This window comes from Pistacia vera, unplaced genomic scaffold, assembly GCF_008641045.1.
Source record: "Pistacia vera cultivar Batoury unplaced genomic scaffold, PisVer_v2 Contig512, whole genome shotgun sequence".
Lineage (NCBI taxonomy): Eukaryota > Viridiplantae > Streptophyta > Magnoliopsida > Sapindales > Anacardiaceae > Pistacia > Pistacia vera.
In genome coordinates, this window is record NW_022196349.1 from 83,495 (window position 1) to 155,583 (window position 72,089).

General features: G+C 33.2%; 2 protein-coding genes and 1 pseudogene across 2 annotated transcripts; 1 reads left to right on the plus strand and 2 right to left on the minus strand.

Annotated features, from left to right (window-relative positions):
• The first annotated feature begins 22,170 nt into the window (after window positions 1–22,170).
• Window positions 22,171–30,453, plus strand: LOC116106361 (eukaryotic translation initiation factor 2D). Its single transcript, XM_031392717.1, has 7 exons — window positions 22,171–22,462; window positions 23,379–23,490; window positions 24,916–25,106; window positions 25,255–25,349; window positions 25,425–25,850; window positions 26,483–26,591; window positions 29,806–30,453. The coding sequence occupies exons 1-7, from the start codon at window positions 22,328–22,330 to the stop codon at window positions 30,346–30,348; spliced, it is 1,611 nt and encodes a 536-aa protein (XP_031248577.1). The 5' UTR covers window positions 22,171–22,327; the 3' UTR covers window positions 30,349–30,453.
• Window positions 30,454–42,071: 11,618 nt separating this feature from the next.
• Window positions 42,072–49,534, minus strand: LOC116106331 (annotated as a pseudogene).
• Window positions 49,535–53,215: 3,681 nt separating this feature from the next.
• On the minus strand, window positions 53,216–54,859 carry LOC116106382 (transcription factor MYB113-like). The gene is made up of 2 exons (XM_031392742.1): window positions 54,538–54,859; window positions 53,216–54,173 (listed from the first exon to the last, which is right to left on the minus strand). Exons 1-2 carry the CDS (start codon window positions 54,695–54,697, stop codon window positions 53,356–53,358), a joined length of 978 nt encoding a protein of 325 aa, XP_031248602.1. The 5' UTR covers window positions 54,698–54,859; the 3' UTR covers window positions 53,216–53,355.
• Between the last annotated feature and the right edge of the window lie 17,230 nt (window positions 54,860–72,089).

Genomic DNA, 72,089 nt, shown 5'->3' on the forward strand with positions numbered 1-72,089 from the left:
GCATGTAATCTTCGCCGACGGCGGGGGGGGGGGGGGGGGGGGGGGGGGAAAAAAAAAGGGGACCTCCAGATTGCAACAATAAAACGACGCGTTTTTGCTTTGCAAGCTTCGTCCTAAGTTAGAGTTTAAATTAGCTGAAAGTAAAAAAAAGGGGGGCTTTGGTTCGTGTTTGGGAGGCAGCTCATGAGGTCGAAGATATTGAAGATTTTGGGCTCCAATTCAGAAGATTGTCGTCCAGCTTGCGTCTCTTTTCATGATGAATCTTGATTCGTTTGTTTGTGTTGTTTTATTTTGTTTTGAGATAGAACTGAGTTGTTTAGCTAGGTTTGATTAATTTGTACATATGTCAAATTTATATGAATTGATTACTTTGAGTTTAAATTTCATGTTGGTGTTTTCGCTCTTGCTTAATGTTTTTGGATATTGATCCCATTCAAATGTGTGTTGTTTCACAATCGGACGGAAGTGATTTGTGATTGTGCCTCTTGGGATAAAATACCTAGATATAGCAAACGCTACAGCTGGTTTTTGAGCGATCTAGGAATCTATATAGAATTCACACAAAGCTTAAAATCCTTTGACCGATTAACTTCTTTTGTTGGTGCGGAAGCTATATAGGATATAGCGGGAATGTACATAAATGTATGTTTTACAACTAGTTAATTCATTTTTCAATCAGGAATTGAACTTGGGTAATAGATTCTATGTTTGGTCAGCGTATTTAGGTGAATTCACACCCTAGCATTGTTGTAGATTGTTTAATTATTTTAAGTTGTTGGGTTTTGCATTTGTCTTTAGTTTGGTTACATCTTCCATCCATACACATTATTGTGCTTCCAATTAGGACTTAAACTAAAAAAATCGGTAATTATAACACGATCCTCGTTGGAACGATACTCACTCATCACTTATATACTTTTTTGCGACTTAGTATACATTGTTATTTTGTATTGTTTAGTACACCGCATCATTATCATTGGTTATATCCATTGCAACGTATGTAGTCCTTTGACCTGAGACATTGTGGTCGGATCCGATATGGATATGTATGTTTCTACGGTAATAGTAGCTAAAATACATAGTTCATGTTTTCATGATACAGCCTGATTTGTTTCATGAGTTGTTCATAGGCGGAAACGCACTATGGTCAGAAGGGATCCATTGACCTCGGAATCTAGATTAAGAGTACCGCTGACTCCATCCGAATTGAGTTCCTGTTAACGTTGATAAATGATCCAAATCAGAACTCTGGCGTAGAGTCATTATTCATCATACAACAAACAAGTTGTGATGACGACTTCCGGGCATATTGTATCATTTATCGATAGAATCGATTTAAGGATTTTTGATGTGTCCTGAATCTATGGCTCTAGCAGGATATATCATGGAGGGACTTCTTCTACATGTTACATATGTCTGACAATTGGTTCAATAAAGTATTTCTTCATCGTTGGTTTAAGACTATGGCACATTGCTAGGATGTTTAACCACAGTCGTTGGGGCCTCAAACAGGTTTCCAGATTCATCAAGGAACTAGCTCACGGCTATTCCACGTGGCCTACATGGTCATACCAATAGGCTTAGAGAGTTTAGAGAAGGATGAGAAGAAAAATGATTATCCAAAGAGTTCTAGCACCTTCTGAGGTAATGAAGATTCTATAGTAATAGTTCATAGAAACTGTCGTGCATTATTAGGTAAAGGTCAAGCAATAATTATATCATTAATTATTATATCTTAAAAAATGTTAAGAGTAATATGGAGTGAACGTAAAAACCTTTAATAGTTAAAGGGCAAAGGTAAACAATGGGTTGTGTGATGTAACCTATTTAGTTTACATGGACCCCTTGAATAATATTGATTAGTCAAAGGTGAACATAATAATCCTTGGGCTCCTTTTAAAATAAGATTTTATTGGGCGGAAGTGAAAACAAATAATTGCAAATTGCCCAGTATATATAAATGCAAATGGTTGCATTTTAGTTCATTATTCACTTGTTCACTCAAAAACAAACAAAAGCCTCTCCCTAGCCCACGTCACTCTCTAACCTCTCGCAAGGTGGTGTTTAAGTGTCTAAACCCCCCCGCCAGTCAGGTATCCTCTTAGATCCCTCAATGGAAATCCCGGGATACATGTCTGAAAGCGAGTTGGTATTTATACAAAAACTGTATAAGGATAATAATAATAATATCCAAAACACTATGCAAATATCACCCGGATCTAAACTTATAATTACAAACTTTAAGAACTTACACATAAAACATATTTCGTAGGTTGGAAGCTTCCAATTATCTTTCAACAATATTTATCTTTACATTTTACCAAATAAAAAACACTCGAGATTAAAAATCATCGTCCCCTCCACTGGTCCCCTGTCCTCTAGCATCCCTCGCTTCTGTCCTCTATGCAGAAGCACTCAACAATGAAAGGGTGATCGCTATCGCTCGTAAGGAATGATCCGTTTTCATTCTAATATGTACTAATTTTCTTTATTTAAACAACTGTTAACACATCACTTATTCTTTTACATCTAGGGATCTACTTCCCCTTTTATTTCTAATTGCATATGCTGTTTCATCATTTATCCATGGCTATATCAAACATCATGTGTACACACACATCACTATCATGAATAACATCTAAATCCATCTGACATGTATAAATCATCTCATGATGTACAAAAATCATAACTCCTGTTAATGCAACTAAATGCAAATGAACATTTAACCATCTCGCCCGATCGGACTTGTTCTTGCATCTTAGCTTCATATCATCTAGCCTCAAATTCATCTAGAGCTCATACATCAGAGGCATGCTTACGCAGGATTTACATCTAAACATTATATTTCATCTTCCTCAACCGGTATACAGATATGCTTATTCGCGTTTTTCCCATCATTCTATATCATATTCAATTCATGTCTATTTCAGCTCTAAACTCTTATGGATGTACACATATTTGGTGAGCTTACATACTTTTAATTCATCTTGGATTATCATCCATTTCATTACTCTTGCTCACATACATCATCTTAAAACATGTATTATATTGCATCTTCATGCCCCACATTTTGTTCATAACATAATCTGATTTGACATCATGAACCATTATATCTTGTCAAAGATCATCTAACTATGGGTAAACAGTTAGTACATGGCATACTTGACAATAATACATGAATAATCCATTCATATCAGAGAATTGATTCATGTTTAATTCTTAAACTTTAATAACCGTTTTATACTTCAGGCCATTTTCCATCCTTTTCTAAAACGAATTGGCTCTTGGCTTAAACAAAAGTTTAGTGCGTGTCGTTACTTTCTAATTCTTAAGATCATCTCATTGTCATTTTTTATAACTCGAAGTTATGGTCGAAATACAGAAGCAGGTTACCAAAACCCCTAAGGCCCATTAAAATCGAATTTTCATAACATGCCACATCAATTCCTATTGAACATAACCCAATGGTTAACTTGTGATCAAATAACCTCCCCTTAATCTTCTTTAACATCTTAAGGAATGTAAAATCTCATTTCCATGAATCATCATTATTGCTTATAACATTGTGAGCTAATGCAACAACACATTCAAAACACTTCTAATAGCAACCATTCAACACCATGTGGCCTCCATAAACTACAATTTTTGCCCCAATCAGTATCTACATTCATTTTCTTCAATCAAACAAACAACTCACTAAACCTATACAGAGCAATACCTTCATGTATAATGAATTCAAGCAATAAAGTAGAATAAGATAGTTCACTACCCTTGCCATCAACTAATTTATGCCTTAACGCCTTAATTTAAGGTTTTCATAAAATTTACAAACCCTAGCATAACCCTAAATCATGGGAGGTTCTTCCCTTACCTTTTTAAGACTTCCTCCCAACAATCCGTTGCCCTTTGACCTTCTTTTACACCTGAATCCTGACAATAAGCAATTAGTACCCGCAACCTCTACCTCAACATCCTACTCAAATCTTCAAATCCATCAAACTAAGTTTTTATCCGTACCTCAAACCCGTCAAATTGAAGATCCAATGCTCCTATCTTTGTTTCTCCTTAAAAATATGCGAAAAACTCCTTGAAAACTAGATGAAAGAAAGCCTGTGGTTTCATGAAGATTTGAGAGAAATGGAAAAATTGTTGAAGAAAGGCTCCCTCTGTTGGCTTGAACGATTTCATCGCATTTATAGGAACATTTTCATTTATTTTCTCGATTATGCAATTGGCCCATTATTTTAATTGTATACCTCATAAGTTCCTTAATTCTTCATATAGGCATTTGGTCATTTTCACACTAGACAACTTAATACTTATTAATGCCATTAAATGCAATGAAGCCACTCATCCCTGACTTTTTTTCAATGCTTACCATAGAAACATAACCATTTTGCCCCTAAGAGCCCTTATGGATAATTGATTCTACCGTTCCAAAGAATGACTATTTTGCACCTTAGGTTGATGTTATGCTTTTTAACATAAAATAAAACTTTAAAGGACTATTTGGAGTTAGGAACATACCTTTGACATCTTGGTATTACATAATGGGAGTCTCATCATTTTGAGTCTTGTCTTCATCAACTTAAGGCAAAGAAGTAGGTATAATGCTTTATCCAAGCTTTGTTTGAAAACCGGTTTTTGAAAACCAACCTTTCATGCTTTCAATCTTCATTTCCACCACTCTTCATGCATGTTGTTGTTCTTTAAAATACGAGTCCCTTTGGGACTTAAGAGGAGAAGGCCTGCCCTGGCCCTTTTCCTATTCGATGATCCATCGATGTATAGGCTCCAGGTTGACAGATTCTGAATGGTTTCCTGGGTGACTTCACTGGCTTGTTGCTCGGATTCCTTGATCGAATGATATGAAAATTCTGGGATGAAATCAGCAACAGCTTGCCCTTTGATGGTTGCTTTCGGTTTGTACTTCAAATCGAACTAACATAGTTCCATGGCCTATTTGAGCAATTTCTCGATGCCTCCGGCTTTTGGAGGACCTGTTTGAGCGAGTAATTGGTCATTACATGAATTATGTGGGCGTGGAAGTAAGGTCGCAACTTTCTGGAAGCAATCAGCAGGGCATAAGCTAATCACCCCATTTTCGGATACCGTATCTCGGCATCCAACAGATGCTTGCTTGTGTAAATACCGGCCATTAAACCTTGCTCTCTTCTCGAACTAAAGCTACACTGACCACGTACTGAGAGACGGACAGATACAAGAGGAGAATTTCTTGCAGGAGAGGCTTGGACAGAAGAGGTGGCATTCTGAGGTGTTCTTTAATGCTCTTGAATGCCTGTTCGCACTCGGGAGTCCACTCAAACTTCTTATTGGCCTTGAGTATGTTGAAGAATGGCAAGCAGCGATCTGTTGCCCTCGATATGAAGCAACTGAGTGCCGCTATTCGCCCATTGAGGCTCTGAACTTGCTTTCGGTTGGTCAGGCTCTTCATATCAAGGAGAGCTTGGATTTTCTCGGGGTTGATCTCTATTCCCCTCTGGTTAACCATATACCCCAAGAATTTTCCTGAGGAAACTTAGAATGAACACTTAAGGGGATTGAGCTTTATTATGTACTTTCGGAGGATGTAGAACATCTCAATGAGATGCACTATGTGATCTGAAGCAACATGCGACTTGACTAGCATGTCATTAACATAGACTTCCATCGACTTCCCGATCTGCTTGGAAAACATTCAGTTAACTAGCCGTTGGTAAGTTGCGCCAGCATTCTTTAGGCCGAAGGGCATAACTCTGTAGCAATACAACCCTTAATCTATAACAAACGAGGTATGCTCTTCGTCTAGCGCATACATTGGAATTTGATTGTATCCCAAGTATGCGTCCATAAAACTCAGCAACTTGTGCCCAGAAGTGCCATCCACGAGTTGGTCGATTCTTGGTAGGGGAAAGTTGTCTTTTGGACATGCTTTGTTGAGGTCGGTGAAGTCAACACAGGTCTGCCACTTGCCGTTAGGCTTCTTTACTAGAACCGGGTTGCCAACCTAGCTCGGGTAAAATGCTTCCCAGATGGACCCATTCTGAAGGAGATTATCTACCTCAATTTTCAAGGCAACATATCGCTCTGGATCCATCGATCTTCTCTTCTGGCAGACCATCCTAGCCTCACTGTCGATGTTCAGGGCATGGCAAATTACATTCGGGCTGATCCCGACCATGTCGGCATGCGTCCATGCGAACACATCGATGTTTTCTCTGAGGAAGTTGGTCAGGTCGCTAGCGAGCTGGGGATTAAGATTGCTTCCCATCCTCAACACTCCACTTGGCTCACTCTGGTCGATCGACACTTCAGATAAATCCTCAACTGGCCTACTGGAAGGGCATTCCTGGATATGAGGATCCATATTATCCTCGGCTTGGCCAGGCTGAGGTTCAATCCGACTGATCACCATTGCCTGCTTAGGAATGCCGTGCGGTATGCATTTCCCCTTGCATGCCATCTGCACTGCCCTTACATAGCGGTTGCGAGACGTGCGTTGAGATTCGCTTACTTCTCATATCCCCGTCGGGGTAAGGAACTTCATCTTAAAATGGTAGATCGAAGTGATTGCCTTGAAGTTTCTTAGTAAAGGTTACCCCAGGATGCCATTGAAAGCGAACGGGCAATCCACTACTAAGAATTCAGTGATCTTGGTTACCTCGTCAGAGTCACCCAACGTGACTGGAAGCAAGATTGTTCCCTTACTGATCAGATGATCCCCTGTAAAACCATATAGGGGGATAGAGGCGGGCTTCAGGTCAGCCTCATCCAATTTCATTCTCTCGAAAGCTTGCTGGAACAGGGTGTTCTCAACGCTTCCGTTGTCCACCAATATTCTGTGGACGTCGCAACGCCCTATTTGTGGCATAATGACAAGAGCATCATCGTAGGGATGATGTAATTGGACTACATCTTTTTCAGAGAATGTGATTTCCTCCTCTCTACGAACCTTTGGTGGTTGATGCGTCATGTTCATCACACTGATGGGGTCGTGATGGGCTACGTGAGCATATCTTTTCTAGGCACCTCGCAAATTCCTTACGAGATGCAGTCCTCCAAATATAACTCCTATGCTGTAGATACCCTTACGACCATGACGCTTCTTGCTCGATTCCTCCTGATTTTTCTCCCGTACGGGAGCAGAGTCATCAACATACTCTTTGAAATGCCCCTGCTTGATGAGGTCTTCAATTGCTTGCTTGAGAGCTCAGCACTCATCGGTGTGATGCCCATTATCCCGATGATAGCGATAGTACTTTTTATTGTTTCTGGCTGAAGGGGGATTTTTCATAGGCTCAGGCTCTCCGAGCAGGCCGGCCTTTTCTAACTTGTCAAAAATGGCCAGACAGATGCATTCACAAGGGTATATTGACTCCTATCGCGATCGCGATGAGGAACTTGAGCATAAGACTTCTTGGGCCCAAACCGTGGTTTCTTTCCTTTCCGCTGATTGTCATTAGCCCATCCGTCCAAAGTGCTAGGGTCATGGCAGTAGAGTGCTGCCACGGAATTCTCAATACGGAGGTATTTCTCCATAAGACTGTAGAAGCGAGTGAGGGAAACATCATCCTCTGATTGTAGCTCTTTCCATATGTCTGTCTATGGATGAACTCTCACGATGATGAGCATTCGAACGGACTCTTCGGGAGTGTGAGCTACTTTATGGAGCTCCTGTGGAATATGTCGATGTAAGATTGGAGGGATTCATCCCTCTTTTGCCTTATATTGCTAAGGTAGCTCAAAGGCATTGAGAACTTCCTGTTTGCTTGGAAGTGTCTCAGAAACGTCGTACTCATCTAAGGCCACGAGCTGATTGATCCCGCTAGGAGCAACTTGAACCATCGCTTGGCATGTGAAGTTAGAGTTACTGCCAGGCAACGGCACTTTGCCAAGTTAGAAACTTGGTGAAGTTCCATCAGGTCGTTGAATTAATATAGATTATCCTGGGAATTAGAATTTCCATCGAACGTCTGCATATTGGGCCTTTTGAATCTTGTTAGGAAAGGGGCAGCTAATATCACTGGAGAAAAGGGAGACGCCTTTATGACCTACCCTCGCTCATTTTGCTGAGCCTTTAGCTGATCTAGAGCTCACTGCAGTTCCTCAGTCTGAGGTAGCGGAGCTATCTACGGAGCACTTTTCGCAACGTGGGTTCGACCCTCACAGTTACGATTGAAGAATGACTGTAGGTCGGATTCCTCCTTGCCTCTGCTGGTAGTTCTGGCCAATCTCAACACATGCTGGCTAGAGTCGTGTAATGGTGCTACATTATTCAGGGAACCTTCCCGACCTCTGCAGTGGTACGAATTGACCCACGAACGATGGGAACTTCCCGTACAACGATCAAAGTCGTCATTTTGGTGGTAGTGGGAATCTCCCTGCCTTTCACTTTTGTGGGAGTGCTCGCGCGACATGGCACGGGACAGCTAAGGTCGCGACATGTCACCAAGCCTTAACGCCACAGGTAATCTACCAGGGGTACGACCGGTATTTGCTGGCCCCTCGGAGCCTCTAAGCCCATTGTTCGCAACTTGCTTTCCCTTTCTTTGATGCACGGCATGGGCTATTGCCCTTTTCCACGCCTTCATGCGACCTGTAGGCATTTTTGGCAGTGGCACCGCCTCATTTGATTCGGGTGGCATGACCCAATCCAATCTTCAATTGACAAGCAGTGAGCTCGAAGGGATATCCCCAATGGTATTTTGTGGGACTGAGGGCACCTCAGGAGAAGTGTCCTCTTGTACTTGGGGGATCTTTTCGTCGCCATGATTGGTTCGCTCAGATTCAAATTGGAGAGCCATTTGCTATTGTGGGACCAATTAGTCAGAGATTCTCCTGATGAAAGACGAATACTAAATCGGGCCCTCCTTATAGCGCCAAATTGTTGATGCTTGATTTTGACACCAACTAATCGCACGTGAGAAATGTTGAGCTGGCTCAGAAGACACACGTGTATGGGGGTATTGAAGTGNAGTAATTCATGACGATTGGGTCAAGCTGCGAGCTTGAAGGGATATTTCCCACCGTATTTTGTAGGACTGAGGGCACCTCGGGAGAAGTGTCCTCTTGTGCCTGAGGGATCTCTTCATTGCCATGATTGGTTCGCTCAGATTCAAATCGGCAAGCCATTTGCTGTTGTGGGACCGACTAGTCAGAGATTCTCCTGATGAATGATGAATACTAAATCAGGCCCTCCTTCTAACGCCAAACTGTTGGTGCTTGATTTTGACATCAACTAATCGCATGTGGGAAATGCTGAGCTGACTCAGATGACACATGTGTATAGGGGTATTGAGATGAGTAAAAGATGGGGAACAATGTTTTAAAGTGGTTCGGATGCTTAAGTAAGTGAATCCTACGTCCACTGGTATTGTATTAATGTATGAGATCAGGTCGCGTTCAGCGAGCTGATTTACAAGCTATTACAAGAGAGAGAGAGAGAGAGAGAGAGAGAGAGAGAGTATATGCTATTCTAGAGAAAAATTAGCTAATCCCACAAACGAGAGAGGAGCCCTCTATTTATAGTGGGATGAACTAAGGTAATGATTACTGAATCTATGAGCGGGTCAAATTGCCATGCAAATCCTTCCTTGTGTCCCGTTGTTCACCTGCTCGAGTGATTTACTCAACGTGTGCAGGGGTTGGACACATGGAGCGTCTTCAGCCCTTCGTCATTCTGGCGTACACCTACTATACTGGCAGGACCATGCTGCTCATGCCAGCACATGATGTGGCTGCATTTGAATGGCTGCAGGATCTACCTAAGCTCTGACCGCTTATACTGACAAGGCTCTGCGTCAACTCTACTTTTTCAAGCATAACACTATGAATTTAAATCACCTGATTCTTAAGATTGATTACACTAAAGAACAGCAACTTCAAGTGGGTAATGGTAACTGTCTTCTGATTTCCCATATAGTTTTTCTTTCTTTACCCTCTTCCTTTAATCATAGGCCACTTCATTTAAAAAATATTTTTTGTGCACCTTACATAACTAAAAATCTTCTTAGTATTTCAAAGTTTACCAAAGATAATAATGTGATTGTTGAGTTCTTTCCTGATCATTATCTTGTAAAGGAGGACTCCAATACTCCTCTCTTGCAAGGACTGCTTAAGGATGGGATGTATCAGCTAGCTCTTCTCTCATCTTCATCCACATCATCATGCTTGTTCCCTTCACAAGTTGCTTCTATTCATACACTTCAAGTTTGTCTCCAAATAATCAGTGCTCTTCAGATTCTATTTGTAATTCAGTTTGTGCTTTTCATGTTAATAAAGCTTATGCATTAGTTTGGCATAAAAGACTTGGCCATCCAAGTATTCAAATTTTGTCACAAGTCTTGAAAATTTTGAATGTAACATCTTCAGCTATTAATAAAATCTCAATTTGTTCAGATTGCCAGTTTGGTCAAAACTAAAAATCACCAGTCACATTTTCCAGTTTCTATTTGAAGAGGTTCTGTTCCATTAGAATTGTTGCATACTGATAAATGGGGTACCTCTGCTGTAGCATCTCTTGAACGTTATAAATATTTACATGGTTATTTCCTCTTAAAACAAAGGCAAGACTATTTTTGTTCAATTTCATAAACTAATTGAAAATCAACTTGGTTGCAAAATTAAGATGATGCAAAGTGACTAGGGAGGTGAATACATGACTTTCTTACCTTACCTTACTGAACATGGAATAGGCTTTAGACATCCCTGCCCTCACACTCATCAATAGAATGGAAGGACAGAGAGAAAACATAGAAATATAATGGAAATAGGTCTTAACTTATAGGCACAAGCTGGTAGGCCTTTTGCATACTGGTTGTGGTGGATGTCATTTCAGACATCTATCTTCTTCAATAATTGACTACCCTCTTCAGTGTTAGATTTTGTTCCTCTTTTTCAAGTTCTTTTTCATCAATCTCCTGATTATAAGTTAAATCTCTTGGTTGTGCTTGTCATCCACATTTAAACCTTATAATAGGAAGAAATTTGCTTTTCATACTCAGAAGTGCATTTTTATAGGATATAGTTTAGTGCACAAAGGTTACAAATGTTTAAGTGTTAATGGTAGACTTTTTATTGCATTTAGCGTTCAATTTGATGAATATGATTTTCCTTGTAAATCAAATATTAATTTTATTTCTTCTATAGCACTTGACTCTTTTTCTTATTCATCTTTGTTCTATATAAATAATTTTTTCTCATCTTCTTTGCATCATAACATTGCTATGACATACGTTCTAAGCACTTCTAAAAAGAAAGTAGTTATGAGGTCTCAAAATCTTATATTTGTACTTCTCATTCTCCACAAATTGCTTCTAAATCCTCTTCTGTGATTGCTTCTACTTCTTCCAAAATGTGTCTAATTTTTCACCTTCAACTGTATCTAACTCGTCTCCTATACCAAACTCTTCCTTTTTCTCTGATGTGTCAAATTATTTATCTGATGCTTTATGCTTACCTTGAGTTATCATTTGATATTGTACCCCTACAAGTTGTGTTACCAGTGCATCAGTTAAATGATTCAAGCTTGGTTTCTATTCACCCTATGGTCAGCAGTTCTAAAAGTGTAAAACTTTCTATGTTGCAAGGAGTCACTGTTCGAAGTGTGCCTTTTGATTCTAGTGAGCCAAAAACTGTTTCAGAAGCACTTGTTGATCCCGCTTGGTTTAGAGCTATGCAAGATGAGTATAATACTTTCATGGATAAGTAATACTTGGGTTCTAGTGGCTTTTAGTTTTGAAATGAATATTGTTGGACATAAATAGGTTGTTTGAACAAAATTTCATGCTGATGGCACTTTGCACAAGCTTAAGGTTAGATTAGTTGCAAAAGATTTCTAGCAAACCTCTTGAATAGATTACTCAGAAACTTTTAGTCTAGTTATAAAACCTGCTACTATTAGAGTAATGTTGACTTTGGTTGTTTCATATGGTTAGGAAATCAATCAAATAGATGTAAATAATACCTTATTAAACAGTGATTTACAAGAAAATGTGTACATAATATGAGAGATTTATGGACTCTTCAAAACCAGATTATGTATCGAACTAAGCTTACTAAAGCTCTATATGGACTGAAGCAAGCTCCTAGAGCTTGGCATGAGAAGCTCAAAAGAGCTTTGCTGACAAAAGCTTTATACAGATTGCAGTTTTCAACTCTTCATTGGTGGCAAGAATCTTCTATTGCTAATTTAGTATTTACTTCTGTGGTAACTTTTCAATCTACCATTTTACTTAATTTTTTTTTAATATTGCTTTTCCATATCATATATCTCGTTCATTGTTCTTTAAGCTTTGTTAGTCTTTATGTATCTAAAGGGAGTAAGGATCATTATGTTCCCTCATCTTACGAAAGAGATTAATAATCTTAGAGATATCTAAAATAAATTAAGTAAAAAAATCTTGTATTCCTTTGGTCTATTATGTGGCTAGTGCAGCAACACTAATAAAGAAAATTAAGAATACATCGCTTCTTTTATTTTATTTTGCTTTTCTTTTCACTTAGCCATAAGTAAATGGAATTGAATGTTGAGTTTGTGTTTACAGTCTATATGTAAGCAAACATGTTTGCTCTGAGTACTTGTTTGTCATGCTTTTTCAAGCTCACAATTTTCTAGCTTATATATAATTTTTTATTTACAAACTATCTCATACAAATTAAGGTATTTTAAGATGATTGAATAACTTTAAATTAAAAATTAAATTAAATAACTAAAAGAGATTACATGACAAACAATACAAAATTGTCACATCAATTTGTAAGAAATGGTTTATATAGATAATTTATATTTGTAACATTACTGAAATATTAAATATATAAAAATCTATTTTAATAAATTCAAAAGATCTCTTAAATAAACTCGTCGAGTTTGATTGCCTTATAACATTGGACTTTGTTACTTTGCAGTTATGAATTAAATTAATTGATCAAGAAATTTAGAAATAATCATACGATGAATTTATAATTTAGAGAATCTCAAGAAATGAATGGGATATTTCAAAGAATAGATAGAAATAGTGTAATGAGCAGTCATAAATTAATCTTAAGTTTTACAAAGGGAAGGAACCATGGCAGCTAAGACGACAATTAATTTATTAGAGAAAATATAAAATACGATACAGTAAAAGAAATTAAATATAAAAACAATGCAAACAGTAAAAAAAGTTCAATATGATAAAAACTAATTATCCGTTTGGTTTATTATTCTGATAGTTTTTAGAATAATCTTTTGAAAAAAGTTTAATTGGGCGGTATTACGATATAAGATTTGAAAATTAACAAAAATATCTCATATGTTTGTTTATTTACCAAATACCCCTATAATAAATATATTAAAAGTTACAAAAATACCCCTAACCCACCCATTAAATACGGACAGCCGGCCACCACCGCGGAGGGTGGCTGGAGTGTTTTTTAATTCTAAAAAAATATTTGGTGTTTAGTTAAATTACAAATTTAAGAGGTTTAAAGAAATTGAAAAATATAGAATAATTTTTAAGAATATGACATTTTACTGTTTACTTTTTTGGATACTAATAATAGTATTCCCAAAAGTGAAACAAACGAAGCCTAATGTTTTACAAAATCTTTATAGTGCTTACCAGTAAACAATTTTCTACAATAAATATGGGATGCAACCCTTGAAATCATAAGTGAAATAAATTATTTTAAAAACTAAATAAAGGACAATAAATTAGAAAATAAATTTTGATGTAAGTTCTTTTCTTTTTTTTTTAGTTTTTCTTTAAAGGTAGGGATTTTTTTTAAATCTTTAATTTTGGTTGTGAAAATGTTTATAATTGCTTATAATTCCAAATTTTTTTGTTTATTGTAGTTTTATTATTTAATCTCTAAAGCCTATTTTTTATTCTAGATTAATTCTTTCTAATAAAACAAATAGCGGTATACAATGAGATATTCTGATAAATCACTAGCAAAGCTTAAAAAAATGTCATTCGTTCACATTACGCAAACCAATCATACCACAAAAGTTTTTAGATAATTAATTGGTAATTTTATTAATCTCCCTTCACATTTTACTTAAGAAACAAGTAATACCTTATTTTTTTAAGAGATACATTGTAGATCACCAACTTTAAATTAAAAAGAGGTTTTTCAATGGTAGAAATATCTCCATGTTTTCTTTTTACTATTATTATTATCTAAGCAAACTTAAGCGAGATTAATTAAATTTACCTTTAAATATAATATTGACAATTCTCAACTTGGATGAGCTTTGAATAGCTTAAGGGTGTGTTTGATTTTGCCACTTATATCTTAATCTAATTTGATTTAGATTATTTAAATTTAATCTAATTTAAATTCATTACTTAAATTTAAAATCGGAAAAAAAAAATTTATAAACACGCAAACTTAATACTAAAGTACAGGTAATCATAATAAATTTAGAGTGATGCTAAATAGATCCTGCTAAGTGTCTTTTCAACTCCTATTACTTTTTTTTTTTTTTTTTTTAACCTAAAATATTATACATGAAGATTATATTTCTCCCAAGCAGATGTTTAAAAATTGAAATTTGAGAATTTTTCTTATGGTTCTTCAAGTCAATTGAATTTTTCTTCAAAGCATTTAAATCATAGCCTTCACCCAATTTCTTACAACATTTTTATAATCTTTTTTTTTTTTTTCATTTTAAAATGAAATACTATCTATCAAAATCTTTTTTTCCACAGCACAAACATTTAATCCCATTTCTACATTTTATGAGACAAAAGTCATACGGATTTTGGGTCCTATATATAATATATATATATTCATAATGAAGTTAGTTTTGGAATTAAGTAGATTTAAACAGGGATAGCTAGAGAATAATGAGGTGCTTATAGCATCACTCTAATTTAAACTTAAATAAAAATGCTAATCCGACACTTATAATTTATTTGATTTAATAACCCATTTGGCCATACGATTCCAATGGCTGAATTTTTATTTTACGAGGTTAGGTAACAATATTGGTATCAAATGATCATTTTTAACATTTTGTTTATATCTAACATAGATGCCACATTTCTCCAAGATTTGACAGTTGCACTTTCTCAATAGGATCTTGGGTAAACACTACTTTCTTCAACTAAAAATTATGTAGATATATAGATTGTTCAAACTTCAAAGACAATCATTTTACTACCAATTTTGTTACTGTTACACATTGGTAAATTGTTGGGCGTTGTCAACCGAATTTCAGTGATCATTGGCAAACTCCCAGCTTATAATGTTTTATATAATAACTAGAAAATCTACTATTAAGAGATATTATGCTTATTTTATAATTATAAACTTATACTATAATTTAGTGATATTATTTAACTTGTATTAATAATATTATAGAAAAAATTTATATGATATCATTAATTAAAAAAATAATACGTTAAATTTCTTAAAACTTTTAGTGACAAGTGCAACTAAATATATAAGTGTTTAGTGAAAAGATAAACAACCCTTTAGCTTTAAGTATAAAAGTTTTGAGCAAGAGACCTTTCGGTTAACACTATTGACAAAATTAGAAGAAAAGTAGTGGAAATGGAACTATATATATTATATAATAATCTCAGTTGATCGACACGTGAAATATTTTAGAAACTCTAGAATTGTTCCACTTCAACGCATTAGATTGACAATTTGGATTTGTAGTTTAATGAGCCCATCAAATGTTTTGACATATTGACTTTGTATTTATTGCTCTATTTTGACATGTTAGATTTGTATTAATAATTAATAATTAATAAAAATTGTATTAATAATTAATAATAATACTAATTATATAGTGCATTGCATTGGCATTCCAAAAGTCTAACAATAATGACATCTTGATTTGTGATTGTCATATGGTTGAATTTTATTGGTGATGATGTAGACAATAATTGTTGCATTGGTATTCCAAAGTTGAAGGTATGGTTTAATGAGATATGAATGTACTGCATTGATATTCCAAATGTTCATACCAACCCAACATTTCTTGATTAGGTTAATTAATAAAAATTATTGATAGTATTAATAATAATAATAATAATAATAATAATAATATAATATAATAATAATATATAGATGCATTGCATTGGCATTTCAAAGTTGTATCTATTTTGACACGTTGGATGTCATTAACAAGTATACAAATGCATTTGATTGCTATTAATAATTGGTTTATGGTAATCGTCTAGGTTGCTATTAATAATTATATAGGTGCATTGTATTGACATTGCAAACATTTCTTCGTATTCAATTCGTATTTATTGTATTGACATTCGAAAGGTCTAAATAAGGGGTTATAAAAGGGCGTATATTCAGTTGTATATTATCGTAATATGTTAGTGTGTGTCAACATATGTCTGTCTTTATTAATTGTTATAGGTCATGTTAGTTTGTGTCAATAATACATCTATTCTTCGTGATTTTGTTATTGATGATTTTTATTTATTTATTTATGTTTTTGTTATTGTTACAGGTCAAAGATTCATGAATTGACGGAATAAAGGCAGAGTGTCTGATTGACATTGTCAATGAGTTGTTATTTTGATTCGTTCTTCTGAACTGTAAATATCTTCTAACTATTTTAAGACAAAATCGTAAGTACATCTCCTAACTATTTTAATAGTTATTATTTGATTGAATGATTGTTTTTGTTTGGTCAATCTATTTGAACAATTAATTGTGTTCGTCCTCCAAACGGTAAGTGGATTCCTTACAATTTAATATAAAGATTAATTAACTTTTTTGATTTGTTTTAGGTACAGTTGTTATATGAATAAATAATTATTCTTAACAATCTTAACATGAAGATCGATTAAATTTGTTATGTTTGTTTTCAAGGAAATGTTCATGTGCTTAACTAAGATCAAATGAGGATGATCATATTGTCAGTCGAACTGTGAGTATGTGTCATATCATATTAGTAGAAACATTTTATGCTTTGAATATGTTTTCTGTAAAAACATTCATGTATTTTTTTTGTTTTATAGATTAATTGATATATTCTGCTGATGGCAAGTACATATGTTAAATTAATTAATTTTGGTTATTCCGTTTTCCAATTAATAAGTGTTATTTGAAATTTTCTATCAGTTCTATAGAATCCTTTGAATTGGGTTAAGCAACCTTCATTTTCATCACACACTTTTGTTTCCACTAAAAAATCAGTAATAAATTGACCACAACTTGCTCAATTAAAAATCCAATTGATGAGAGGATTAAATTTTTAGAAACTAGACAGACAGGGCTTAATTTGATATATTATACGTTTAATTTTGATACATGTAGCCCTACTTCTAACCATTTATTTTATCATCACACACATTTTGGTTTCCCCTATTCCCGATTTCACTGAACAGTCAATAATAAATTAGTAATAACTTGCTCAATAAAATCCAATTGATGAGCGGTTTTAATATTTGAAAACTAGATAGACAGGGCTTTAATTGATATATATATGCTTAATTTGGATAACTGTAGCCTCACTGGCAAACCATTCATTTTTTATCGCACACATTTCGGTTTCCACTGAATAGTCAGTAGAAATTGACCATAACTTACTTAATAAAACTCCAATTTATGAGAGATTTGAATCTTTAAAAACTAACAAACAACTTTAATTTGATATATTATACGCTTAATTTGGATAACTGTAGGCCCATTGCCTAACCATTCCTTTTTCATCACATATTTTAGTTTTCACTAAATAGTAGAGTAAATTGACCATAACTTACTCAATAAAACTCCAATTGATGAGAGGATTGAATTTTTAGAAACTAGAAAGTTAGGGCTTTAATTGGATATATTATACGGTTGATTTGATAAATGTAGCCCCACTCTGAACCATTCCTTTTATTATCACACACATTTTGGTTTCTCCTGTTCTCGATTTCACTGAACAATCAGTAGTAAATTAGTCATAACTTACTCAATAAAAATCCAATTGATGAGTGATTTGAATCTTTGAAAACTAGAAAGATAGAAAATTAATTTGATATATTACGATAATTTGAATAACTATAGACCTGCAGTCGAACTATTTCATTTTATTATCGTACACATAAAACCAATTCAATTTAAGTGATGACAAAGGAAAACAATATTGATATGTAGTTTAATTGTATTTGTCTATTTTTTTGATATTTTTTTTATGTTATATACATATATCGAAAACAGTGTGTTGCTGAAGATAACAAATTTTATTTATTATAAATATTATTTGATGTTTGTTGCTGAACTATGTAGCTTTAGTAAACCATTTGTAATATGCTAAACCATGAGCTTTAGTAAACCATTTGTAATATGCCGAACCATTATTATTATCCTTAAAGAAAACAAATATTGATATGTAGTTTTAATTATAATTATTCTATCTTTTATATTACTAATATATCATGAAAAAAGGTTGTTGTTGAATATAACTAATTTCATTTATTTACAAATATCAACTGATGTTTGATGTTGAACAGCTTTAGTAAACCATTCATTTATCATCACACACATTTAGGTTTTTACTGAACAATCAGTAGTAAATTGACTATAACTTGCTTAATAAACCTAATTGATGAGAGATTTGAATCATTAGAAACTAGACAAAGAGCTTTAATTGATATATTATACGCTTAATTTGGATAACTATAGCCCCACTATCAATCATTCATTTTTTATCACATACATTTCGGTTTCCATTTAGTCAGTAGTAATTGACCATAACTTGCTCAATAAAAATCCAATTGATTAGAGGTTTGAATCTTTAGAAATTAGACAGATAGGGATTTAAGTTGTGCATTATACGCTTAAGGATAACTAGCACCACTACCAAACCATTCATTTTATCATTATACAGATTTTGGTTTTCACTTAACAGTCAGTAGTAATTGACCATAACTTACTCAATAAAATCCAATTGATGAGTAGTTTAGATCTTTAGAAACTAATAGACAGGGCTTTAATTTGATATATTATATGCTTAATTTGGATAACTGTAACCCTATTTTTAAACTATTCTTTTATCATTATATTTTTGGTTTTTCCTTATTTCTTGATTTCCACTGAATAGTAAGTAGTAAAATAGCTATAACTTGCCAATAAAAATCCAATTGATGAGCAGTTTGAATCTTTGGAAACTAGAAAGATATAATTTGATATTTATACAATGAATTTGAATAACTATATACTTGTTGTTGAACTATTTATTATCATCACACACATAAAACAATTCAATTTCAGTGATGCCAAAGAAAAACAATATTAATATATAGTTTTAATTGTATTTGTTCGATCTTTTTTTGTTAATTTATGGATTGGTTTTGTGTTTGATTTGTGGTTTTACGATTATTGTCTTTTTTTAGGATGCTATCTTAAATGCTTTTTTTCTATAGGTGGTGGTCAATTCTAATTAGTAAATGGATTTGTGTCAGAGGACCTTATCTTCATGACTTCTTAAATGCTTCAATTAAGTTGCCTTCAGATTATACTGTAGGAGTTGTTGTTACTTTCTATGTGAGTTCTCTTCTCAACATTCTTAATTTTTTTTTATTTCAAAATATAATAATAAAATAATTCATTTCTTTTCTCAATAATCAAAATCAGTTTTTTCTTTTGACTCTGCAAGTCTCTTGCTTAAAAGTTCACATTTTTCAACAATGTTTCTCTTTCTCTTATTGATTTATAGACTTCATCATACCCAATGAATTATCCTGCAAATTTTTTACTTTTCTGACAAATTTTTAACTTTGATGCTGACATCAAATGGTGAAAAATTTGAGAAGAACCATGATGATATAGACTTTGAGTTCAATTTATGGATATTTTATTTATTGATTTTTTTAATTATCAATTCAATATAAAATGAACTCCAATATAAAAAATATATATCTAAAACACACAAAAAACTAATAATATATAAAAAAATATATAACATATCCCCGCAATGCAACTTGGAAAAGAATATAAGTTACAGAAATTGCAGAAGTCAGTATAAATTTTACGTTTAAATAGTTGATCTTGATATATTCAGGTATATTAATATCATACACGTTCACTACAAAATACTGACATCCAATATCAAAGACATGTCTATAAAAATAGATGATGATCCTAAAATAAATTAGACCATATAATATTCAAATGATCTTTCTCAGTTGATGAATGATTTAATGACATCTACCTATAATTGATATTAATAATTATACAAGTACAATTATTAATTTTATCTTAACATAATTTTGTATATATATATAATTTATATATACTTTAAAATTTGTATAATTTAACAATTATACATTATGTCTTAATCTAATTAGGTTATTTGTTAGAATATTTATTTATATCTATTTTAAAAACATTGAATAAACATAGTCACGCAATGCACGAGCCTATGTCTAGTTATATATAAAGGTAAACATACTATTATACAAATTTAAAAAAAAAAATTAAAACTAAAATATATTATTTTAATATTTTCAATTATTATATTTAAAATATTTTTAAAATTAAAAAGTAAGATAATTAAAAAAGGGGGAACGACATTTTCCTACCCTTAAGTTTCAAAATGACACTTTCCCACCATCATAGGTTTTGTTAGTATATTCTGTTATATTGATGAAAAGATAAAAATACCCTTAAATAGTTTATTTCTTAATTAGTTTATTACAAATTAAAATTTATTTAAGTTAAAGTATTTATTCGATTTTTTATTAATTCAAGTGTAAAGATACATTTTTTCCTTTGTTTATTTAATTAATTATGAATATTGATTTTCTATGTTAATTAGTAAAAATGAAAAATATTATATTATGAAAAACATTATAAATTTAGTAGATTATTGAATAATAGTGATGAAATATTGATGATATTATAAATAAATAAATAAATATTAATGTCATTTAACTTTACACAATTTCGTAACATTATTTCTAACTTTTTAGGTAGGGTTAATTATTTTTTCTTTTTTGACTTTTTAATATTTAACTTTTTGGCAAATTAAAAATAATAAAAATCTTATAAAGTCAAATATTTAAGGATATTATAGCATTTTCGGTAAAATATTAATGAAAAACATAACATAATCTAGGTGGAAAAGTGTCATTTTAAAACTTGATGGGTGAGAAAGTGTTATTTCGTCAAACCTTGGGTGGGACAAGGTCGTTCTCTCTTAAAAAAATTAAAACATAAATAAAATATTTTACAATCATTCATAAATTATTTTTTTAAATTAAATAATAAAATAATTTTCTTTTCTTTTCTTTTCAATTATTTTAGTTAAATATGATTTTATAATTAAAATATTTTAAATTTATAAATAATTAATGAAATAATTATAATTTACAAATTACCTTCTTACTCTACTTAAGAGTTAAATATAACGCTCTTTCCTAGTTAGGTTTTGAAAAAAAAAATTCCGAAAATTGATCAAATCCCATACTTAGGGTTTACAAAAATTATTAATTGACCGTAAATTTAATTTGTTCATCAATTTGGATGCCCTCTTAATAAATATCTATAAGGTATCAAGTTTAAGATCATTTATACTTTGTTTTAAAAATCGGACCGGTCAGACTAGGACCTGGCAGTTTCTCCGGTCTGGTTCAGGTCTTAGGGGTTTTTGTAATATTTCAAAATTATAAGGGTTCATTGTCATTTTATAGGGATGTTTTAGAGAAATGTCACAAGTTTAGAGATTAATTGGTAATTTTTTGGGGTATGTTTGAAAAAATAAAAATTTTAGGGACTAATTAATTTTTTTGGAGAATTTTTGTAATATATTAAAATTTGAGGGATAATAGTAATTTTTAAAAAATAAAATTGTAGCCGACGTCATCAGTCCAACGGATTGGATCGGTTGACCTATGAACCGGACAGCAAAACTAGTTACCTTCCGGTTCAGGTTTTAAAATAATGCATTTATATATGAGCATATTATAAACAACTTGTCAAAACAAATTAATTACGATAAACTTCTTAAAATTATCACTTTCAAAATCATTAAAAAAAATATGAACCTTTAATAGATGCTTTGTTATATAATTATTTACAAATATAGTATTTATAAAATTACGTTCTGCTGATTATTTTAATCCCAAAAATTTAACTGTAGGAAAATTATTACTAGTATAACTACAGGGAGATTATTGTTATTTAATAATACCTAAGGGGGAATTTGTCATTCACCCTGATAGTAATTGTAAAGAGGGCAAAAATTCTCCTACTTCATCACTGCCACCGCGCCACCGCCTTACTATTTCCTCTTAAGAAACTTTCCATTAATATAACCTATCTATTCTTTTTCAATCCCCAGCAACAATTCTTCACATTAATCAAAGCATTAACAAGAATCAAAATGTTCAAGAAGTCCGTTGAGGCGAAATCGCACCAGAGACTCTCGGGAGCTGACCGGAAGAAGCTGAAGAGAACTCTCAGAGAGAGGTTCCCTCGCGCTTCCGATCTCGATTTCGACGCTTTACTCCCTCCCAAGGTACGCCTCTTTATCATTTTTTTTCTTTTTAATTAATTAGTTTGAAAAAAAAAAAAAAAAAATCGGCGGTACAGGGAAAATTTATTAATCAAAGAAAAAAAAAAAGATAATGATATCTGTACTTTTAAAGAAGAATTATAGTTAAAATGTGGTAATTTTGAGTTTTGTCGGTTTAGAATTTGGTGAATGAGAATGCCGTCTATGTGTTCGATGAAAGTCCGGAGTGTGTTATAGAACAAATTATAATATCTGTATGCAATATGAGAGGGGAAATTTTAGTTTATTTGTTTGTTACTTTAATGTTGGTAGTGATAATAAGTTTAGCTGTAAATGTTTAATTATTATTAAAGAATTGATTGTGAAATGTGTGGAAATTTATGAGTGAATGGTATATTGGTTGCATGTTGTATAAAAGAAAGAAATTATAAAGGAAGTTGATAATGATAATCTAAAGTAAAATTTTGAACTTCATTGAAATGAAACAAAGATTAAGAGAAAGAAAAAGGTATTAGGAAATAATAACGAGCGAAATAAGTGGTTTTTATTTTTAGAATTTTGTCTGGGTATTGATTTACTCAAAGGGTATATGGGTATTGATTAAAAAGCAAACATGTTCTCAGATGATGTATAAGTAGTACCTAGTGTATGTTTTTGTAAGTATCTATGATTTTATGAGCTGCGGCCAGCCTACCTTTTTTAAGATCTGGATCACCATTTGTTTTTCTTTGACATCTAAGGATCAAGCCGTTGTTTATCGACAATTAATTTACGTTAAAGTCCTTCATGAAACTGGATGAGGCAGTTGAAGTTTTATTCAGTTTACCTTTTTCTTTTTGAGAAATGAGTGGAGGCTAGGAACTATTGTTATTGTGTTTTCTACTAATTGTTTGAATTTATACTTGAAAATTTTATATAGGTAGAGATCACACTTTCAAAGTTTCAAAATCGGGTACTTTTATATAGTGTTGAAGGTGGTTTACCTATGTTTTTTGACATTGATGGACGAGGCACAGATATATTTCCCACAGGTATTTGAATTATTTCATGCCTGGATGTTCCTTCCAATTCTTTTAGCGGTTTGTTATGTAAATTCTTTACTTCTCTTAATTTGGAAATTCTTTGCAATTGCAATGGTTGCATAGGGAACTTTATGTCTAGGGTTAATTTCACAACCATCCCATAGGTTTACTCAAAATCCACTCAGAAATGTAAGTTTGATTTTTTAATTTGATTGCAAGAAAAAGAAAATGAAACTTACATTTACCCTATATTTTGATAAGACCTCTAGGAGGTTTGTCTAATTATCCCTTGATTAAAACATGAATTTATTGTACAAATTTGATCATATATTAGAAAACTGAAATTTGTTGAATGGTTGATATGAGACTATGGAGCTTTCTTGTTTAGGAGAAATGGAATTTGCTCACAGAAAAGCATGCAATTTCCCCAAATTCGATTGAATGTGGTTTGCATTTATCTTATTATAACACATTAAACAACCTTTTAATAGACTGTTGCTATCATAATTTATTTATTGCATGGTAATTGAAAAGTACAATCAACATAATTAATTGGTACTTGTAATATCTTCTTACATGCCTTTATGATTGATACCTGGATTCTAATCTATTACAGAGAAAGATTTCAAGTATAACTTTTCTCAAATTAATATTTGATTTATTCCATGTTTGCATGATTATGATGAGGTGTTGTGATGACCCTCGTGAGTTTTAGAACTCTTTTGTTTTCTTTTAATAGCTTTGGATAAAGTATGATTATGTGGATTTAGACCTATATTTTTTTGATAAACTTAGGATATGAGGAAGCATATTCTTCATTAAAGAATTTCATAGGCCATTACCAATTGTCTTCATGCATCACTACTGACTCATTTAGAATCTCCATGTCAGAATTTGCTGTCTCGATGTGTCTCATGATGCACAAAAATAAGAAATCACAGAAAAATGGGATGAATTATTCATGGCCAGTCTTCATTCTTCTTGCTTGTACATTATGAATCTTCTTGCTTGTACCTTATGCATGACATTCTGGTCTCTTGTTTAATGTCTTCTTTAAGAGTAATATCATTTAGCCTTTTGTGTGTCTTGCTTGGAGTCTAACTCGTGTTTTATTTTGGTCTATTTCACTTTCTTCATCTCAATTAGAGGTCAACGTAAGAAATCAATATATGAAACAAGTTGTGAGGGACTTTCACTTCTAAGTAACTTGATTCGTAAATACGAGCAAGCTAAAAGTGAGATTTGTCATAAAGGTCTACAGATGAAAAATTGTATAGGTTATAGCCTTTCTTTTATTAGATAGCAGATTTACTAAAACAATTTGTATTATATAACCCTTTGATAAACCTTGAGGTAGTGGGAAATTCTTTTAATGTGCTCACTATCTATTCCATTTTTTATCTGGTTTTAATAGTTTACTATTTCTTCAAGCAGTTTTTGCTCTGTGGAAAGTCCCTGATCTGCTGCCGTCTTTTATGCTGAAGGGGGGTGAGGTCTCACGATTTGTCATTGGCGGGGCAGATTTGATGTTCCCTGGTATAAGCATACCCTCAGAAGGTCTACCATCGTTTTTATCTGGGGAACCATGGGCTATAAAAGTTCCTGGCAATCCAGCTCCTATTGCAGTAAGCTTATTTGTAATTCTGCTCAATTCATAACACGCACAGATACACATACAGACACACATGCACACATTCTCACACACACAAAAGATGGGCTAAGTAGATTAATATCCTTTTCACGGACTTTAAAAGTTAATTGATCTTAACACAGGTTGGTTCTACCACTATGAGCAGCACTGAAGCAGTAAAAGCTGGTTTGCGTGGAAAGGCTCTAAGGATAACTCACTATTATCGTGACTTACTTTGGCAAGTATAGATAGATACCATATGGGAGATTGATTTATAAGTTCCTAACTGACATTGTTTTGAAATGTTCTGCAGGGAATCAGTTGAGGGCCATTATGTGCCAAATGCAGGTTTTTTTGAAGATGTGGTCCTTGCAGATCCTGCTTTTTTGTCAACATGTCAAGTTTCTGATTCATGGGAAGGCATTGCCGAGAGTTCAAATGATCAACAGAGTGACATAGCAACTGAAGAAGGGGGAACAGCTGATGTAAAAGATGTCATTTCTGAACCTAATCCTGGTTCAATTACACAAAATGATCATCAGGGTAATGCAGCCGAGCTGGTAACTGCAGGTGTAAATGATTTGAAATTAACAGAAAATTTGGATGCTGATGAATCAAGTGTGGAGCAGCATGTTCTATCCACTGAGGATGTGGATGCTCATTTGGACAAATGCCTTCTACAAGCTTTGCATACTACAGTGAAGGATAAAGACCTGCCAATACCCGGAAGCACATTGTGGTAGGATATTTTTATTGATGTCACATTATCCATATGTTCTCTTTGTGCATTGGGGGGGATTGAAGAGATCATACCTTTGATGTTTTAGTTGGGATAATCTTTGTTTTCTTTGTTATCAGTCTTATATGTTGGTTTTAGAGTCATGTGCATATGTTCATGGCAAATTTAGTTGTCCAGTAGTTTGTTTTCATAAATGATTACAGTGAGTTAATCAATCTTTTTGGGGATGTTTGGAACAAGGGAATATTTGATCATTTAAGCCAATTTCTTTTAGCATGGATATGCTGATATAAGCAGTGAGCAAAGTGTTGGTTTTGGGTTGATAGTTATTTCTACTTTAGTCAAGGTTGAAGCCATTTTGGCATTAAAATTTTACATTGCAGTTTTAGCTGAAATTCATAAAAGTGAAGTTCACTAAGTTTTTGAGGACCCACAAAATATTAAAGATAGGCATTCATTAAAGGTGCAAATGAACACAGCTTTTTTTATAACTGTTCAAGCTCACGATGTCAAAGAGTGTAGTTTCCCTTGCTTCTTTAAACATTGTATTGGACTGATAATTGTTTGGTGCATCTTTTTCAATGTTGATGGACATTTATAACGAACATCGTTGTTGTTTTGGACGGACACAGGTCAAACCATGTATTACCCTGTAGGCCTTCAGGTATCATGCTGGATGTCAAGAAATCATCGCATAAGAAACTGGCTAAATGGTTGCAAGCTAAAGCTTCTTCAGGACTGGTGTGTTTCCTAATTTTGTTTTTTAAAATTTTTTCATTTCTCTTAATAATGTTATTGAAGCAATTTTGGATATTCTAAGTCGAAAATTACTTGTTTGTGTTCAATAATTTTGCAATAAATATTATTGGGAATTGAAGAAATTATTGCTTTAGGCATGTCATCATTTTAGATTGAAAAAAAAAATTCACTAAGGACTTATTGGAGGACATTTAAAGAATGTCAAGTACTTCAATACATGCTTAGAGTTGAGGAATTGTGTGTCTTTTATAATGGGGATATTATCATAAAGATTTTTTTTTTTTTTTTTTAATATTATTTGATTAGTCTAATTTTTATTTTAAAGAAATTTTACATATTGGGTGTACTAGTTTGTTATAGTTGTATTATTTATATACTTCTTTGTATACTATTTAAGTTGTATTATTTGGATTACTTGGTTTTCTAGTTTGTCTCAGACTACGCATATGTAATTTTTTCATACAATTTGATTGATTTGTGAATCACAAATAACAATTTTTTCTTCACTTGCTTTTCAATTGTCTTTATATTCTTTCTTCCTCCTATTTTTAATATATTCATAATCATTTTCATGTGGTATCATACCATGTGATTATGGTGAACTACATTTGCATAGAATTTTGATATCTTGGAAGCAAGAATCTCACTTTTAAGTAAAGATAATAAACACTAAATTTTTTATTTAATGGCCCCAACTAGGATGGTGCATGTTTCACTTTGAGTTGGCTTTAGACAACATATTACTTAAAATAGGCAATACAAGTTGAAGAACTTATTACTTAAGGCAATATAACTTTATAATACACCTAGTTGCATATGTCCACTTAAGAGTCTAACTCAAAGCATTATGTGTATAATGTTAACGTATGGCAAGGCAAGTGGTGATATTTTACTTGAGAAAACGGGCGGTACATTTACTATAAACAGTTCATGCATTTCGCATTTGGGAGATAGATTCTCCCAAATTGACTATCATTTAGCCCCTATATTCTCTTTATATTTCAATTTCATCCTTGACATTTTTATTTATATTGTGCAACTGGAATGATCAAAATAATAAATTATGGTTTCTAGAACCATCAAATTAATCAAGTTATATGAAAAAGAATTACATGTAACAAAGCTAGATATAACTAATCTAAATAGTTATACAACTTTAATAAACAAAAGAATATAGTAAATCCAGTTCAAAGAAACTATATGAGCTTTAGAGGCATCACTTTGACCCTTAAGACCTATCTACTTTATAGTTGTTGTGTGGGTTAGTGCTTTTTAGATTGCTGTGGCCCGAGACTGCTTTGTGTGAGATTTAAGGCATGAGGAGCCAAGTTTAGTTGTTTATTATCTCAGCATATTCCACTTTAGGATCCCCATTGAGCTACTTTTATATGCTGGCAAATCTCTGAGTGAGGTTTACTCTTTCTTTTTTTTTTTCCNTTTTAGATTGAAAAAAAAAATTCACTAAGGACTTATTGGAGGACATTTAAAGAATGTCAAGTACTTCAATACATGCTTAGAGTTGAGGAATTGTGTGTCTTTTATAATGGGGATATTATCATAAAGATTTTTTTTTTTTTTTTTTAATATTATTTGATTAGTCTAATTTTTATTTTAAAGAAATTTTACATATTGGGTGTACTAGTTTGTTATAGTTGTATTATTTATATACTTCTTTGTATACTATTTAAGTTGTATTATTTGGATTACTTGGTTTTCTAGTTTGTCTCAGACTACGCATATGTAATTTTTTCATACAATTTGATTGATTTGTGAATCACAAATAACAATTTTTTCTTCACTTGCTTTTCAATTGTCTTTATATTCTTTCTTCCTCCTATTTTTAATATATTCATAATCATTTTCATGTGGTATCATACCATGTGATTATGGTGAACTACATTTGCATAGAATTTTGATATCTTGGAAGCAAGAATCTCACTTTTAAGTAAAGATAATAAACACTAAATTTTTTATTTAATGGCCCCAACTAGGATGGTGCATGTTTCACTTTGAGTTGGCTTTAGACAACATATTACTTAAAATAGGCAATACAAGTTGAAGAACTTATTACTTAAGGCAATATAACTTTATAATACACCTAGTTGCATATGTCCACTTAAGAGTCTAACTCAAAGCATTATGTGTATAATGTTAACGTATGGCAAGGCAAGTGGTGATATTTTACTTGAGAAAACGGGCGGTACATTTACTATAAACAGTTCATGCATTTCGCATTTGGGAGATAGATTCTCCCAAATTGACTATCATTTAGCCCCTATATTCTCTTTATATTTCAATTTCATCCTTGACATTTTTATTTATATTGTGCAACTGGAATGATCAAAATAATAAATTATGGTTTCTAGAACCATCAAATTAATCAAGTTATATGAAAAAGAATTACATGTAACAAAGCTAGATATAACTAATCTAAATAGTTATACAACTTTAATAAACAAAAGAATATAGTAAATCCAGTTCAAAGAAACTATATGAGCTTTAGAGGCATCACTTTGACCCTTAAGACCTATCTACTTTATAGTTGTTGTGTGGGTTAGTGCTTTTTAGATTGCTGTGGCCCGAGACTGCTTTGTGTGAGATTTAAGGCATGAGGAGCCAAGTTTAGTTGTTTATTATCTCAGCATATTCCACTTTAGGATCCCCATTGAGCTACTTTTATATGCTGGCAAATCTCTGAGTGAGGTTTACTCTTTCTTTTTTTTTTTCCCTTAATGATAATAGAGCAAATTATTTTTGATGAAAATGACATGGAGAGTAGAAACATGATATAGGAAGCAATAATTCCTTTTTTTTTTTTTGGTTTAAAATTTGTAAGATCTCATTGTAACATTAAATGTGATTTTGGTAACATTGAATGTTAAACTTGTAACAAGATATAATCTCATTAGTTTACATTTAATGTTACTTGGGTAAAGTTACGTAGCATGAATGTTATGACGTGACAAATTTACGTTCAACGACAAAATGTGACGACCCACATTACAAGTATGATAATGCTATATTATAAAGAAAAGTTTGGTAACGATATTGTTCCAGTAATGTGAATATTTTCACAGTTGCAAACTTGCAATGGGATGAGGGATGAATGTTTCTTTTATTAATTCATGATCTATGAAATGCAAAATAAGTTTTTGTCCATACCTTGTTATTCTTACTTTGTTCGTGGTAATACCAGATTTCTGTGAAAGAAGATAAATATAAGAAGGAAGTGGTATTGTTTTCTGTTAACCGCAGTCATCCGGACTACGTATCCTTCAAGCCAGAGAAACGGCAAGTAGAGAAAACCAATCAGGCAGTTGATGGTGCCGCTACTGATAGTCGATCTCAAAAATTGCTAGAAGTGGCAGAAATTTATAAACCAAGTGTGCATGTCAACTCTGTTTTCACCTCTGTTGGTGCTGATATAGGAAAACTTTACAGTGCCTCTGAAGCCAGTGAGGTTGTTTTCAAGTACATCGAGAAAGAAAATTTGGTTAAGCCTACTAATAAATCCATTGTGGTTTTGGATCCAACTTTATGTGATGCATTGTTCAAGGGAGCCATTAAGAAAGGAACAACATACCCAACAGAGATACATAAGAAAGAATTAGGATCAACATTTGTAAGCCGGATGCAGCCCCACCATGTTGTGACCCGAGGAAGCGAGTCTGTTGTTCGTAAAGGTGCGCTGAAAACAATTCAGATATTAACGGAACGCGACAAGGAAACAAGAAGGTGACAAAAGTTTCAGGTCTGGAATCGTTCTTGCTGGATGCTGAAGCATTAGCATCAGAGCTGCAAAAAAAGTTTGCTTGCAGTAAATCAGTGGCAGAATTACCTGGTATATTCTTTCTTTCTATCCCCTCTATTCTCTGCATTGCTGATGTATATTCTATTTGCATTCTTTTATTCTTTTCCCATTTCTCATTCCACAATATTATGCGTAATTTCTAGTATTTCATATTGAGCTATGGGCTGGATCTGTATGCATTTAATTTTCTTTGATGATTGATTCCTTTAAAAGAAAGGCCAAGTGGTGTAAGCCAATATTCAAGAGAGTATACATGTCTTTTAAATTCTCCCGTCCAGTATACTGAAATAGAAAAGTATAAAATTGAAAGTGGAGTCAGTAGAGTTTTAAACATATAATGGGGAGAAGTCTAGTATTTATGGAGCTTGGCCAAGTATTGGGCTTCTCTCAGGGCTTCCATTTCCTGGGAATTAAAGATGTGCACTTTTTTCTTTATTCATCTCACAATTGGGAGATGGCAATGATTCTGTATTGGGGTTCTTTGCTTGTTGCTGTCTTTTAGGAATTTTTTGGAATGTCTTAATCAATTGGGTCTAGATTTTGATTGTTTTTATAGAACACAAGAGAAACAGCCCATGGCATAAGGAAGTTGCCTTTGGTCACTATGTTTATTAAACATTATATGTATGTTAAATTCTTTTGAAGTTGAACTTGGCAAATTTTTTGCAGGAACAATGTCATTGTGATAAGCCTCCTACAACCAAATTATACAAAAAGAAGAAAAAGGGCAGCCTGGGAAATTCACTGGACAGGGGCAGCAAAGGAAATGCAGTTTCCTTAAGAGAACATTTTGTGAGCTGAGGAGGATGAAATCTGTTTTGTAATTTCATCGTTTTAGTTTTGGAGTTTATAATTTTGAATTTGTGATTTTCAACGGAGTATTGTATTATTTTAATTTTGGAGTTTGAAATTTGAAATTTATAATTTTAATTTTGTTAATAACAAGTGCCAAGTGGGGGGTATTTGTAAGTTTTTAAGAGTTTTTTTTGTTATTTTAAACACTTGGGGGACAGAAAATAAATTTTACAGGGTACCCAGAACCAGAACCGGAACCGTTGTTACAGGTTCTGGTTCTGGGTATCTAGGAACCGGAACCGTCGGTTCCGGTTCTGGTTCCAAAATTCAAGGAACCGTCGGTTCCGGTTCCGGTTCCGGTTCCTTCCAAAAGTGCAGGGTACCCGGAACCGAACACCCCTAGATAATATAGTCAAATTGTCTAATCTTTCTTGTGCAAATGAGATTTTATTAACTTTAATTTTGAAAAACTTCTTTATGTTGAAGCTACAGTAACATGAATAGTTAATATTATTCTATAAGCTGTCCATGCATTTGAAAAAGAATTCACTTTTTTTCTTTCTTTTTTTTAATAAAATCTAGTATCTCAAGTAGTGTTTTAATTTCCACGTTTATAATTTCTTTTAAAACTTTTAATTATGAATATAAATCTAAACCATCAATATCAGAGAGCATGTCATGTTTTAAAAAGTTTTCAAGATTTAAACAATGTTTCTGCAAACTATCATCATCAAGCAATTTTAACTTTTCTATATTATAAAAGAAACCAAAATTATTATTATATATTTCAAATTGTTCAAACCTACTTTGAAGTAAGAAAATTGCATGATCAACTAAATATGTGAAATAATTTATTCTAAAAGATTCTTTAGCAGACAATTTCATCTCTTCGTTTTCATTCTTATCAAATTGTTTTTTTCTCTTTATTGTACGTTTTTCATAAAATTTTGATTCTATATTCATTTGCTTTGCAATCTCTTTAGCAGGAATCATAGAAGATGTAAACCCATTTTCTCTACATTTTTCAAAAAATGAAACAAGACCTTTCAACTGATTTGTTGCAACAACAATGTCCATATTTTTATATTGTAAATATTTACTAACTGTATTAACAACAAATAACATTTCATACCAAATATTCATGCCTAATCTCATATGTTACTAAAGAAATAGCTTCACTTTTTGTTTTAGGATCTTCACTAGTTTCTACTAATTGATATAAAGCATCTCTTATTTGTGGAGCTTGAAATTTTATTGTTTTAACACTTTCAACACGACTTTCCCAATGTGTTTGTGATAATGGCTTAAGTGTCAAATTAGAAACATGATCTTGCAAAATTTTCCATCGTTTTATAGAAGAAGAAAATAATGAGTATATGCATTGTGTCACTCCAAAAAATGTAATAGCATTAGCACATGAATTAGCCATGTCAGAAAGAACTAAATTAAGACCGTGACAACCACATGGTGTATAAAATGCTGTAGAATTTATATCTAATAATCTTTTTTGCACACCTTGATGTTTACCTTTCATATTAGACCCATTATCATATCCTTGTCCTCTTACATTATTTACATCAAGTTCAAGATTTTTTAATGTACTTGTGAGAACATTAAAAATGCCTTAACCAGAAGTATCATCCGCTTTTATAAAATCTATAAAGTACTCTTCTATTTTTATTAGACTTATTGAAATATCTACACATCTTAATATAAGTGACATTTGTTCTTGATGACTTGTATCTGGGGTACAATCAAGTATAACTGAATAATATTTTGATTCTTTGATTTGTTTTTTTTTTTTTTTAATAATGGTATTTCTTATTTCTAATGCTAAAATATTTATCAACTCATTTTGTATATTATGACCAAGATAATGAGTATGAATTTCTCCATTTTGAATACGTCTAAGGTGTTCTTGCATTATTGGATCAAACTCAGCAATCATTTCAATTAAACTCAAAAAATTTCCATTATTTTCTTGATAAATCTTCTCATTTGTACCACGAAATGCCAAATTATTTTTTGAAAGATTTTTCACAACCGCTATAATTCTTAATAGTACATTCTTCCAATGCTCTTTCTCTTTATTTATTTTCTTAGTAAAGAAGAAGCACGCAATAGGAACAAAGAAAATCAGAGAAGAAGAAGAGAGAAAACTATCGTGTTTTTATTTTTTTTATTAAAAGTAAAGTAGTTACAGTTGTTTTTATACAAGATAAGCTGAGCTAACAATGAGTACAACATTTAATAACTATCCTAGTCAGCTGATCAACAAGTCAACTGAATTTTGTTTTATATCCTAACATCTTCCCGTAAACCAAACCTCATTTATTCTTCCATTCATTAGTCAATATTGGTTTATATCCTAACATCCTCCCGTAAACCAAACAACCAAACTGCCAGCAGAGAAACTTCAAGAAAAATTCAGCAGAGAAGCTTAAGGAGAACAGCAAATATTTTGCCTCAAATCTAGTTGTTCCTCTAGAGTGCATCTGCTAGATTACCCAAGATAGCAGCAGAGATTTTAGCTTAGTAATCAATTTAGCTCAACAAAGAAGCTTTAAGAAAAACAACAGACATTTTAGCTCAGGGAAAGTAACATTATTCCTCCAAATGTTTATCCACTACTCTGCTCACAAGTAATCATCAGAGAATACCCTGTATATAAGCAGTAAACACTCTGCATATAAGTTGCAAAAGTTCTCTCAAACATCCAGTAGATGCTCTGCATAATAGCAGAAAAAAAAAAAAATCCTCAACCTTTCAAACTGCTATCAGACAACTTTTAGTCAAGCAATTACACAAACATTAGCCAACCAAAACTTCAGAAAATTAGTCACATCAGTAACGCAAACTGAACTAGCACACCCTTTGGATTTCACAAATTAGTGCAACATTATCAATTGATAACCATCACACAAACATTTATGCCTTAGACTTAGAAGTAGAAGCATAACTAGCAGGTGCCTGAACTCTAAGTTTGTCTCTTAAGTTTTCAAACTTGGATGCTAAAAGTGTATTACTGAAAATGTCAGCTCTTTGAAGTTCAGTGGGGACATATTGAACTTTCAGTTTATGAGTTGTAACTTGTTCCCTTACATAATGAGCATCAAGCTCAATATGCTTAGTCCTACTATGGAAGACAGTATTTGAAGCAAGGAAACTTGTACTTTAATTATCATACCATAGCATGGGAACTTTGAGTAAAGACACTCCAATTTCAGTAAACAAGTTGCAAAACCAGGTCAACTCAGTAGAACCTTGAGCAAGAGCCCTATATTCTGCCTCGGTTGAAGAAAGAGCCACAACCTTTTGTTTTCGGGAATGCCATTGTATTAAATTGGAACCAAAGTACACACAACAACCACTAGTTGATCTTCTATCCTAAAGATTACTAGCCCAATTTGCATCAGTGTAACATTCCAAATTAAGTTTATTACTTTTGCTAAATTGCACACCAAAGTTGATAGTGCCTTTAATGTATCTTAGGAACCTTTTGCAAGCCTGCCAATGTAATTGAGTAAGGGCCTTTAAAAATTGACTCAACTTATTAACCGAATAAGAAATATCAGGCCTAGATAGTGTTAAGTACTGCAGGGCACCAATAGTACTCCGATAAAGAGCTGGGTTGTCATAGGCTTCACTATCTTCAAGAGCCAACTTTGTACCCACAGCCATTGGAGTAACACACGGGTTGCAGTCTTTTAACTAACAAATCCTTTGCATACTTCTCTTGGTTCATATGAAGGCCTGATTTAGTTCTTGTCACCTCAAAACCAAGGAAATATTTGAGAGAACCCAATGACTTTAGTGCAAACTGAGTATTGAGTTTCTTGACAGTTTCTTGAACCAACTCATCATCATTCCTTGTCAAGAGAATGTCATCTACATACACCAAAACATACATCAATTTGCCTTGTTGTTGATAAACAAACAAGCTAGGATTAGCTATAGAATGAACAAAACCCCAATTAACAAAGGTCTTCTTAAGCATTTCAAACCAAGCCTTTGGTGCCTATTTTAAACAATGGAGTGCTTTGATTAGTTTGCAAACATGATGAGGATACTGAGGGTGAACAAAACCTTCATGCTGATCCATGTAGACCTTTTCAGTGAGCTCTCCATTAAGGAAAGCATTATTCACATCAACCTGTTATATATCCCATCCATAATACACAACAAGACTGAATATTACTCGAATAGTTGAGGATTTGACTACAACACTAAATGTTTCAAGATAATCAATGCCAGGAGTCTGCTGAAACCCTTTGGCCACTAACCTGGCCTTATACCTCTGAATGGAGCCATCAGGATTAACTTTTATCTTGAATGTCCACAGGATGTAGATCAGGAGTTGTAGGAACCAAATCCCAGGTATGGTTAGCTAGTAAGGCATCAAATTCAGTCTGCATAGCAACCTTCCAAGATGGAAGGGAGAGAGCTTCTGTCATTGTTACTAGTTCTGTTGTGTCCAGAGAGGTATGAGGGACCAAAATGGTATTGTGAGCTTTTGCCTTAGACCTAGTAATCATAGGGTGAATGTTTGATACATGAGGGACGGACTCAACTAATGGTAGGTTAATTGTAAGAGGGATAGTCTCATAGGATTGATCTGAGGAAGTACAAATAGGAGACAACACTAACTCTGAAGGCATGGGACCTGGAGTTGATGTACTGGCAGTATTTTGGTCAGATGGAGTTGACATAGAGGGCCTAACATGGTCTGAGGTAACTGGTTCAAGGAGAACTGAAGCTGAAGTTGGTAAAGGTATGGAAGAATTTGGACTAAGTTTTGAAACACTTTGTGAATTCAACTGATTATATGCAAACAGACAAGGAGTGTGAGAAGAATCAGATGCATGATTGTGAGTTAAAGAAGATGTAGAACGAGGAACATGCCAAATGGAAGCATCAGGTGAATGCAAAGAGGAGTCAGATGTTAATGAATTATGTGTAGGAGTGAAACTAGAAGAAGAAGTATTTTGAAATAGAAAAATTGATTCATCAAACTTAACACTTTGGCAAATATACAATCGACCAGAGGGATCAAGACACTTGTATCCCTTATGTTGCAGACTATATCCAACAAATGTGCATTTGGTAGTGTGAAAGTTAAATTTATGTGAACTATAAGGTCTAAGGAAAGGGTAAACAACACATCCAAAAACCTTAATGACTGAGTAATTAGGAGCAACATGAAATAAAGCTTGAAATGGTGAGGAATTGCCTAACATGGGAGAGGGAAGTCTATTAGTGAGATATGTTGCTGTTTGAAATGCAAACCACCAAAACTTGAAAGGCATACAGGCTTGAGCCAATGGGGTTAATCCTTGTTCTACAATCTGCCTATGTTTCCTCTCAACTCTACCATTTTGCTTGTGAGTGTGAGGACAAGGATGTCAAAATAAAATGACACGATCTTTGACATAAGGAACTAGACTTCGATACTCCCCTCCCTAATCAATTTGAACACATTTTATGGATGTATTAAAATGCCTCTCAACTAACTTATGAAACTATTTGAAAATAGTAGAAGTTTCAGATTTGGTTTTTAAAGGAAAAACCCAAGTAAACCTAGTGTGATCATCGAGGAATTGGACATAACACCTAAAACCCTCTGGAGATGTGACAGGATAAGGACATAAAAAATCAGAATACACTAGTTCAAGAGGTCTTGATGCTTGAAAAGTAGACCTAGGAAAGACAGATTGATGTAATTTGCCGTATTGGCAAGCTTGACAAAATGTGATGTTATTTTTAGCTTGATGATTTAGTTTTAAATCAATAAGAATTTTAGTGAGTACAGAAATATTGGGATGCCCTAACCTTCTATGCCATAACATAACATCAATTTTCTGTGCAGGGAAAGATTGAAAAACAAATTCATTATGTTTATTGGCAATAGTTGCAGCATCAGGAGATACAATATCAGACTCAATATAGTTGTTACAAGCTTGTTCAACAGAGGAGATACAAGCAGGAATACAATTATTCTGACTCGATATTGTAGTAGTAAAATGCTTATTCAAAGGAGCAGGCGAGGACTAAATGCAGCTACTGTGTAACTTGGAATGAAATGAGGGAATCAAAGCTTCAATAGAGCGAGGAGTAGAACAGGCTAGAGTTTGGAGCTGGTACAGACCAGCCTTAAGCATTCCTTGAAGAAGAATTGCTTTGGATGCCTTGTCCTTAATCATGCAATGATCAGAAAAGAATTCAACAAAGACATTATTGTCACGAGTAATTTTAAAGACACTAAGTAAGTTTTTTGTTATATTAGGAACATACAAGATATGGCTAAGATGTAAGACTCTAAAGGGACACTGTAAGATAGTAGAACTAGTATGTGAAATTGTAAGTAACTCACCATTGCCAACTTGGAGTTGTTCACTATTAGAGTAGATGTTGTTTCTTGTCAGTAGAGAGAAATCTGAAGTTACATGATCTGTAGCTCCAGAATACATGTACCAAGCAGTGTCTTAAATACTGGATGGAGTTGCAATATAGTTGATAGCGGCACGAGGTTGAGTATAATTCTGAGATTGGGTCAACAAGGCTTGATTATGCACATTGGCAATAACAGAATTGGACTAAGTATTAGTCAGAACATGTGAATTCCTAGACAGTGGTGCAATTTGACTTGGATAGTTATTCCAAAATTGCATTACAGATCCTAGATAGAGACCTTGTGTATAGTGCGATTGAGTAGTTGGGGAGTACTATCCTCTAGAGTGAAAATCATGTGGTCTTGCAAAGTTAGGTGAACTGAAGTTACCCCTTATCAGAGGATTATTGCCATTATAATTCACATCAAACCTATGGTAACAATTTAGAGCAAGATGTCCTGTCTTCCTACACACTTGGCAAATGAACTTACCTCTGCCTCATGTCCTACCTCTGCCTCTACCACTAGAATAATTCCCAGAAAATTGATGGGAGTAGAATTGATTCCGAGGAGTGGAAAACATAGGCAAGGTTTGATTGACAGGAAAATATGACGAGTTGAAAGAGGTCTGTAATTCAGGTAATGACCGAGTGTGAAATTGAGAAGAACTAATAGGAAGTGGAGACATCGAATTAGATTGTGACTTCTTATTTGTACTATCAGTGGTAAGATTAGCAACATTAGCAGAATCTCCTTAAAATTCGGAATGAACGACTAAAGTTTTTCATTTTGAGAAAGTAATCATGAATACTCAAATTATCCTTCTTTGTATTTTGTAGAAGACTTTTAACGTGAAGAGTTTTTGCCCTAGATTCAGTAAGGAATTCCTTCTCTAATGTAAGCCATATATCAGTACCAAATTGGCAGTTGGAGATAACAGCAAACATGGATTCAAAGATAAAAGACAACAGCCAACTAACCAACAACTTATCGGTCTTCTTCCAAAGAGAATAATTTGGATTAGGTTTCTTAATTACCTTAGAGTTTGAGTCAGTTGAATGTATTCTAACAAAGGGAGCAGAACAAGGAATTAGTCCAGTCAAGTGTTCTTCAAGATCATGAGCTCCAACAGCAAAGAGAATCTGAGATTTCCAGAATCGGTGATTATCTCGAGTTAATTTGGGCGAAATTGCTAGGCGAGACGAAGAAGACATTGTAGCTAAATTACTGAAATTTACTGCATCAAAATTCTGTTTAAGGCTTGAATTTCTGTCAGATCTGTTAATTAAAGAAGAATTTGAAGAAGTGTCGACCATTATTGATGTTTTTCAATGGCTCTAATACCAAGTAAGGAAGAAGCACGTAATAGGAACAAAGAAAATCAGAGAAGAAGAAGAGAGAAAATTGTCGTGTTTTTATTTTTTTATTAAAAGTGAAGTAGTTAAAGTTGCTTTTATACAAGATAAGCTGAGCCAACAGTGAGTACAACATTTAAGAACTATCCTAGTCAGTTGGTCAACAAGTCAACTGAATTTTGTTTTATATCCTAACGCTTGTAAATATTTATCAATTATTTTGTTTTTAAGCAATCTCATCTCAACATCAACCCAAATGTTCATATTTATAGCATGTTCATTACTTGTTTTGAGATTTTTGAGCTTGGCATTAAGATTTTTCCAATCTCCACACCCTTCATTTGCTAATTGAATTGTGACAAGCTATTCGCAAGTGTAAGAAATCGCACAAGTAATAAAGCTCGAGTAAACGAGTGTCGAATCCCAAGAGAACTACCTACCATGTACCAAACCAGTCTATTTTGTTGCTATTTGATGAAACAAAATTTTAAGAATGAATTTGATGAAAAAGAAAACAAACTAAAAACTAAACAAATACAGAATTTTATTAATACTTTGGTAAACAGATCAATATGACTAAACCTAGGGTATAGATTTTACACCAATTTAATCCTATGCATTGACAATTATTGCTAACCTAATTAAGCTTATGCTAAAGGCCAAACTCCCTGATATTCCATAACTTTCTCTCGAACAATTAGCGAATTAACCCTTAAGCAACAACTCAAAATATCTCTAAGTTGGATTTAGGAGCTAAGAGATCATTAACTTCTATGAAATTTACCAGAGCCTCATAGATCACGATAACCTATCTCTAGCGTTCGCTCAATCTATGATTTTATTACCTTAGACAAATCAGGTCTCATCTCTCAATCTCAACCCAACCCATGATATCATTCAACCCTCGGATCCTTAAGAAATGAAAACATTACACACAATAATAAAACTTAGAATTAATGCACAATAAGAATTAACAACAATAAAGTCAACACATATTCATAAATTGGGCTACATCTTTAGCCCTAGAAAAGGGATTTAGTTTATAATTGCAGTAATAAGAACAACCATTGTATTCAATAACATGAGTTCAAGAAAGAAAAATATAAAAACTTCTCTAATTGGCAAATGAGAATTGCAAGAATTCCGATCTCCAAAATAGTAGTCGTCATTTCCCTTATCTCCTCCCCTAAAACTACTTAAAGACCCTTATTTATAGTGCTAGGATTTTGGAGGTTACTTAGGAAATAATTAAATGCTTAACCCATTCAGATTCGGACTAGGAGAATGCAATAACCCAAACAAGCCCGTGAACCATCGCTGCTGTGATAAGAAACGGCCATTGCGATGATCGTTCTTTCTGTCCCATGAGTCCGTGATCTCCAGAATTTGATAAAGTCATCAACACAAACTTTGTAGCTCTCTAAATAAGCATCCCAACGCCATAAGAATCGTCAAATTCTGATTTCTACCGGTCAAGTTATGATCGAAACATTGAAGCATGCTCATCTGGAAGGATTTCCAAATTTTATGTTTTATTTCGACGCGTCACCACTTTCTTGTTTCAACTCCAATTCTTGCACCATTTGTTCCCACTTGTCACGAATTCCATCGACATCATTCTTTTTCCTTCAAATATCAGTTTGAACCTAAAAATACGCAAAATGCACTTGTGATCCCATAAAAGGTATTTATGAAATAATTAATTCAAATTCTACAATTTAAACATATTTTTCCACAAATAATCCAATTAAATCACTAACAAAATATATACTTTCAAGCTCTTATCAAATTGTATTTGCTTTTAAACTAAATAATTTACAACAAAAACAAAATACTTTATTTAATTCTTTTGAATATACTAGCAATTTTCTATCATGTTTTTCTCCATTTGGTAATTTTTGAATGTAATGAATTGTAGAAAAGCGCCTAGAATTTTCATCTATTGGAATATCTAAAACTTGTCTAATTGGACCTTTCTCAACTAATAAATCACATAAGCTTATGTCTAAATTATTCCAGTGTATCGGATCATAAATATTTTTAATAGTTGTTTCATCTTTATCATTAATATTTTCATTCTTGTCTAATGGAATTTCTTTTTCTAAATTTTCATGATACTCTTCACTAGTATTTGATGAGTTTGAATTGTTATCTTTAAAAATTTCTTCACAATTTTCAATTGATTTTTCATTTAAATCTTCATTTGGTTTTTCTAGCATTTGGTGTTTCGTATTAATAACAAATTTATCAAGGGCACTTTTTTGGGATTGAATTAGTTCTTCTATCCTTTTTTTTTCTTACATTTTTCAAATCCAGATTCATACTTTCTAGTAGACATTTCTATTCAAAGAATAAATAATTTAGTATTTAGAGCCCTTAATATTATTTTGCTAAAATAAAAATAATTATAAAAATTAACAAGGAACTTTAGCACCTGATTTATACTCCTGATTTTGCTTTTTGCTATGTTGATACTCTAAAATCTTATATTATTACCCTGCATAAAAATAATAATGTAAATCACTTATTCACTTTATCAAAAAAGTAAAATGAGTTGAGAATACAACGAGTAAAATGATTTAGAGCCCTTAATATTACCCTGTATAAAAATAATAATGTAAATCACGTTCACTTGAGAAATTTATGTCAATAGAGGAATAGAGACGAGAAATGAGAGACAAGAGATGAAAGAGCGGAGACTTGAGAGTAAACTGAGTTGAGAATTCTAAGTGTAAAAGATGAGAAAACTTTTAAGTAAAATGAGCTTTTATATAAGAGATTGTCATTCCGATTTGGGAGAGAGAGGAGATTGGATTTGACATTTAAGAGTTACAGCAAGCAAGGTGAAGGTGTTTCCACTTTCAATGGAAAAAATGAGCTACCAAATGTGTTTCAAGTTTAGAGATAGGCATAGGCGATAGGACATATGGTAGGATTGATGGGAATTGGAAAATTATAAATATATTAAAAAATAATTTTGGGTAGAGATAGGCATAGGCGATGATAGTACATGTGGTGCGATTGATGAAAATTGAGAAATTATAAATATATTAAAAAATAATTTTGGGCCCCTTTTTTATCCTTGGGGGGGCCTAGACAGGGGCCTCACCTGCCTAGGGCTTAAGTCGGGCCTGTAAGGGAGTCACCTCACCTTCAATCATATTGCAAACTCTAAACCTCTTTGTCTGTCGACCAATCTACTTAGGCTCGTCATCATCTCTTAGAACCTCCACAAAAGAGGCATCAGCTCTGGCCTATGGGATTTCGATTCTTATTCAAATATGAGATAGTAACTTACCGATGCAAAACAATTTGATTCTAAAATTTCATCTCTATGGGAACTACTTTTAAATTTTGATCATAGAATTGTTTAATGCCAGTTGAGATTTCATTATACTTACGTCCATGTAAAGGTTTGCCCTCACTATTGCATCTGACAAACCAGTTTTTGCTGATGTAGCTCGGGCATCAGTCCTAGCCACGAGAAAAAAGTCAGAATCACCAATAACATGCCTAGAAGATGTAATTTTTGCAGTGTGCTTCTCAACAGGTATAACCTGAAGTAGGATGGGTGAGACCAATAGGGTAGATGTCATGTGTTTTTTAACTGCTTAATTGACAAGAAAAAACCATATCTAACAATCCAAGAAATCTAGGAGAATGGCCATTTTAACTAGTCCCACAGGCTCTGAGGTTTCAACTAAGAAACTAATATTCTTTGGTAAGATTGCTTGAAAGCACATTCAAGGAGTTAAATGAGTACCTGTTTGCCATGCATATGTCCTAGTTGTGCAAGCCTATGCAGATAAAAATAAGTACAATAAGTAATATGCTAAACATAAATTATAAAGAAATCATTATCTATTCCCAGCTTAATCTAATATGAAAAGGATTGAACCTTACCATACTTTTTTGGTCATGCTTAATCCTAGAAAGTGTTAGAAATATGAATATGCTCTGATACCATGTTGAAAATTGGAGGAGTAAAAAAACATTAAAATGAAGAACAACACAAAGACACGATATTTTATGTGGTTCGACATAACTTGCCTACTAGGAGTGTTCAAAACCGGTTAACCGATTTCCTGAACCAAACCGAACCAGTTTAGAGAAAAACCGGTTTTTAGGTTAACCGAAAAACTAGTTAACCGGTTTTGAACCGATTTTCCCCTCAAACTTATTATTATTATTATTATTATTTTTAATTTCCCTTATTTAAACCGTTAAAGTGCAGAATTGTAATATCATCTACTACACATCTGTAAAATCTTAGTTTTCCTTACACTAAAATCTTAATAATCAATTCTCTTATTCTAAAAATCACAATCAAATAATACTCTTTTGTTTTTGGTGTTACACCTAACATCAACCATGCCTGAAGATTTTAGAGAAGATTCAAATTCCAATTCCAAGATTAATACGAAGAAAAACTTTAAAGTCCAAGATTGATAATCTACTTAAATTCCACTCATAACTTCCATTTAAATTCCAAGATTTCGTTACTTACAAAGAAAAGCTTTAAAGTCAAACACAGTAATGTCAAGAAAGAGCAATCCATATGATTATTGTATTGTTGACAACTAAAAATGATAACCAAAAAAATTATTGATAATCCCATAAACCGTTTTAATTCAAAAATTTTAGAGAATATTTCAACTCTAATTGGAGGTTTAGATTGTGGAGAGGAAAAGAATATATGATTGTTTGTGTCTCTATGACAAATCTGGAGAGGGACGAAGCTGAAGAAGATGAGTGATTGAGCTAAAGAAAGATGAAGCTTTTGTTGGAGGTGAGAATGAAGAACGACAAAGCCGCTAGTACTATTGGAGGTGAGAATGAAGCTATTTTGAAGGAAAATCGAAGCTAGAGAGAATTGACGAAGCTGCTGTGGTAGTGCTTTGTGACTGTAATAGTGTAATGTGGGCTGTGGGTGGACAGTGGAGACTAAAGAGTGGAGACCAAAGAGAACAAAGACTGAAAATGAAAGCTGAAAACGAAAAAGGGATTTAGGTTTAGGGATTTATTTTATTTTATTTTAATTTAATAAATTTAATTATTTATAGTAAACCGGTTTCCATTTTCTCCCAAACCGGTAACCGAACCGAAAATGCAATTTTTTAATTTCTTTGAACCAAAGCCGAACCGGTTTTTTGGTTAACCAAAAATTCAGTTCGGTTCGGTTTTTGCATTTTTTTTAACACCCCTATTGCCTACATCTACGGATGAGAGTGTTTTTATTATAATAATATGAATATGATACAAGTGTTTCATCACACCATTAATCTAGCACCTTTACTTAGACAGACATCTCGTTCCTATGGTGTTTAATACCCTTGGGCATTTCTTGATACCCGTAGTACCCTTACATCAAAACCCCTTGTATCCTCACATTCTTTCTTTCTCTTATTCCCTCTCTCATAACCTTGAATTGGCTCGAACTCCCCTATTTATAGGTAAAATATGACATTCTTATTCTACCAGGATTCATATTCCCTTTCCTAATAGAACTTCTCTAATTTAAATCATTCTCATATTTTAACTTAAATAAAGTCCTAAACCAATTCTTCTTTCCTAATACATCTCACAATAGAAAAGGAAAATAATTATCCTCAATTACAAATTCATAAACTAGAAATTTGCCTAAAACTTAAATTCATTTTTCTTCTTGTTTGCCTTTTCTTTTTTATTTCCTTTTCTTCATCAATTACCAAAAAGTGTTCACATTCTAACACTCCTCTTTGAACATTTATGGTAATTCATCTTCTATGCTTAGTTCTTCATTCTCTTACTCCTCCTTTCTTCTACAACTTTAGCCTTCCATCCTTAGTGTTGGCTCCTTCTTCTTGAGCCTACTATTGGCTTTTTCTTCTTCAGCCTACCACCCTTAGTGTTGGTTTCTTCTTCTTCAGCCTACCACCTTTAGTGTTGGCTTCTTCTCTCCAACCCGTGTTGGAGTCTCTTCTTTTCTTCCTCCGGTTCACCTCCTCAAGAACCTCCTTCCTGCTCAATGTGAGAATTTTGGAGTTGACCACCCTGCCTACCTTCTGCCACTTCGGGCGTTGGTGTGACACTCTCTCCCACCCAAATCCGATGACACCTTTGTCGTCGTCGCCACCCTACCTACCACTCCCTTGTGGTGTTGGGCGTGAGTCAGGTCCAAGATAATTTGGCTTTGATATGCCCCAAGTTTCATCTCCTACAAGTCCCTTAAGAAAATAAACTCTGATACCATGTTAGAAATCTGAATCTGCTCTGATACCCTATTGAAAATCGGAGGAGTAAAAAAACACTAAAATAAAGAATATCACAATAACAACAACACAAAGGCACATGATATTTTACGTGGTTCAGCATAACTTGCCTACATCCACGGATGAGAGGGTTTTCATAATAATAATATGAATACGATACAAGTGTTTCATCACACCATCAACCTAGCACCTTTACTTAGGTGGACATCCTATTCCTATGGTGTTTAATACCCCTTGGTATTTACTTGATACCTGTAGTACCATTGCATCAGAACCCCTTGTATCCTCACATTCTTTCTTTCTCTTATTCCCTCTCTCATAACCTTGAATTGACTCTAACTCCCCTATTTATAGGCAAAATAGGACATTCTTATTCTACTAGGATTCGTATTCCTTTTCCTAATAGAACTCCTCTAATTTAAACCATTCTCCTATTTTAACTTAAATAAAGTCCTGAACCAATTCATTTTTCCTAATATATATCACAATAGAAAAGGAAAACAATTATTCTCAATTACAAATTCCTAAACTAGAAATTTTCCTAAAACCTAAATTCCTTTTTCTTCTTGTTTGCCTTTTCTTTTTTATTTCATTTTCTTCATCAATTACTCACATTCCAACACTCCTCCTTGAACCTTTTTGGTAATTCATCTTCTATGCTTAGTTCTTCATTCTTTTACTCCTCATTTCTTCTACAACTTCAGCCTTCCATCCTTAGTGTTGGCTTATTCTTCTTGAGCCTACTATTGGCTTCTTTTTCTTCAACCCACACCTTTAGTGTTGGCTTCTTCTTCTTTAACCTACCACCCTTAGTGTTGGCTTCTTCTCTCCAACCTGTGTTAGAGTCTCTTCTTTTCTTCCTCGGGTTCATCTTCTTAAGAACCTCTTTCCTGCCCAGTGTGAGAATTTTGGAGTTGACTACCCTGCCTACCTTCTTCTACTTCGGGCGCTCAGCGTGACACTCTCTCCCACTCAAATCCGATGACACCTTTGTCGTCATGGCCACCTTGCCTACCACTCCCTTGTGGCGCTTGGCATGAGTCAAGTCTAGGATAGTTTGGCTTTGATATGCCCCAAGTTTCATCTCCTACAAGTCCCTTAAGAAAATAAGCTCTGATACCATGTTAGAAATCTGAATCTGCTCTGATACCCTGTTGAAAATCAGAGTAAAAAAACATTAAAATAAAGAGTAGCACAACAAGAACAACACAAAGGCACATGATATTTTACGTGGTTCGGCATAACTTGCCTACATCCATAAATGAGAGGGTTTTCACTATAATAATATGAATACGATACAAGTGTTTCCATCAACCTTGTACCTTTACTTAGGTAGACCTCCCGTTCCTATGGTGTTTAATACCCTTTGGTATTTACTCAATACCCGTAATGCCCTTACATCAAAACCTCTTGTATCCTCACATTGTTTCTTTCTCTTATGCCCTCTCTCATAACCTTTAATTGGCTCTAACTCCCCTATTTATAGGTAAAATTGGACATTCTTATTCTACTAGGATTCATATTCCTTTTCCTAATAGAACTCTAATTTAAATCATTCTCCTATTTTAACTTTAATAAAGTTCTAAACCAATTCTTCTTTCCTAATACATCTCACAATAGAAAAGGAAAATAATTATTCTTAATTACAAATTCCTAAACTAGAAATTTGCCTAAAACTTAAATTCCTTTTTCTTTTTGTTTGCTTTTTCTTTTTTATTTCTTTTTCTTCATCAATTACCAAAAAGTGTTCATATTCAAGCAGAAAGAAAGCAAACCACAATTAGCTGATACATTTTCTCTATTGGATAACCAGTTGATACATGTTTAGGAAAAGAAGGAACAAAAAGTCTCGTTCTGAATATGGCAGTAGGTTTTATCTTAAGTTCACAAATAGGCATGCATTCAAAATTGACTGCATCATTGATATCTTAACCAGAATTTGCTTTAGCAAAATCAATAGAAATTTCATAAATTTGAACCAGTTATCGCTAACCCCTATTTCAGTAGTTCCCCTAATAGGTATCACAATGAGGTACTTGATATGGATACTCAAAATTGGCGCATCAGGTTCCATTTGGTAGCTATTTAAATGATGATAGATAGTGAGAAAGATGGTCCTATTTGGAGTTGCTTAGTAGTGCTAGTAGGATGTTGAGACAAGGAGTTGGTGGATGGGAGAGCAATAGAGGAATTAGGTTCAAAATTTCCTCTACTACTTGAGCTCTTCAACCAATTTAATGGTTTGAAGAATCTTGTCGGCCTTGACTGCTTCTATTGCCCCGTTAGATCCACTCAGGTGTTAGATCACTTAGATCTGAGTGCACAATTGTTTCTTTGATTTAGTCTTCCACATGTAACAATTAAGAGTCGTCTAATTTTAACGATCAACCTCCTTGGGTTCCGCTCCTGTTCCAAACTAATGGCAATTCCTTGAGCTTAGCTCTTCCCATCTAGGAGCTAGGTGTAAACCCTAAACTCCGTCACCTGCATATTAGTGACAGACAATAAGTATTCATTCGAGTAATTAATTATTTTTTTGGAAAGTGTGAGGATCAAATGCTACCATAATATCCACAACTCTTTATGCCAATATCAGGGTCAAAATTTCTTTGAGGGAGTGGAATTGTAGCACCCCAACTCCATTGCTTGCATCTTTCCAAACAATACGTAACTAAGTTGATATCTTGCCAGAAATTAGCCGGAATCATCCAAAACTTCATCGGAATTTCAGGGCGGGCTTTTAATAGCTGCCAAATAGGGCAAAATTATGCGAATGCCCTTCTATCTTAATAGCTATATATATCTCACTTATTTTATAATCTATATTCCATTTATGGTGGAATTTTTCTTAGTACAAGCTTTCTGTGCTAAAAGCAATTTAGAACAAAAATGTGGAAAGAAAGAAATGAATAATAATTTTTCCTATAAAAGAAATAAATAAAATTAAAAATTTAATACTCTCATAGAGTAATCATTTGACCATCACTAATACGCTAGGGACATAGTTCGGGCTATACATTGGGAATAAAATTATTCCTCCCACAAGGGTAAGACTATACAAAACATTCACTAGTAAAAACATAGCCATGAAAAATGCTCATCTTCAATAATAAAGGTTATTTTGGACACCAAGGACTGATACCAAATAGCAGAGCAGTACCTCAAGAAAGCAACCAACAGCATCAGCTCCAATCAAGTCCTTGATGGTCCTCTGAACATTGAGAGCTTTGCCACCACGAGTATATGAAGCAAAAAAATAATAAAACCAGTGAAGTCTTCAAGGTGCCTTCCAACATAGGCAATAGTTATAAGTATAGCCATCCAAGTCTCAGCTTATACTTCTGTCCATCAAAACCTCTTACACTAATCAGCTGATACTTGAACCAAATGTGGAAAACACACTTCCATATACATCAACCACAATAATCCATGGGCTCATCAACAAATATAAAAGGTTTTCCTAGTGACACAGGTTAAGGTATACTCTTAGCTTATCATGCATCAATCCAATTATTGATAAACTGATGCACGTTTACCATATCAGTGCAATAAGATTCTCATTCTTTCTAAAACAGTTTGAGCTTCATGTTTATATTTATATATTCTCATCATTAGCAATGTGCAATTTCCAACACATGAATATACATTTCAATAAATCAAATGTAGCTACATTCTTGTCCTTCCCAAACTCATTAAGCCAAGATCCTTCCATAACACAGATTAGGCATCAATGCTTCCACAGGGCATAATCAAATCGACTACCATCAAATTAAATAATCCTAATTTTTCACACTAAGAAGCAATGTAAAACAAAACATAATAACAGTAACAAAGACGATAAATTTTTCAAAATTTACCAGCATCAGCAATAATCGGGATCATCAGAGCAGCTGCACACATCGACCTCGCCGTCACTGCCATTTCTGGAGGTCTAAACACCAAAATACACGAATTTAATTTTCAATTTTGAAAAAATAAATACAGTAAAATAGAAAATAAAAATAAAAACAAGTGCACGTTAGCAAGCCAAAGTCGGGTTTGCTGAGGAGAGAGGCGGAGAGAGCGTAGCCGGAGATAAAACCGGCGTGGAACCTGATTTCTCCACAATAGCGGCGGAAAGCGCATCGTAACAACCTGGCATCAATACAATCCCTTGATCCTCGATCAGACGATGTACGCGCGTCTGCATTCTCACCGTTGGATAAGCTGACTTGGTGTTGCTTCCATGACTGATGATGTTTGACGGAAAATTGGAGGACGGTGCGCTTAAGTTATAGTGAAGTGAAGTAGGTTTGAGTGGCATCATCATTGTCATTGGGATTAGCGAGTGAGCAACGGAAAATAGTCGAGGTTTTGTAGGGGGTTTGTGACTTTAAACTGGAAGACGGATGGGAGATTACGCGCCATGAGGGCACGTGCGTGCTGTGTAAGCACTTTTATTTTATCTAGATTTTGTCGTTTTGGATAAGAACAAAATGAAATGAAGCACCATGTTAATTTTTGCGACTGTTTAAACATTTTTTAATATTTAGTTGAACTAGATTAATTTATATATATATATATATTTTTTTTTTTTTAACTATAAGATACAGCATTTTAATCCATAAATTAAATATAAATACCATGAGATCTAAATACATAGTCATATGATGAATGGATTGTTTGATGAAGTGTACAAGGGTACAAGCAACTTAATTAATATACGTGATTTAATTAATAATTTAATTGAAATTAATCACATATTATAAATGTTGATGACAAGAAAGGTTAACGTTTCAGGTAGGTTGGTAGCCAGGTCCGTTTTACCAAATGTCAAAAACTCATTATATTTTAATTTGAAAACATTTTAACTAATTGAACATATATATATATATATATATATATATATATATATATATAGAGAGAGAGAGAGAGAAGAGAGAGAGAGAGAGAACACCCGATGTTTATATTCCGTTAATGCTCAAAATACATTTTATTTTCTCAATTGGTGTTCGGCGAGTTACCAGTAGGAATCAGGATAAGAGGGTTTATGTAGAGTGGAGACCAGTGGATCAAATGGTGATGACCGATTAAATATTCGCCGTCAGAATCAATAAAAAATTAGTTAAGCATAATAAACCCTAGTTTTGCGGTGATTGACAATCGGCAAAAAATCAGGTGTTGAAGTTAGGGGTGTGCAAAACCAGATATCCGATCCAGTTTTGCATTTTTTTGATCCGATCCAAAAATTCGGATCTGGATGAAACCTGATCCGAATCTGATACAGATTTCGTCTGATCTGGTTTTGATCCGATCCAAATATTCGGATCGAATAAACCAGATATCCGGTTTTATCCTAATTTGTATGAAAAATATCAATTTATCTCCTAAAATTTTGCATTATTCTTTATTACCCCCTACCACATCATCATTTTATTACATTTTGACCCCCAAAGTTGTCATCATATTTATAAATAGTCCACATACTTTACCACTTTTCACCTAGGACCCCAAATGATCTTCTTAAAACTTGTAGTTATGGACAAAATCGGATCATAGTAATAAGGAGAATTTTTGCCGCTAAAATTGGCTAGAATCAACCTTAAGTAGTAACTGAATATTAACTTTAGGTGAGAAAGTGATATTTTAAAACTTCTTAGATAGGAAAATATCATTAAGGCAAACCTTGGGTGAAAAAAAGTCAGTTTACTATATATATTGCCCGTCATACAAGTTAATTATTCACAGACTTAATTCAAACATGGTGGCTATGATTCAATGAATCTCAGATGAGAAAATAAAATTCTGGAAGAAGAGTTCGCTTTCGTATGCAAACCATGTTCGTCCTCAGACGATATTTATAATAAAAAATAATAAATTAATAAGGAAAACGAGAGTTAGTTAATCTAGGGTTTATAGTATTTATATTTATATATTAACAGGAGCAAGATAAACCANTATATATATATATAGAGAGAGAGAGAGAGAGAGAGAGAGAGAGAGAGAGAGAGAGAGAGTAAACACCCAATGTTTATATTCCGTTAATGCTCAAAATACATTTCATTTTCTCAACTGTTGTTCGACGAGTTATCAGCAGGAACCAAGATAAGAGGGTTTATATAGAGTGGAGACCAGTGGATCAAATGGTGATGACCGATTAAATATTCGCCGTCGGAATCAATAAAAAATTAGTTAAGAACAATAAACCCTAGTTTTGCAGTGATTGACAATCGGCAAAAAATCAGGTGTTGAAGTTAGGGGTGTGCAAAACCAGATATCCGATTCGATTTTGCATTTTTCTGATCCGATCCGAAAATTCGGATCAGGATGAAACCTGATCCGAATCTGATCTGGATTTCGTCTGATCTAGTTTTGATCCGATCCGAATATTCAGATCGAATAAACCATATATCCGGTTTTATCCCAATTTGTATGAAAAATATCAATTTATTCCCTAAAATTTTGCATTATTCTTTATTACCCCCTGCCACATCATCATTTTATTACTTTTTACCCCAAAGTTGTTGTCGTATTTCTAAATAGTCCACATACTTTACCACTTTTCACCTAGGACCCCAAAATAACTTCTTAAAACTTGTAGTTATGGAAAAAATCGGATTGGATCCGGATATCTGATTTCTTTGTAGAGCCAATCCAATATCCGATCCGATCCGAATTTTTGGATATCTAGTTTTTTCGGATCGGATCGGATATCGGATTTTTTTACACACCCCTAATTGAAGTGAAAAGGGATTTGTAGAAATGAGACCGGAGGTTTAAATGGTAGTAACAGAGAGAATTTTTGCCGCTAAAATTGGCTAGAATCAACCTTGAGTAGTAACTGAATATTAATTTTGGGTGAGAAAGTGGTATTTTGAAACTTCTTAGATAGGAAAATATCATTAAGGCAAACCTTGGGTGAAAAAAAGTCAGTTTACTATATATATTTATATATATTGCTCGTCATACAAGTTAATTATTCACAAACTTAATTCAAACATGGTGGCTATGATTCAATGAATCTCAGATGAGAAAATAAAATTCTGGAAGAAGAGTTCGCTTTCGTATGCAAACCATGTTCCTCCTCAGACGATATTTATAATAAATTAATAAGGAAAACGAGAGTTAGTTAATCTAGGGTTTATAGTATTTATATTTATATACTAACAGGAGCAAGATAAACCAAACCGCGCTCATAGCATCCACCAAAACAGTTGATTTTTTTATTTTATTTCTTTTCTTGTTTCATTTAGTTTCCAAAATCATGTGCTCGATTTCAGGAACTTGAATGTGAATCAATTTATGGAGAACGCCATCCAGAAGTAGGTCTGGTTCAAAAGACAAGTCTCTTTATATTAATTGTTGTCACAGTTCAATATAATTACGTAGTGTTAAATTTTCTTATATGGTAAATTGACTACCCCATTTTATCAACGTGTACATTGATTCAAACATACTGAGATTACCATGTTTCTTGCACGATAGAATTAGGATAATAATTCAAAGAAATTAGCTCATTTCAAGGTATTCAAATAGAAATATTGTTAACAAACGGATGGGTGGAGTACTTTCGATTGATAAGACTTTCATGTTGGATTTTTTTTTACATTTACAATGAGAAAATGAAAGAGAAATTCGATCCCATATTTAATATTGGATCTTTTTCTATTGCGTCCAAGCAAGCAACTGAAAACTTGAGAGTTAAGACTGTCCATGGAAACAAAATTTCAAACAAGAGTGATCACACTTCTGACAGGACTTTGTTCACAGAAGACATTTACTTATAAAACATTCATGAGGCTGACCATTTACTGCATATTGATGTCACAATGCCACGCACGCACCTTTAATGAATATATATGTATATATGCTCTTAATTTAATGTATATATCAGTGCGGAACCGGAAAAGAAAGCTGAAACTTACAGATTTGAAATGAGTGTAGACGATCACATTTTAGAATGTTAATTACAATTTTCATAGAACATTAGACAATATATAATAGGATTTGGAAGTAATTAAACAAGACAAAATTTCATATAGAAAAGATTAATAGCTATTCGCATTATAAGTCTTTTTTAAGACCAAAAAGTGAAGCTAATTGAAACTACTATAATATATATGACAGAAAGGATTAGTTAAATAAAACCGATGGATGTTTGTGGTGATCAAGAGGAGATACCCACACCGAGGAAATCTATGAAAGGTACACTCTCATGTTTGATAGATTCATCTCCTTGAGCTTGCTGCACTGCACTCACTTTCATGGATGAGTTATCTGAAAATTTAGTCAGCTCCTTCTTTCTTTGGTTTTCATGATAATCAAGATCACCAACTCTAAAAGAACCAAATGGACTTGGAACGATTCTCCTGTTGTTTGTGAGCCCAAATATAGAACTAGAACTCCGATTGCTACCGTAAACTGAAGAACTCGGATAGTTATAATTGGAACTAGAAGTCAAATAATCTCTTCCTTCTCTTCTTGAGAAATCCACTTCTGAAGATGAAATAATATTGTTTGAAGTTGCAACCATTGGTGGGGCGAAACTCCAAGAAAGCTGAGAAACAGAAGGCGAGACTGCAAACGTTCTATTAATATCCGAATTGGGGTTTCGGAACTCAAAGATTCTACCACTCTCAAACCCGATATTTCTTGAGCTAATAAACATGTCTTGGGGTCTTGATTTTCTTGAAATATGATTACTACTAAAATGATCGGAATTGATGTTGCAGTTGCTAAGACTGTCTGAATAACTTCTCTTTCCGCATAGTTTCGATTGTTCTCTTTGCTTTCTCGCCATTATAACATGCCAATGATTCTTCACGGCATTATCGGTTCTACCTGGAAATAGTCTAGCTATCAGTGCCCATTTGTTTCCATGAATTCGATGAGCCGCGAGTAGTCTTTCTTCTTCCTCTTCTGTAAATGGTCTTCTGTTGATTCTGGGGTCAAGTTGATTAAACCACCTTAATCTACAACTCTTCCCTGCAATTAATAAACAAAAACCCAATCCCATTATTTAGAATTCGTATATATAGAGAAATTTGATCATTAATATCTTTTTCTTTATTTAAGAAACCAAAATATTTATGTAAGCCTAAATATATCTTTAAAAATACCATCTTAATCATCAGTTTAAACAAAAAGCTATGAACCTTTATATTAAGCAAGAATAACTTGATTTAATTGTAATAATTAAGTTATTAACCAATCAAGTTAGTTTTTTAATTTCTTACTTCTTGTACTCCCTAATATTTGTGTCTTGAAATAATTAGAATCAAAATCCAAGTCATGATGTGGCAAGAACAAGAGAGACAAATCGAGATCGTATATATGTATAGATATCTACCTGATCTTCCTTGGAGCTTCTCAGCAATAGAGTTCCAGTTTTGTGCACCATATTGTTCAACAAGTTGGCGGAGCTTTTCATCTTCAGCTGGTCTCCAGTGTCCTCGAGGGCAAGTCTTGGTGGCATCATCACTAGAAGCAGCTCCTGCAGAGTCTTCCATGGCAGCGCGTGATCGAAACAACCAGCGCAGCTGATGATGAGCAGTGAATTATTTGTCATCAAGTAACACAAAAGGAGAAGTAGACCACAAGAAGATATATAGAAGAAGAAGAAAATGAGCACCAACAGAATAAGAAAGTGGGGTTGGTTTAGGGTTGTGGATGGGAAGTCACTTTTGTTGGTTTTACACGACACATTAACCCCTGTATTATGTATATATAATTTGTATATCCACTAACCTTTCTTTCTTGTTATACAATTGGCCCATGAACGAACTTCTTTATCAGATTCTCAGTTCCCAACTATTCATTCTTAATATTATTTTTAGTTTTTTTTATCAATCTATATATATCTTTGCCTTTTTAAGTCATATTGGAATTACGTTAACTCCAAACTATAGTGCTTTGGGTACCTCAAGGTTTCTACTGAAGGGACAGCTCTCCTATTGCAAAGCTTACTGCCTTCCTAATTCCTTTGATCAACAAGGTACCTAGCTTTCATTAATTATTATTAGTGTTAATCGGATTAATTAAGGACCAACTAATTGATTAATTTCCGTACGCAAAATTAATTTAGGTTAATTTGGTGTAGCAATAATATTGCCTTGGCACCTGCCCCAACTCTTAACTATAATTTGGACTTTGCTCATCAAAATATGTATGTTAGTAAATAAAAAAGAAAGAATTAATAGAGGTCAGTATCAGAGAAAATTAATATTTCATTAATCAAACTTTGCTCTATTTGGTGCATATGCTTCTTATGGAATAAAGACTGCATGGCTGATGCATAATAGAATAGATAAATATAATATAAGCTATAGTTTCAGTGTCAAAAAGAGTTGGTAAATTCAAAAGTTGTCACAACCTGAAGTAGTAAGAAAATAATGTTAGAATTGTGTAAAGCTTTAAAGCACCCACATGCACCATCATCAGAATTGCTATATGGAGAATTTAATTAAGCTATATAGTTAGGGTAATTTGTTTTCAGACAATTAACTTTAATTAGCTATAATTAAAGGTTAAGTTCAGGTGTTATACATCTTCTAACAAATTAAGGGAAAAGGATATTAATTAATTTATTAGCTCTGAGCCAAAGTTTTTCCAATTAAACAGAAACGTCTGATGATGAAAAGCTTCTTAAATTAATTTGAAGATCCCAAAGAAATAAAATGGGAAATTAAAAAAGTTTAGAATAATGTCTCCACATGTGTGCATGCTTTGAAAAGTAATGACAGTAATATATGAATAAATGCATAGCCAATAAATATGGATCAACTATATGGTAGTTGCAGAACAAAGACATTTTTATAAATATGATAAATGACAGTTCAGCTCGATCAAGCTTCAACATAGCTAATTTAATTTACTGATTGTAGTTATGAGATGGAAAGCAGACCTTTAACTCATTTATCAATTCAATCTTAAGCGTTAATTCAATTTCATATGCCGTGTAGGGACAACATCAAGAAAAGTATGGTTAAACCGTCTGCCTTTCTCCATACTTGCATGCAGATGGGAAGTCAAAATACAAAAAATGTTGAATTTTATTTTTAATTAATTAATTAACTTATAATTATTAAATATAAATTATACTTTTCTTAACTGATTAAGATTTTATACCCCACGAAATCAAACACCTGAAATAACAATAATAATAAAAATAATAATATCCCATCTAAATCTATGAACACTTAAACATAGTTTATCCATTAACGTCAACATAAAAAAAAATTTACTTAAACTATACATCAGTTAGCCATCGGTGGGTTATAATATAAAATAGGGTGTCTAGTTGTAATTGGTGGATGAGCCAATTTATTTGGTCACCCTAATTATTGAATTTTCTTTTTCCATCTTTTTCTCCTTTTCTGATTTCCTAAGATTAATTTAAATGGTCCTGTTATCGATATTTGAATTTTGACCATCATCTCTTGATTGATCCCTCAAAACTTGTTGATTGGTGTGTAATGTAAATATGAATCTTTGATTCATATATTATAAAATAGAGCAAAGAGTCTATCTTTTTGTTTTGGTAATCAGGGTGTCTGGACTAGCTTGCGCTCACCTCAAATAATCTTTGGGGTCCATTGAATACCCTACAAGCCTAAAGGATCAGGTAAACCATAATATTGTTGTGGTAGGTGGCCCAGAAACTCAAGAAATTGAACAAATCTCCTAAACAGTCAGGTCAGCCCCTTGGGGTTTCCAGAGTGTCTATCTTTGTTTGTACATGCTGCTGTTCTTTGGCTGTGTGAAGAGCCTTTGTATAGCCACCTCTAGCTTTTTACTTTGGTGCTCATGGGGTGTGGTGGGGGGTGTAAAGGGTGTAAATCCTGACTTCTTTGGGTTTGTTTTTGTTGGACATCGTCCCTCTTTTATTTAGGGTTGTGTTGTTTCGGGTTCGTCTCGCTTAGGTTGTAATTTTTTATTTTTTTATAAAATTACCAATTATCCAAAAAATATGTGTTTCATCAAAAACATTGGAAATAGAGGAATATTAATATTAATTACAAAAACTTGAAGTCACTATCGTGAGATTAATCCTATTCAAATTCAAAATAAAGATAGACTGTCTAAATAATGGATGTAACTAAGGGGGGATAACTTTATATAGAAAATCTTCTGATGAAGAAGAAGTGGCCAAGTTGAGGTGATAAATGAGCTCAACAGAACTAGCTAGCTATGAAGTTAAATCTCTTTGGTAGTTGAAATGTTCATGTAAGATTTTAATGATTTTCTTCTAATGGCAAAAAACCAATATGTTGTGTTGAGGAAAGGAATATGTCATGGTCCTGTTACACCATAATATTGTAAAATTTTGTTCTTGATTAGTTGAATGTAATCACAAGCTAAAATTTGAAATTAACATCATAATATAACTTGTGATGTAAATGGTTGGGTTTTACCAATGGGAAATTGAGTCAGTGATTAGCTAAAAGGACGTTTGGCAAGCGTGCGAATTGAATAACAAAAGTAGTGACATAATCCCCAAAATTGCATAAAATATGTTTCGAGTCATCAACTAATCTCTATGCACAACGTAATATCCATTATAATAAACTAATTAAAGCTCTTGGATGGGATATTCATACACATCTTTTATAAGCTTTTAGAGCTATATAACTTCTATATAGACAAGGGTTTTCATTTATAAACATTCATAAATTACTGTAAATTAAATGTAATTAATATTTTCAGTATATAGCTGGCTACCAAACAGCAATATTGGAAGTCAATTTTCATTGAATGAAGCTTAGGTTATCGTAAGGAGTTGTATTATTATTGTTGTTAGTATTTAATGTCAAAATATGATGTGTTGAAATTAATGCACATACCAACTTCCATTGGCATCATGAGCATCTCTTGCACAGAGAATATATAGACCGTTAAAGAACAAGATGAAGATCATTATTTATGTATGTATGTATGTATGCATGCATGAAGCATATATATATATATATAGAAGGGCTTGAAATAGCTTTCAAACAGTAAATGCAAAGCATTTCAGTTACTTGCACAGGTAAACATCCATTAGTTTCTTCAAATGTCATTTTTAATATGAAAACTATAATATACCTTTTTCTTTCCATCTTCCCCAAACAAACCCATGTAAGCAACATCCATTTCTCTCTTATCTTGTCAATCCCAGCTAATTTAACATCAAAAACACCTTCAAAACTCCTCAACAAACTACTTTGACTCCACCCTCCCCACCTTCTTCAAACCCTAGTTTTTATCTTTCGAAATTTTTCTCTTAAATTAATTTGAAGATCCCAAAGAAATAAAATGGGAAATTAAAAAAGTTTAGAATAATGTCTCCACATGTGTGCATGCTTTGAAAAGTAATGACAGTAATATATGAATAAATGCATAGCCAATAAATATGGATCAACTATATGGTAGTTGCAGAACAAAGACATTTTTATAAATATGATAAATGACAGTTCAGCTCGATCAAGCTTCAACATAGCTAATTTAATTTACTGATTGTAGTTATGAGATGGAAAGCAGACCTTTAACTCATTTATCAATTCAATCTTAAGCGTTAATTCAATTTCATATGCCGTGTAGGGACAACATCAAGAAAAGTATGGTTAAACCGTCTGCCTTTCTCCATACTTGCATGCAGATGGGAAGTCAAAATACAAAAAATGTTGAATTTTATTTTTATTATAAATTTTTAATTAACTTATAATTATTAAATATAAATTATACTTTTCTTAACTGATTAAGATTTTATACCCCACGAAATCAAACACCTGAAATAATAATAATAATAAAAATAATAATATCCCATCTAAATCTATGAACACTTAAACATAGTTTATCCATTAACGTCAACATAAAAAAAAATTTACTTAAACTATACATCAGTTAGCCATCGGTGGGTTATAATATAAAATAGGGTGTCTAGTTGTAATTGGTGGATGAGCCAATTTATTTGGTCACCCTAATTATTGAATTTTCTTTTTCCATCTTTTTCTCCTTTTCTGATTTCCTAAGATTAATTTAAATGGTCCTGTTATCGATATTTGAATTTTGACCATCATCTCTTGATTGATCCCTCAAAACTTGTTGATTGGTGTGTAATGTAAATATGAATCTTTGATTCATATATTATAAAATAGAGCAAAGAGTCTATCTTTTTGTTTTGGTAATCAGGGTGTCTGGACTAGCTTGCGCTCACCTCAAATAATCTTTGGGGTCCATTGAATACCCTACAAGCCTAAAGGATCAGGTAAACCATAATATTGTTGTGGTAGGTGGCCCAGAAACTCAAGAAATTGAACAAATCTCCTAAACAGTCAGGTCAGCCCCTTGGGGTTTCCAGAGTGTCTATCTTTGTTTGTACATGCTGCTGTTCTTTGGCTGTGTGAAGAGCCTTTGTATAGCCACCTCTAGCTTTTTACTTTGGTGCTCATGGGGTGTGGTGGGGGGTGTAAAGGGTGTAAATCCTGACTTCTTTGAGTTTGTTTTTGTTGGACATCGTCCCTCTTTTATTTAGGGTTGTGTTGTTTCGGGTTCGTCTCGCTTAGGTTGTAATTTTTTATTTTTTTATAAAATTACCAATTATCCAAAAAATATGTGTTTCATCAAAAACATTGGAAATAGAGGAATATTAATATTAATTACAAAAACTTGAAGTCACTATCGTGAGATTAATCCCATTCAAATTCAAAATAAAGATAGACTGTCTAAATAATGGATGTAACTAAGGGGGGATAACTTTATATAGAAAATCTTCTGATGAAGAAGAAGTGGCCAAGTTGAGGTGATAAATGACCTCAACAGAACTAGCTAGCTATGAAGTTAAATCTCTTTGGTAGTTGAAATGTTCATTTAAGATTTTAATGATTTTCTTCTAATGGCAAAAAAACAATATGTTGTGTTGAGGAAAGGAATATGTCATCGTCCTGTTACACCATAATATTGTAAAATTTTGTTCTTGATTGGTTGAATGTAATCACAAGTTAAAATTTGAAATTAACATCATAATATAACTTGTGATGTAAATGGTTGGGTTTTACCAATGGGAAATTGAGTCAGTGATTAGCTAAAAGGACGTTTGGCAAGCGTGCGAATTGAATAACAAAAGTAGTGACATAATCCCCAAAATTGCATAAAATATGTTTCGAGTCATCAACTAATCTCTATGCACAACGTAATATCCATTATAATATACTAATTAAAGCTCTTGGATGGGATATTCATACACATCTTTTATAAGCTTTTAGAGCTATATAACTTCTATATAGACAAGGGTTTTCATTTATAAACATTCATAAATTACTGTAAATTAAATGTAATTAATATTTTCGGTATATAGCTGGCTACCAAACAGCAATATTGGAAGTCAATTTTCATTGAATGAAGCTTAGGTTATCGTAAGGAGTAGTATTATTATTGTTGTTAGTATTTAATGTCAAAATATGATGTGTTGAAATTAATGCACATACCAACTTCCATTGGCATCATGAGCATCTCTTGCACAGAGAATATATAGACCGTTAAAGAACAAGATGAAGATCATTATTTATGTATGTATGTATGTATGCATGCATGAAGCATATATATATATATATAGAAGGGCTTGAAATAGCTTTCAAACAGTAAATGCAAAGCATTTCAGTTACTTGCACAGGTAAACATCCATTAGTTTCTTCAAATGTCATTTTTAATATGAAAACTATAATATACCTTTTTCTTTCCATCTTCCCCAAACAAACCCATGTAAGCAACATCCATTTCTCTCTTATCTTGTCAATCCCAGCTAATTTAACATCAAAAACACCTTCAAAACTCCTCAACAAACTACTTTGACTCCACCCTCCCCACCTTCTTCAAACCCTAGTTTTTATCTTTCGAAATTTTACCCTTTTTGTTACTCTCAATTAATGCACTTTGTTACATGGTAGTTGATAATGATGCCACCTTCATTTATTCTACCAATATTCATCATACTTATTTTCCAGTTAACCTCTTGTCACCATTTCATCAAAGTTGTCGTTGGGAAACAGCAAATTTCACGAGGAAAATTACCTCTAGGTAGTATAGTGGTTTGCGTGAAACTTTTAAATGTATTACTCAAGAGGTCTTGAATTCAAATCCCTACGACTACTAATAAGGGGTAGTCACTGAAGGTTTATCTGGTCGTTACCTTTAGGGTCCCGAAGGACTAATTGAGGTACAGGCAAACTGACTTGGACACTCTCGAATATTAAAAAAAAAATATATAATAATAAATAAATAAATAAATTTTCATGAGGACAATATCATGTAGGTATCAATAAGCAAACAATTATCCTTAGTTAGTAACCAACTATATAAATAAATTATATAGCAATCAATTTAATTCTAAGAGGGCCAATTAATCTAGCGGTTGTTTTAAAAGAGGCGATGCCGTGTTATCCAACACAAAGGTGAAGTGAAGTAACCCATAAGGATATGCTAATTCTATTTCTTTCTATATAGTTGGACGTCTAGTTGTAGTTATTGATATATATCATGCTTGTTATTATTGTTAAAACTAACCATAATATAACATGATTATTCAATTGTATTTTTATAATAAGGTCCAAAGTACAATTAGTTGGGTTTTCCATTATATATTTTTATCTCTTATTTCATCAAACAACGACGTCTCGATTCTCCATTGCGATGTCTAACAATTATTATGCTTAGAGATAATGACAGTTTAGCTACCTTTATGGTTTCCCTCTTCTATGGTCTTGGTCTTGATAGATCAATATAATCTTTGATTAATTAATCTAAGTCATGAATCTGATAATTATATGATTCAAAGATCATGAATTTTGAGAATATTACATATCTAGAAGAAGTAGGCCAACCTGGTTGAATTTCTGTCTAGTTTTAGATGGGTCATGGCAACATTTGACATGACAAAGTGTTCAATTACATTATTCTCGATTCAACTAGGTCAGATATTTTAGGTTTTGAAGTGTCTATAACGTTTCTAATTGCTGTTCATCTAGTCAACTGATTAACCTCATTAACCACTAATTGGGTCCGTCCATTCCTTGATCGTCATAAACCTTAACCCATTCTCTCATTCAATTACATGACCAAAAAACGTCTTGATCTATAGAACCAACATCTTTTTGTATCATTTAAACACGTGTTATCTATTCAATATGAATTTCATAAGATAATTTCACGTATCTATATATATATATATATATTTTTTGTAATTATAAGATTGAACACTGATTTATTCAAGGTGGGATCATAATATAATGAAATACTTTTTTTAATCTATATGGTATTTAGTGACTTGTAAGAGTGTAACGTTGTATATATTTCAATTAAAATACTAAAAAATTGTAAACTATGAACAATTATTTCCAAAACCCAGATTTGAGGTAATTAAGCAAAAATTAAAGAGAATTAATTAGAAGGGAGACAGCTGTGTAGGTGATGAAGATGAAATCCATTAACATTTCAAAATCAAAGTAGGTGAGTATTTGTACTATTACGCCGCCTTTTCTGTGGAGAAGCAAATTGCAATGGTATGTTCACTGAATTATTTTAAGTCTTTATTGTTTTCGATTTTGATTAAGAGAGCAGTTGAGACGGTTATTATACCTATTGCAATTTTGACACACTACCTAACACTTCCGCACCCGAATTGTTTTATAATTTAGTTTAATTAAAGAGTAAACGACTTTTTCCCACCCAAGGTTTGCCTTAATGACACTTGTCCACCCAAAAAGTTTCAAAATACCATTTTCCCACCCAAAGTTTATATTCCGCTAATACCCCAAATATATTTCACTTCCTTAGCCAGTGTTTGGCTAGTTACCAAGAGCTAGGGTAAGAGTGTTTTTGTAGTGTGGAGGACAATGGATTGAATAGTGGTGGCCGATTAAATATTCGTCGTTCGAATCAGTCGAAAATCAGTTAAGAACAAGAAACCCTAGATTTATGGTGGCTAGCAATAGAGGAGAAATTAGGTGCCGAAGTGAGAGAGGTTTTGTATAAAAGAGATCGGAGGTTTAAATGCTGGTGACAGAGAGAATTTTCACCACTGGAATTGGCTAAAATCGGTTTTGAGCATTACATTGTTGGGTTGCAATACGTTGACTGTGAGAGAGATTGAGAGATGCCTTGCTGGGTTGCAGTACATTGACTGTGAGAGAGATTGAGAGATGCCGTGTTGGGTTGCAATACGTTGACTGTGAGAGTGAGAGAGATTGAGAGCTACTGGGTTGTAGTAATACAGTGAGTCAACTGGCTTGACGACGGAGACCGTAAGAGTGAGTCAATGACCAAGAGTGAGACGGCGATGACGTCTAAGTGACATAGATTGAGAGATTGAGCTGCTTCAGACGGCTACGGCATTAGAGTGACAGAGATTGAGTTACCTAAGACGGCGATGGCGTGAAATGATGAGAGTGAGAGAGATTGTCAGATTCAAAACTGTTGCATGAGACGGTGTGACTGTGAGAGTGATTGAGTAAGTCGGTAACCGTCGTCTGTCAGAGTAAGAAAGATTGAGAGCTGTTGTTCGACGTTAGACGGCATGACACGTGAGAGAGAGTTTCAGTTTGAAAGCTGTTGTGCTATGTCAATGTGAGTTTGACTGTTTGAGAGAGTTTCAGTTTTAGTCGATTTTTTTCAGTAGCAAGCACTGTTCACTTTAGGCTTAGGGTTTTGTTTTGCAAATTTTGGTTTAAGTTTTTTTTTTTTTTTTTAATTTAAATACGAGTACCCACGCGTAGGGGTTTTCAAAAGCGGTTAACTGCTTTTTTGAACCGAACTAGTTTTTCGATTAGGAAAAATTCTCAAACCGAAATCGAACCAGTTTGGAGGGAAAACCTGTTTTTCAGTAACAGCTTTAAAAAAAGCGGTTAACCGATTTTGAACCGGTTTTCTTTTTTTTTTTTATAAAAATTTTTTTTTATTTTTTCCTAAATTAAATTGTAAATATAAACAATACATATCCAAATAAAAATTAAACATTCATACATATCCATTGACCACTACTAACAATACATTAAAAATATTATTATTTATTTATTTATTATATAATATAATATTTTTTTATTTAATATATATATTTTTTATTTAATATAATATAATATATATATTTGTAAAACCGGTTCAAAAAACCAGTTTCGGTTAACCGCTTTTTATTTTTTTCCAAACCAAAAATCTGGTTTTTTGAATTTTTCAAACCGTTTTTTCGATTCGGTTTTTGCATTTTTTTAAACACCCCTACCCACGAGCATTACTCAATCCACCCGCTTTTTTCACAAGCGAGCCGGGTACAGTTAAACTTCTTACAGGTAATTTATGTTGTTACCCATACCTAGGGGTGAAAATCGAGTCGAGCTACTCGAACTTGACTCTGTATTAGTCGAGTCGAGTTTGATCACGGTAAAACTCGACTCAATATGTTTGCGAGTATATCCAAGCTCGATGGTTAAGTTGATTGTTTTTATAGTAATAGGGGTCATATGTAAGTTTACTGTTGTTTGCACTTATCTTAGCTATAAAGTTGAGTTTCTGTGTTTAATGATTATTTACCAGATTTTATTGTTGATTATCAGGAAAAAAGAGACACATGGCTGTCAACTTTTGAGCAATTGAATATGAGAAGGGTCATAATATGTCTCAAAAATGATTTGAATGATAAGACTTTAATTATTGTTAATTAACGAAACCAACATTTTATCCTTTCTATCATTACCCAGATAGCCCATGCCCATCATCCAACTTCAGAAAAGCTCATATTCCCTTATCAAGGCCCAGTTCACTATTCGGCCCATTGTTTTATGCGCAAGTTGAAAATGTCATCCACAGCCCAAGTGCAGAAATTGATTAAAATTGACGAAAGGATTATGTAATTTTTATTTCACCCACAGAAAAAAAAAAATTACAATGTTTATTTATCATATAATAAATAATAGTAAGAGAATATAGGCTCCCTTTGGTAGAGAATTTTTTAGTATTCTATTCCCTATTCTATCCAAAATACACATTTATTCTCTTATTCTCAAAATATTATTCTATATTATTCAATTTCTTTTAAAACCCCTAAATTTGTTAATTTAACTAAACACCCCAAAAAAAGTTTTTGAAATTGACAAAAACACCCCCAACAACCCACATTTACCAGATTCTGGCCACCACCACTTGAAGCTGGCAGGAATCCGGTATAATAGTACACTATCGGTTGAATCTAGTTGATAGTGCGCCAATCTAGTCTTTTCCAACCAGATCCATGGTAGATCTAGTCAGAAAATGCTAGATCTTTGGCCCATAGCTAGTCGTCAACGAATGGCCAAGATATGGCTGTCGTTGACCATCAACAACAGCAGTATCTTTGACCGTCGTTGGCGACCAAATGCAGTCAGATCTGACCGTCAATGGCCAGATCTAGCCGTAGATTTATCCCAAAAAGGTCATATCGGTGCACAACAGACCAGATCCAGCCAGTTGTGCACCAATATGGCGACTCCGGCCACCCTCCGACAGTGGTAGCTGGCTGTCCGTATTTAATAGGCGGGTTGGGGGTGTTTTAATTAATTTTTAATATTTTATTATAAGAGTGTTTAGTAAATAAACAAACATAAGGGGATATTTATGTTTATTTCCAAATCCTACATCGTAATACCCACTTAATTTTATTTTTTTCAAAATATTATTATAAAAAGTATCATAATAATGAACCAAACGGACCTTATTATTCTTCCAATTCTTTGAAATGTATGTCCTAACTCTTAGATTTCTTCTAATAAATGTGCTTGGATACATGTATGATTCATCATTCAAATCAAAACTCTCTTTCCTTTTCATGCAAAACTTATAAAATAAATATCATGTTAAACATTCTTGAAATCTTATAGTGGTATTAAATTAAACAGTTTTAGAGCATATGGGTTTGAAATCGAAGCAATTAATTCATCAACAAATTATGACATTCCAATTATTTATGATTTACTTTGCTCTAACTTTCAACAAAGCAATTTAAGGTGTTTTAGGTACACGCCCAAGTCAAATTTGTACTAATTCTGTTGATTCAAGCATCATCGTATCTTTAATACAAGAACAATCTTATAATTATTATTATTATATTTATAAAGCCTACTTTTCTTGTAATTGTTAGGTGGAATCCATTTGCAAACACCAAGAATTTACCAAATACTACAATCACAACAATCCAAATAACAAAATAATTCTACCTTTTTTTATTATTTGTTTTTGGGATTCTCCAGTATTACCAATACTAGATTGTAAAGAGTCTCGTAGGGTATTTGATGAATTGACTTCAATCATTTTTATTATATTATCCTTGAAATTTTTCTCTATTTGCGCAAATTAATTTAAATTCTTGGAATATTTTTAATACCCAATTAAATATTTCAAAAAAAAAATTAGTCAGATATTTTAGGTTTGAAGTGTCTATAACGTTTCTAATTGCTGTTCATCTAGTCAACTGATTAACCTCATTAACCACTAATTGGGTCGTCCATTCCTTAATCGTCATAAACCTTAACCCATTCTCTCTTCAATTACATGACCAAAAAACGTCTTGATCTATAGAACCAACACTTCTTGCATCATTTAAACACGTGTTATCTATTCAATTGAATTTCTAAGATAATTTTACGTATCTATATATATATTTTTTTTTTTGTAATTATAAGATTCAACCTGATTTATTCAAGGTGGGATCATAATATAATGAATACTTTTTTAATCTATATGGTATTTAGTGACTGTAAGAGTGTAACGTGTTAATTTCAATTAAAATACTAAAAAATTGTAAACTATGAAACAATTATTTCCAAAACCCAGATTTGAGGTAATTAAGCAAAAATTAAAGAGAATTAATTAGAAGGGAGACAGCTGTGTAGGTGATGAAGATGAAATCCATTAAATTTCAAAATCAAAGTGTGAGTATTTGTACTTACGCCGCCTTTTCTGTGGAGAAGCAAATGCAATGGTATGTTCACTGAATTATTTTAAGTCTTTATTGTTTTCGATTTTGATTAAGAGAGCAGTTGACGGTTATTATACCTATTGCAATTTTGACACACTACTAACACTTCCGCACCCGAATTGTTTTATAATTTAGTTTAATTAAAGAGTAACGACTTTTCCCACCCAGGTTTGCCTTAATGACACTTGTCCACCCAAAAAGTTTCAAAATACCATTTTCCCACCCAATTTATATTCCGCTAATACCCAATATATTTCATTCCTTAGCCGTGTTGGCTAGTTACCAAGAGCTAGGGTAAGAGTGTTTTTGTAGTGTGAGGACAATGGATGAATAGTGGTGGCCGATTAAATATTCGTCGTTCGAATCAGTCGAAAATCAGTTAAGAACAAGAACCCTAGATTTATGGTGGCTAGCATAAGAGAAATTAGGTGCCGAAGTGAGAGAGGTTTTGTATAAAAGAGATCGGAGGTTAAAAATGCTGGTGACAAGAGAATTTTCACCACTGGAATTGGCTAATCGGTTTGAGCATTACATTGTTGGGTTGCAATACGTTGACTGTGAGAGAGTTGAGAGATGCCTTGCTGGGTTGCAGTACATTGACTGTGAGAGAGATTGAGAGATGCCGTGTTGGGTTGCAATACGTTGACTGTGAGAGTGAGAGAGATTAGAGCTACTGGTTGTAGTAATACAGTGAGTCAACTGGCTTGACGACGGAGACCGTAAGAGGGAGTCAATGACCAAGAGTGAGACGGCGATGACGTCTAAGTGACATAGATTGAGAGATTAGCTGCTTCAGACGGCTACGGCATAGAGTGACAGAGATTGAGTTACCTAAGACGGCATGGCGTGAAATGATGAGAGTGAGAGAGATTGTCAGATTCAAAACTGTTGCATGAGACGGTGTGACTGTGAGAGTGATTGAGTAAGTCGGTAACCGTCGTCTGTCAGAGTAAAAAGATTGAGAGCTGTTGTTCGACGTTAGACGGCATGACACGTGAGAGAGAGTTTCAGTTTGAAAGCTGTTGTGCTATGTCAATGTGAGTTTGACTGTTAGAGAGTTTCGTTTTAGTCGATTTTTTCAGTGCAAGCACTGTTCACTTTAGGCTAGGGTTTTGTTTTGCAAATTTTGGTTTAAGTTTTTTTTTTTTTTTAATTTAATACGAGTACCCACGCGTAGGGGTTTTCAAAAGCGGTTAACTGCTTTTTTGAACCGAACTAGTTTTTCGATTAGGAAAATTCTCAAACCGAAATCGAACCAGTTGGAGGGAAAACCTGTTTTTCAGTAACAGCTTTAAAAAAAGCGGTTAACCGATTTTGAACGGTTTTCTTTTTTTTTTTTATAAAATTTTTTTTATTTTTTCCTAATTAAATTGTAAGTGTGGTGGGGGGTGTAAAGGGTGTAAATCCTGACTTCTTTGGGTTTGTTTTTGTTGGACATCGTCCCTCTTTTATTTAGGGTTGTGTTGTTTCGGGTTCGTCTCGCTTAGGTTGTAATTTTTTATTTTTTTATAAAATTACCAATTATCCAAAAAATATGTGTTTCATCAAAAACATTGGAAATAGAGGAATATTAATATTAATTACAAAAACTTGAAGTCACTATCGTGAGATTAATCCCATTCAAATTCAAAATAAAGATAGACTGTCTAAATAATGGATGTAACTAAGGGGGGATAACTTTATATAGAAAATCTTCTGATGAAGAAGAAGTGGCCAAGTTGAGGTGATAAATGACCTCAACAGAACTAGCTAGCTATGAAGTTAAATCTCTTTGGTAGTTGAAATGTTCATGTAAGATTTTAATGATTTTCTTCTAATGGCAAAAAAACAATATGTTGTGTTGAGGAAAGGAATATGTCATGGTCCTGTTACACCATAATATTGTAAAATTTTGTTCTTGATTAGTTGAATGTAATCACAAGCTAAAATTTGAAATTAACATCATAATATAACTTGTGATGTAAATGGTTGGGTTTTACCAATGGGAAATTGAGTCAGTGATTAGCTAAAAGGACGTTTGGCAAGCGTGCGAATTGAATAACAAAAGTAGTGACATAATCCCCAATATAGCATAAAATATGTTCAACTAATCTCTATGCACAACGTAATATCCATTATAATAAACTAATTAAAGCTCTTGGATGGGATATTCATACACATCTTTTATAAGCTTTTAGAGCTATATAACTTCTATATAGACAAGGGTTTTCATTTATAAACATTCATAAATTACTGTAAATTAAATGTAATTAATATTTTCAGTATATAGCTGGCTACCAAACAGCAGTATTGGATGTCAATTTTCATTGAATGAAGCTTAGGTTATCGTAAGGAGTTGTATTATTATTGTTGTTAGTATTTAATGTCAAAATATGATGTGTTGAAATTAATGCACATACCAACTTCCATTGGCATCATGGGCATCTCTTGCACAGAGAATATATAGACCGTTAAAGAACAAGATGAAGATCATTATTTATGTATGTATGTATGTATGCATGCATGAAGCATATATATATATATATAGAAGGGCTTGAAATAGCTTTCAAACAGTAAATGCAAAGCATTTCAGTTACTTGCACAGGTAAACATCCATTAGTTTCTTCAAATGTCATTTTTAATATGAAAACTATAATATACCTTTTTCTTTCCATCTTCCCCAAACAAACCCATGTAAGCAACATCCATTTCTCTCTTATCTTGTCAATCCCAGCTAATTTAACATCAAAAACACCTTCAAAACTCCTCAACAAACTACTTTGACTCCACCCTCCCCACCTTCTTCAAACCCTAGTTTTTATCTTTCGAAATTTTACCCTTTTTGTTACTCTCAATTAATGCACTTTGTTACATGGTAGTTGATAATGATGCCACCTTCATTTATTCTACCAATATTCATCATACTTATTTTCCAGTTAACCTCTTGTCACCATTTCATCAAAGTTGTCGTTGGGAAACAGCAAATTTCACGAGGAAAATTACCTCTAGGTAGTATAGTGGTTTGCGTGAAACTTTTAAATGTATTACTCAAGAGGTCTTGAATTCAAATCCCTACGACTACTAATAAGGGGTAGTCACTGAAGGTTTATCTGGTCGTTACCTTTAGGGTCCCGAAGGACTAATTGAGGTACAGGCAAACTGACTTGGACACTCTCGAATATTAAAAAAAAAATATATAATAATAAATAAATAAATAAATTTTCATGAGGACAATATCATGTAGGTATCAATAAGCAAACAATTATCCTTAGTTAGTAACCAACTATATAAATAAATTATATAGCAATCAATTTAATTCTAAGAGGGCCAATTAATCTAGCGGTTGTTTTAAAAGAGGCGATGCCGTGTTATCCAACACAAAGGTGAAGTGAAGTAACCCATAAGGATATGCTAATTCTATTTCTTTCTATATAGTTGGACGTCTAGTTGTAGTTATTGATATATATCATGCTTGTTATTATTGTTAAAACTAACCATAATATAACATGATTATTCAATTGTATTTTTATAATAAGGTCCAAAGTACAATTAGTTGGGTTTTCCATTATATATTTTTATCTCTTATTTCATCAAACAACGACGTCTCGATTCTCCATTGCGATGTCTAACAATTATTATGCTTAGAGATAATGACAGTTTAGCTACCTTTATGGTTTCCCTCTTCTATGGTCTTGGTCTTGATAGATCAATATAATCTTTGATTAATTAATCTAAGTCATGAATCTGATAATTATATGATTCAAAGATCATGAATTTTGAGAATATTACATATCTAGAAGAAGTAGGCCAACCTGGTTGAATTTCTGTCTAGTTTTAGATGGGTCATGGCAACATTTGACATGACAAAGTGTTCAATTACATTATTCTCGATTCAACTAGGTCAGATATTTTAGGTTTTGAAGTGTCTATAACGTTTCTAATTGCTGTTCATCTAGTCAACTGATTAACCTCATTAACCACTAATTGGGTCCGTCCATTCCTTGATCGTCATAAACCTTAACCCATTCTCTCATTCAATTACATGACCAAAAAACGTCTTGATCTATAGAACCAACATCTTTTTGTATCATTTAAACACGTGTTATCTATTCAATATGAATTTCATAAGATAATTTCACGTATCTATATATATATATATATATTTTTTGTAATTATAAGATTGAACACTGATTTATTCAAGGTGGGATCATAATATAATGAAATACTTTTTTTAATCTATATGGTATTTAGTGACTTGTAAGAGTGTAACGTTGTATATATTTCAATTAAAATACTAAAAAATTGTAAAGTATAAACAATTATTTCCAAAACCCGGATTTGGGGTAATTAAGCAAAAATTAAAGAGAATTAATTAGAAGGGAGACAGCTGTGTAGGTGATGAAGATGAAATCCATTAACATTTCAAAATCAAAGTTGGTGAGTATTTGTACTATTACGCCGCCTTTTCTGTGGAGATTGGAGAAGCAAATTGCAATGGTATGTTCACTGAATTATTTTAAGTCTTTATTGCTTTCGATTTTGATTAAGAGAGCAGTTGAGACGGTTATTATACCTATTGCAATTTTGACACACTACCTAACACTTCCTCACCCGAATTATTTTATAATTTAGTTTAATTAAAGAGTGAACTACCTTTTCCCACCCAAGGTTTGCCTTAATGACCATTTTCCACCCAAAAAGTTTCAAAATACCATTTTCCCACCCAAAGTTTATTTTCCGTTAATACCCAAAATATATTTCATTTTCTCAACCGGTGTTTGGCTAGTTACCAAGAGCTAGGGTAAGACGGGTTTTGTAGTGTGGAGGATAGTGGATTGAATAGTGGTGACCGATTAAAAATTCGTCTTTCGAACCAGTCGAAAATCAGTTAAGAACAAGCAACCATAGATTTGTGGTGGCTAGCAATCGACGAGAAATTAGGTGCCGAA

Coding starts and splice junctions, on each gene's coding strand:
- LOC116106382 (XM_031392742.1), bottom strand. CDS start 54,697: ATGGAAGACTCTGCAGGAGCTGCTTCTAGTGATGATGCCACCAAGACT. Junction 54,174..54,537: donor GAAGCTCCAAGGAAGATCAG/GTAGATATCTAT, acceptor TATTAATTGCAG/GGAAGAGTTGTAGATTAAGG.
- LOC116106361 (XM_031392717.1), top strand. CDS start 22,328: ATGTTCAAGAAGTCCGTTGAGGCGAAATCGCACCAGAGACTCTCGGGA. Junction 25,350..25,424: donor TATTATCGTGACTTACTTTG/GCAAGTATAGAT, acceptor AATGTTCTGCAG/GGAATCAGTTGAGGGCCATT. Junction 25,851..26,482: donor ATACCCGGAAGCACATTGTG/GTAGGATATTTT, acceptor GGACGGACACAG/GTCAAACCATGTATTACCCT.